This window comes from Cherax quadricarinatus, chromosome 98, assembly GCF_038502225.1.
Source record: "Cherax quadricarinatus isolate ZL_2023a chromosome 98, ASM3850222v1, whole genome shotgun sequence".
NCBI classification, from domain to species: Eukaryota; Metazoa; Arthropoda; class Malacostraca; order Decapoda; family Parastacidae; genus Cherax; species Cherax quadricarinatus.
In genome coordinates, this window is record NC_091389.1 from 10122571 (window position 1) to 10194659 (window position 72089).

The 72089-nt window shown below is 43.9% G+C and overlaps 1 protein-coding gene across 3 annotated transcripts; it reads right to left on the reverse strand.

The window, feature by feature from the left end:
• Positions 1 to 4483: 4483 nt before the first annotated feature.
• On the reverse strand, positions 4484 to 19124 carry LOC128702473 (protein FAM8A1). 3 transcript variants are annotated; one of them, XM_053796713.2, is made up of 9 exons: positions 19007 to 19105; positions 16025 to 16080; positions 14852 to 15170; positions 14490 to 14641; positions 12988 to 13150; positions 11124 to 11244; positions 9528 to 9660; positions 6885 to 7027; positions 4484 to 5493 (listed from the first exon to the last, which is right to left on the reverse strand). In XM_053796713.2, the coding sequence occupies exons 3-9, from the start codon at positions 14931 to 14933 to the stop codon at positions 5313 to 5315; spliced, it is 975 nt and encodes a 324-aa protein (XP_053652688.2). In that variant the 5' UTR covers positions 14934 to 15170; positions 16025 to 16080; positions 19007 to 19105; the 3' UTR covers positions 4484 to 5312. The 3 variants fall into 3 exon arrangements, with proteins under 3 accessions (XP_053652688.2, XP_053652686.1, XP_053652687.1); XM_053796711.2 differs by lacking the exon at positions 14852 to 15170 and having other exon boundaries at positions 19007 to 19124; XM_053796712.2 differs by lacking the exon at positions 14852 to 15170 and having other exon boundaries at positions 18901 to 19102.
• Positions 19125 to 72089: the final 52965 nt, after the last annotated feature.

The window sequence follows — 72089 nt, forward strand, 5'->3', positions numbered from 1 at the left end:
CTCAACATCCTTGCTGGCTTGGTACAATCTAAAGATGATTCCCAGAAGAGGCCAGGAGCTTGGTGCCCACCAAGGGCTCACCTGCCTTCCAGGGAGATATAAGGGGGTATAATTATCACAATTAAATATTATTCCCATCCCAGGGATCCTACAAATTCTCTGGGAAAATGATTCACAAGCCCAGGAGGCTTCCTGGACCTCCATTTGGAGTCGCATCCGGTCCTCTTCCAGCTCCTGGGCCCACTCATCAAAATAACAATATAGCCCAACAAAAATGGTCATAACGTCCAACACCACGACGAGATACATCAATTTCCTGTAGATTTCCATATTTAGATATTTCTTCTATAGTGGAAGCTAGGAGAGAAGAGAATAATAATTTATAATATCTCCAGCCACAATAATGGTCAAAATATAATATATGAGAAATATAGTTAACCTCGAATTTTGTTGTTCTGCCCTTGTATATAGTGATGGTGATATATGTGATGAATAGTGATAGTGAAAGATGTATAATGATGGTGAAAGATGTTGTGAATAGTGATGGTGACAGATGTGGTGAATAGTGATGGTGATGTAGTGAAGTGATAGTGATATATGTGGTGAATAGTGATAGTGAAAGATGTATAATGATGGTGAGAGATATTGTGAATAGTGATGGTGACAGATGTGGTGAATAGTGAGAGTGGAAGATGCATAATGATGGTAATAGATGTTGTGAATAGTGATGGTGACAGATGTCGTGAATAGTGATGGTGATATAGTGAATAGTGATGGTGATAGATGCAGTGAATAGTGATGGTTATGTGTGATGAATAGTGATAGTGAAAGATGCACAATGATAGTGACAGATGTGAATAGTGATGGTGACAGATGTGGTGAATAGTGATGGTGATAGATGTAGTGAATAGTGATAGTAAAATATGTATCATGAGGGTGAGATATGTGATGAACAGTGATAGTGAAAGATGTATAGTGATGGTGATAGCTGTTGTGAATAGTGATATTAAAAGATTTATAGTGATGGTGATAGCTGTAATGAATAGTGATAGTGAAAAATGTCATGTATAGTGATGATAGATGTGGTGAATAGTGATAGATGTGGTGTATAGTGATGGTGATATATGTAGAGTATAGTGATATATGTAGTGTATAGTGATATATGTAGTGTACTGTGATGATATATGTATTGTATAGTGGTGATATATGTAGTGTATAGTGATGGTGATATTTGTATAGTGATGGTGATATTTGTATAGTGATGGTGATATATGTATTGTATAGTGATGGTGATATATGTATTGTATAGTGTTGATATATGTAGTGTATAGTGATGGTGATATATGTAGTGTATAGTGATGGTGATATATGTATTGTATAGTGTTGATATATGTAGTGTATAGTGATGGTGATATATGTATTGTATAGTGATGTTAATATATGTAGTGTATAGTGATGGTGATATATGTAGTGTATAGTGATGGTGATATATGTATTGTATAGTGTTGATATATGTAGTGTATAGTGATGGTGATATATGTAGTGTATAGTGATGGTGATATTTGTATAGTGATGGTGATATTTGTATAGTGATGGTGATATATGTATTGTATAGTGATGGTGATATATGTATTGTATAGTGTTGATATATGTAGTGTATAGTGATGGTGATATATGTATTGTATAGTGATGTTAATATATGTAGTGTATAGTGATGGTGATATATGTAGTGTATAGTGATGGTGATATATGTATTGTATAGTGTTGATATATGTAGTGTATAGTGATGGTGATATATGTAGTGTATAGTGATGTTGACATATGTAGTGTATAGTGATGGTGATATATGTAGTGTATAGTGATGGTGATATATGTATTGTATAGTGTTGATATATGTAGTGTATAGTGATGGTGATATATGTATTGTATAGTGATGTTGACATATGTAGTGTATAGTGATGGTGATGTATGTATTGTATAGTGATGTTGACATATGTAGTGTATAGTGATGGTGATATATGTAGTGTATAGTGATGTTGACATATGTAGTGTATAGTGATGGTGATATATGTAGTGTATAGTGATGGTGATATATGTATTGTATAGTGATGTTGACATATGTAGTGTATAGTGATGGTGATATATGTATTGTATAGTGATGGTGATATATGTAGTGTATAGTGATGGTGATATATGTAGTGTATAGTGATGTTGACATATGTAGTGTATAGTGATGGTGATATATGTAGTGTATAGTGATGGTGATATATGTAGTGTATAGTGATGTTGACATATGTAGTGTATAGTGATGGTGATATATGTAGTGTATAGTGATGGTGATATATGTATTGTATAGTGATGTTGACATATGTAGTGTATAGTGATGGTGATATATGTAGTGTATAGTGATGGTGATATATGTAGTGTATAGTGATGGTGATATATGTAGTGTATAGTGATGGTGATATATGTAGTGTATAGTGATGGTGATATATGTAGTGTATGACGTAGAATTATTGGGGCTGTGACTGAGGTGTATAAATGGAAAATAGGTATAAAGGGGATATAAATAATGTGGTCAAAGTACATAACCAAGACAGAACTCGCAGCCACGGTATCAAGTTGTTAATATTTAGATTCAAAAAGGATAGGATATAGGAAAGCAATGGTTTGGTCAGAGTACAGGCACTGTACATCAGAGTACAGGCAACTTCAGAGTACAGGCACTGTACTTCAGAGTACAGGCAACTTCAGAGTCTGTACTTCAGAGTACCACTGTACTTCAGAGTACAGGCACTGACTTTCAGGCACTGTACTTCAGAGTACATACACTGTACTTCAGGGTACAGGCACTGTTCTTCAGAGTATAGGTACTTTACTTCAGAGTACAAGCACTGTACTTCAGAGTACAGGCACTGTACTTCATACAGGCACCTCAGAGTCAGCACTGTACATCAGTAGGCACTGTACTTCAGAGTACAGGCACTGTACATCAGAGTACAGGCACTGTACACAGAGTACAGGCACTGTCTTCAGGCAGTACATCAGATACAGGCACTGTACATCAGAGTACAGGCACTTACATTCAGGCAGTATCAGAGTACAGCACTGTACTTCAGAGTACAGGCACTGTACTTCAGGCACTGTAGTACAGGCACTGTACTTCAGAGTACAGGCACTGTACTTCAGAGTACCACTGTACTCAGAGTACAGACTGTACTTCAGAGTACAGGCACTGTACTTCTCAATGTACTTCATACAGGCACTGTACTTCAGAGTACAGGCACTGTACTTTCAGAGTACAGGCACTGTACACTGTACTTCAGACTGTACTTCAGAGTACAGGCAATGTACTTCAGAGTACAGGCAATGTACATAGTACAGGCACTGTACTTCAGAGTACAGGCACTGTACATCAGAGTACAGGCACTGTACTTCAGAGTACAGGCACTGTACTTCAGAGTACAGGCACTGTACATCAGAGTACAGGCACTGTACTTCAGAGTACAGGCACTGTACATCAGAGTACAGGCACTGTACTTCAGAGTACAGGCAATGTACTTCAGAGTACAGGCAATGTACTTCAGAGTACAGGCACTGTACTTCAGAGTACAGGCACTGTACTTCAGAGTACAGGCACTGTACTTCAGAGTACAGGCACTGTACTTCAGAGTACAGGCACTGTACTTCAGAGTACAGGCACTGTACTTCAGAGTACAGGCACTGTACTTCAGAGTACAGGCACTGTACTTCAGAGTACAGGCACTGTACTTCAGAGTACAGGCACTGTACTTCAGAGTACAGGCACTGTACTTCAGAGTACAGGCACTGTACTTCAGAGTACAGGCACTGTACTTCAGAGTACAGGCACTGTACTACATCTTCAGAGTACAGGCACTGTACTTCAGAGTACAGGCACTGTACTTCAGAGTACAGGCACTGTACTTCAGAGTACAGGCACTGTACATCAGAGTACAGGCACTGTACTTCAGAGTACAGGCACTGTACTTCAGAGTACAGGCACTGTACATCAGAGTACAGGCACTGTACTTCAGAATACAGGCACTGTACATCAGAGTACAGGCACTGTACTTCAGAGTACAGGCACTGTACTTCAGAGTACAGGCACTGTACTTCAGAGTACAGGCACTGTACTTCAGAGTACAGGCACTGTACTTCAGAGTACAGGCACTGTACTTCAGAGTACAGGCACTGTACTTCAGAGTACAGGCACTGTACTTCAGAGTACAGGCACTGTACTTCAGAGTACAGGCACTGTACTTCAGAGTACAGGCACTGTATATAACATAACAGATCCTATTCACACTTTTTTTTACATTTACTTGTAAATGATCCATTCCACATACCTATTTTCTAACGTAAATATTTTTACAGAAATTTTTGTGACGTAAATACATAATACTTTACACAAACTTTTGTAAATAACATCTTACACTGGTAGGTAAATCACAATTTACACAACTTCGTAAAAATTAATTTATTAGAAAGAAAAAAGTTTGTTTCCCGGATATAACATTTCAAATTCTTCGATTTCAACCTCGTAACTGAAACTGAGAGGCACTTTGCCAATTCAGCCAACATTTAGGGAGGCCTAGAAAAGCCATAGGCCGAGGAAATGTACAAAATATTTAAAGGATCTCACAAGAGAGACTGAATATAAAACAAAATGTGTTTTTTCTGACATGAAGGAAAAATGAGAATTATACAATTGAATGCGGTACAGGGGGTTCAAAAGTAATACATGATAGGGTTCAAACGCATTAGTTAGTCATGTGAGGTGGCACTGAGAGCTGGTGCTCGACTCCCAGCAAATTTAATTAGGTAATTTCAATATATAATTTACTATAGAATGGAGGAATATGGGCCAAGAGCTGGTGCTCAATCCACAGGAAACTTAAATAGACAATTACTGCACATATAATTTACAAAATTCTTCCTCAGTAAGCCATGCGTATCCTAAGAGGCAACTACAATGCCGGGAACAAGGGGCTAGTAACCCCTTCTGTACAAATGATTAAATTTTAAACCAAGAACTTGTTTTTCTGTTTAGGTCACCCTGCGTCATTGGGTGACAGTCAGTGTATTAAAAATAAAATATATAGCACTAGTCTTTATTTCTACACATACATGATACAACTTATATGACATGGCATCAGATTGAGTCAGTACAGAATATGAACAGTGACCACAATAAAACATACTCTCACACACACACACACACACACACTCTTGCAACGAGTGCAACACGAATGTACAAAAGTGACACAGCAAGGGTAAAACATGAAACGCCTTTAAATGGCGTTGTTGTTATTCCTGCGCCTTCGCACCGTACGTTCCTCGACGACCACCGAACCGGCCACAATGTCGTACACGGTGCGGTTATGTTGGAAGGAAAACAGCATGAAGCAGATAGGAAAGAGGAACGTGAGCGAGAAGTTCTTCACTACTGACCGGACAACTGCACGACCCAACCTGTAAGCAGAGGAAATATCATCAATACTTACAAACACGTTGATAATTGTCTGTATTGTGCATATCATTATATCATTATTGTGCACAATATTATACCATTATTATACACAATACAGATCCCCAACGTGTTCATAACCTGAAGACTTCCTGTATTATGAATATTATACATAATTCAGGAGGTCCCCAATGTGTTCATAAGTCAAGGGCTTCCTGTACAATATTTTCACACCCTGCACGCATGTTCCATTCACTGCTCTGATGGGAATGGAAGCACTAGCCGTGAAAAGCAGATGAATGGACGGTCACAATACCGTGACTGGAACAATACACAAACAACCCACACAAAGGAAAGAGAAACTTGTAATTATTTAATGGTGTGGCTAGTTAGTGGTATGGCTAGTTAATGGTGTGACTAATGTTGTGACTAGTTAATGGTGTGACTAGTTAATGGTATGACTAGCTAATGGTCTGACTAGTTAATGGTGTGACTAGTTAATGGTGTGACTAGTTAATAGTGACCAGTTAATGGTGTGACTAATGTTGTGACTAGTTAATGATGTGACTAGTTAATGGTGTGACTAGTTAATGGTGTGACTAGTTAATGGTGTGACTAGTTAATGGTGTGACTAGTTAATGGTATGACTAGTTAATGGTGTGACTAGCTAATGGTGTGACTAGCTAATGGTGTTAGTTAATGGTGTGACTAGTTAATGGTATGGCTAGTTAATGGTGTGGCTTGTTAATGGTGCAACTAGTTAATGGTCCAAGTTGGTCCGAAATGTCATTGTAAATTTCTTTCTATGTGCAGGTTATTTGTGTATAAAAAATGGACGCACATACATTAACTCAGATGTTTTGGTCTTGGAGCTTGATCAAGGTCCGAGGACCAAAACAACGAAGGTGTCCATATTTTTTAACATCCTCAAGTCAGCATTCGTTTGCCTTCTTGATACAAAATATTTTAATTTACCTCACTAATTCAGTGGGATTGCAAGAAATTAAGAGTGATGTTAATATTAAATGTTTACAGAGGTATTTTAACTATCACTGGCTGGCCGCTTCTTTTTTCTATTTGTAAAGACTAGATTTTCTGTTTGTATTCTTGTATTGTCCATAAATATATGCAAATGATAATCACTGATGTTGTAGTCTTAAGATAGGCCTAAGTTTGCCCGAAATGCTCTGCATAACTATGGACGTCCTGCATGTATGACTAAATGTTGCCTGTCTCTGTACAAACATTGTATTATGTCAGGCATCACTGTACACTATTATATAAGGCATCATTGTATGCTGTATTATGTCAAGCATTATTGTACATTGTATCATGCTGAAATACAGTATTATCATTATTATTATTTTGTATTATTAAAGTGCCCTGGTGGCCCTACCCCAGGTCAGTAGCCGGGTACACCAACGCCTGGTCAGCTGCGGTTGGCGCCACCCACTCGCAGCGCACCACCCTTAGGCCTACCAGCTTTTTGCCTGGCGTCGCACCTCCTGCTCCCCCAGAGCCGCGATGTAAACACAGAGCCTGCCCATAACATATTTGTAAATGAATGGTATGCAATACCAACAAGATGAAGACTTAGACAAGTGTGCAACAAGACTATGGTGGTCATCACCTGCTCCTAGGCTGAGGGACTGATTACCTCATCTTCTGTATATACAGCAGTATATACAGAGGTGCTGCTGTATATACAGCAGTATATACAGCAGCACCTCTGTATCCACAGGTGATACTTTCCAAGACCTACCGTGGATGCCCAAAACCACGGATAGTAGCAAACCCTATATACAAGTCAATTTCGTTTACAAACATATCTATGATAAAGTTTAATTAATAAATTACATACAGTAAGTGGAGAATTGTCACTTTTTCACAGATGGGAAGCAGTTTATGGCTTCTCTTAGGCTTTGAAGAACTGCCACCATCACTACTTTTGCACTTTTTGGGCCATTATTAAGCTTAAAGGTCATTATTGGGATATGGTAAACCATGGATAACGGTAACCGCGGAAACTGAATCCGCAGCTATGGGGTTCTACCGTGCTTCTACAGTCCTCACATTATGTCCTTGTACAGGTGCTCCTAAGCTCACAATATTTCAACTTTACGATGGTGCAGCATCAATTACTTTGGAGATGAAACTTAAGATAAATACCCAACATGAAGGTAACAAGTCCATAACTTGTACATTTAGTTCGTTACAGTAATTGTTCGTTTGTTTACTAATTCAGTGACTAAGTTATTTATTTACCATGTATTCATATCTGAATTACGTTATTTTTGACTTAGGATGGGCTCATCGGAGCGTAGCACCAACTTAAGTCGAGGACCATCTTTATTTACTTATTGATTTAGTGTATTCAAGTTCAACTTACATTATTTTTGACTTACGATGGGTTTGTCAGAATGTAACCCCATTGTAAGTAGAAGACTACCTGTAAATACTTTTACAGTCTTTTACAGGGTTTTTTAATCTTTTACAGGGTGTTAATGTTGCAGTTTTATAGCTGTAGTGTAAGCATGCCTCTGGCAAGACAGTGATGGAGTGAATGATGGTGAAAGTTTTTCTTTTTTAGGCCACCCTGCCTTGGTGGGAAACAGCTGTGTTAAAAAAAATATTATGTCCTTGTATATTGTATTGATAAAGCCATTAGATGTTGCACATGTCTAACTCTTCAACACAGTTGTATAAATATGTGGAGTTGTGTCATTTAGTACAAATATTAACATGTTGCTCCACTCACACTCCAACAGCATGTCAAATCATAGAGGTCACTTGCCTCCACTCACTCCTATCTAACTCTTACACAAGCCTGGTGCAGTTCAGAGGGTCATCTGAACTGTGATATCAGCACACTTCTGGCAAGACAGTGATTGCATGAATGATAGCTAAAGTGTTTCTTCTTTTCCAGATTACCTTGCCTTGGTCGGGGATGGCCCGGTGTGCAAAAAAAAAAAAAAAAAAACTAATGTGTATATGCTAATGGAGGCATAAAGCTGTTGCTTACATCGTATTATTATTATTTTACACGTCACTATTTTTTTATTATTATTTTACAAGTTAGTATTTTTTTTTTTCAACAAACCGGCCGTATCCCACCAAGGCGGGGTGGCCTAAAAAGAAAAACGAAAGTTTCTCTTTTTAAATTTAGTAATTTATACGGGAGAAGGGGTTACTAGCCCCTTGCTCCCGGCATTTTAGTCGCCTCTTACAACACGCATGGCTTACGGAGGAAGAATTCTGTTCCACTTCCCCATGGAGATAATAGGAAATAAACAAGAACAAGAACTCGTAAGAAAATAGAAGAAAACCCAGAGGGGTGCATGTATATATATATGCTTGTACATGTATGTGTAGTGTGACCTAAGTGTCAGTAGAAGTAGCAAGATGTACCTGAAATCTTGCATGTTTATGAGACAGAGAAAAGACACCAGCAATCCTACCATCATGTAAAACAATACAGGCTTCTCTTATACTCTCACTTGGCAGGACTGTGGTACCTCCCTGGGTGGTTGCTGTCTACCAACCTACTACCACAGGATGGTAGTACCTCCATAGGTAGTTGCTGTTTACCAACCTACTACCACAGGATGGTAGTACCTCCCTGGGTGGTTGCTGTCTACCAACCTACTACCACAGGACGGTAGTACCTCTATGGGTGGTTGCTGTTTACCAACCTACTACCACAGGACAGTAGTACTTTCCTGGGCAGTTACTGTCTACCAACCTAAAGGCTCCCCATTTACATTTACCCCTGGCACCCCAAATTTACCTACTACTCCCTCCATAACATTTTTACCCACTTTAGCATTAAAATCCCCAACCACCATTACTCTCACTACCTGAATTAATACATTTATAGTCCCTCTTTTCCTGCCATAGCTTATCCTTCAACATTATTGCTACTCCTTCTTTAGCTCTAACTCTATTTGAAACCCCTGACCTAATCCCATTTATTATTATTATTATTATTAGTTATTATTATTTTTGTGAAGGTAATCGTGAAAGAGAAAGAGAAACTCACCTCAAAAACACAGGTACCAATACGATGTATGAGCTCCAGTACAAGGATTTCCGACGTCATGTCCAGCGCCATTTTGTAATCTGACATGATGTCTGCACCCAGGTTTTCAAAGTCGTACTTTTCGATGTCACTTCTGTTGAAAACAATATGATTTCTTGGCATTTCTATGAGATACAAAAAAAATCTAATGTTCATACCTAAAAATAAGAAATCAACATCCATACCTAAAAATAAATAACATTTGTACCTAAAAAATTGAACAGTTGTACCTAAAATAGTACCATCACTTTTTTTTTTATTTTTTTAACAAGTCGGCCGTCTCCCACCGAGGCAGGGTGACCCAAAAAAGAAAGAAAATCCCCAAAAAGAAAATACTTTCATCATCATTCAACACTTTCACCACACTCACACATTATCACTGTTTTTGCAGAGGTGCTCAGAATACAACAGTTTAGAAGCATATACGTATAGAGATACACAACATATCCCTCCAAACTGCCAATATCTTAAGAACATAATATACCTCTGGTAATTGTTCAAATGTTAAGAATTCGGAATCTGTCTGCCCACAGTCACCAATATTTAATTAAAATTCCTGACTCGCAAAAACACAATAATGCAGTTGCAAACAAACCACAGAACAGGTGGGGATTAAACTCACGGCAAGTGAATCAGAAAACCCCAGACCAGTACGTAAGCCACTGGGCCAGCTTGCTATAATAAGATTCATCCAGCTAGGTACATTTATACACCATAGAGAGGTTAGCATGGGTCCCACTGTGACCACAAATGCAAGTTTTTACAGACGAATTTCCCACCAGCATGGCTGTGTGGAACTCTAGCTCAAGTCCCCTCAAAGTCACCACCACCACTCATAAAATCGTAACAAGATTGCAAACCATGGAACGAGTGAAGTTTGAATCCATGGTGAGTCAGTCTTAAAAATTCCAGACCAGTGCGTTAACTACTGTAGTGGTCACAGTGGTGGCCCATGCTGACCTCTCTATGGTGTATAAAAATTAGATTTTAATTTTATTGAAGAAAATATATGAGTAGCTTCATAAGTCTGCCAGAAATGCCAGAGTTCTATCGAATGTCACAATCTTCTAAAAACTGTGTACAAGTGGTCCTCGACTTATGCTGGTTCGACTTTACCATATTTCAACTTTACGATGGTGCAGCAGCAATTACTCTGGAGATGAAATTTAAGATAACTACCCAACATGAAGGGCTAAGTCCCTAACTAGTATTCATTTACTGACTTTTCAATACTGGTATTTAGTTAGTTACAGTAATTATTTATTTACTTACTCAGTGACAGTAGTTTATTTATTCAGCACATCATATTCATATTCATTCTTGACTTACGATATTTTCGACTTATGATATTTTCGACTGATGATATTTTTGACTTACGATATTCTCGATTTACGATATTCTCAACTTATGATGGGTCGTCGGGACGTAACCCCATTGTAAGTCAAAGACCACCCATATCTTGTGAAAGTAAAGTTTTTATCTATTTATTTATCTATTTATCCACAGCTTGTGGTACCATCATACCAGCGAGAACCACTCGAGAGAACACAAACGCACAGCAGATCGAAGGCGTCGACGGCAGCGAAGGTGACAGCCAGCTTGATAGCAAACAGGAGGAGGAAGTCTATGACCTCGGCGATGAGTCTCTTCCACAGTGGCGGGATCGTGTACTCCACTCCTGAGTGCACAAAATGTAAACAATTAATGTTTATACAAGGTCGACCTAGTGTAAAAACAAAAGTGGAATAAACTATAAACATTAGTGTTGGTATAAACTATAAACATTACTGTGTGATATAAACTACTATAAACATTATAGCATTGGTATAAACTACTATAAACATTATAGTGTTGGTATAAACTACTATAAACATTACTGTGTTGGTGTTACGCAGTGTGCTACAGTAAAATTTATACAAGAAATAATGCTCCATATACACCTACCATCCGACTTACGACCGAGTTCAGTTCCGAGAAACCGGTCGTAAGTCGAAATGGTCGTAAGTCGAACTTTACTACTGAATATCAACAAAACATTTTTGTAATGACTATTTTATTGTTTTATTTTGGTATTTCATGTTTTACTTTACTTTTTATGTCGTTAGTACTGTATTTTATACTGTAAGGTTTAGGATAAACACTGTGTACAACACAAATACTTGTTTATTTCCCAGAAATTTGGCATAAAAAACACGGTCGTAAGTCGAGTGGTCATAAGTCGAGCAGGTCGTAAGTCGGATGGTAGGTGTATCATGTTATTTTCCGTGTAGTATACGGAAAGTGAACGCGTTTTATTCCTGTCAGTCAGGCAGTGGCCAGGACAGGAGCAGCCTTTAGGAGCCAGGAACATTTTATTTAATTTACGACATCAAAGTCGTAACATTTGGTATAAACTACTATAAACATTATACAACGCAGTTTTTGTTTCAACATGCGTTGCTGTCTCCCACTGAGGCAGGGTGCTCTGAAAAAGAAACACTTTCACTCAGATACAACAGTTTGGATGTCGCTCCAAACAGCAGACATCTCCACCCCTCCTTCAGAGTACAGGCACTGTACTACCCACCTCCAGGACTCAAGTCCGGCTAACTGGCTTCCCTGCATCCCTTCACAAAGTGCACTGCATATCATAAGTCGAATACAAATATGATGTGCTAAATGAACAGGTAAATACATAAGTACCTAGGTAGTAGGTTGGTAGACAGCAACCACCCAGGGAGGTACTATCGTCCTGCCAAGTGAGTGTACAACGAAAACCTGTAATTGTTTTACATGATGGTAGGATTGCTGGTGTCTTTTGTCTGTCTCATAAACATGCAAGACTTCAGGTATGTCTTGCTACTTCTACTTACACTTAGGTCACACTACACATACATGTACAAGCATATATATACACACCCCTCTGGGTATTCTTCTATTTTCTTTCTAGTTCTTGTTCTTATTTATTTCCTATTATCTCCATGGGGAAGTGGAACAGAATTCTTCCTCCGTAAGCCATGCGTGTTGTAAGAGGCGACTAAAATGCCGGGAGCAAGGGACTAGTAACCCCTTCTCCCGTATAAATTACTAAATTTAAAGGGGAAACTTTCGTTTTTCTTTTTGGGCCACCCCGCCTTGGTGGGATATGGCCGGTGTGTTGAAAGGAAAGAAATACATAAGTGCTGTCACTGAATAAGTAAATAAATTATTTTTTTTTTTTCAACAAGTCGGCCGTCTCCCACCGAATACAAGTTAGGGACTTGCTGCCTCCATGTTGGAGAATTATCTTAAGATTTATCTCCAAAGTAATTGCTGCTGCACCTTCGTAAGTTGAAATATTCGAAGCTGAACCATCATAAGTCAGGAGCACCTGTAATTATGTAGAAAGAAGAGGAGTAGGCAGAGAGAATAAAGGAAAGGAGCAAGGAGAAATAATTGATACCTCTCTGATGCTGTTGCTGTTGCTGCTGCTGTTGTTGCTGCTGTTGCTGTTGCTGCTGCTGTGTTGCAGACAACCTCGGTGCAGGCTCTGGTCGAGGCTGTAGTTGATGAGTAGACGTCTGTGCAGTGGTTGTAAAAGATTCAACTCCGCCGTAAGTGGTAGTCTGAAATTACGGAAGAGAATTAGATGGACAGGACACCAGGGCTCTTCCTGCTCTCAGAAAAACAGAACACACACAGGCACAACACAAGCCACAAAACTCACTTTGACATCCCTCATATCCATCTCCCCCTATGCAAAACTATAATGCACATAAAGGGCCCTAAGATCCGAACTAAACCAGCAAAAGGTCCCCTGTCTACCAGTCAATTTAGAGCTATAATTAAAAATCATCTCGTCTCCCAAACTTAACTATACCAACACTATTACCTGGAGTTTACCTGGAGAGAGTTCCGGGGGTCAATGCCCCCGCGGCCCGGTCTGAAACCAGTTTGAAACTACTCAAGAAATCCTAATTATTCTTCTTTCAACGCACCGGCTGTATCCCACCAAGGTAGGGTGACCCAAAAAAAAAAAAAAAGTTTCTCTTTTTAATTTTAGTAATGTATACAGGAGAAGGGGTTACTAGCCCCTCGCTCCCAGCATATCGGTCACCTCTTATGACATGCATGGCTTACGGAGAAAGAATTCTGTTCCATTTCCCCATCCAAATCCCAATTAAGACCCCTAAATCAATCTAAAATATTAATACACACTTAAAATTGTACTGTTGTAACACTGTAAACTGTACTAATCATAATACTTTGTTATTATACTATCTCTCTACTATAAATTTATTAAAAATTTTTGACTACCTCTCTTGTGTAATAATGTAAAATAATGAATAATTAAAAATTTACCACTCCAAAATCTATGTCTGTATAGCATGAATTAACAGAATATTCAATTCTCTTGTATTCACTGTAAACTCCTAAACTTATACAGTGGACCCCCGCTTTACGATCAGCTCCCAATGCGACCAATTATGTAAGTGTATTTATGTAAGTGCATTTGTATGTGTATGTTTGGGGGTCTGAAATGGACTAATCTACTTCACAATATTCCTTATGGGAACAAATTCGGTCAGTACTGGCGCCTGAACATACTTCTGGAATGAAATAATATCGTAAACCGGGGGTCCACTGTACTTACACTCACCCATGCGACTGTATATACAAAATTACTCATTGTTATTGACTTATTAATCTTAAGCCTTAAACTGTCCAAATGAAGATCTACGTTCATGCGCGTAGCGCTCCGACCTTATTTTTTTACATCTGAAGACATGTAAAAAAAAAAGTAGATCTAGGTTCGGAGCGCTATGCACGTGAAAATAGATCTTCGTTTGGACAGTTTAAGGGTTAAGTTAGTCTTAAGTTTGCCAGAAATGCTCTGCATATATATAGGGGCTTTCAAAACACATTTCCTGGTGGTTACACAACACGCACCCCACGAACTCTCACCTGGGACTGGACTGAGGCCAGAAAGTAGGGAAAGGTGGCCACCACACACTGTAGCTGGTACAGGTGATTCATCCAGGCCCGCAGGGCCAACGCGTACTCTCCCGCAGTGTGGTACTCTCCCTCGTACTCTGTTACCACCACCACACGCTGTCCTGAGACACATAATGAGTGAGACAAATAACCATGTGTGAGACACGTGTCCAACACTAGGTATCTTTGTGAGAGATACATGTACACTGCTAGGTAATTTTGAATGAGGAACATGTAACCCTAGACATCTTTCAAAGTAAATCATAGCAACAACATCATGTGGAAAATGTCACTGTTGTAAAGGTCATAATAATTTAAAAATAAAATGTCACCTGGACTGAAGAGGCCATTTGTAGAGAATTTTTTCCTCTTATAAGTCTTGAACAGTACACAGAGTACCTTTTTCACACACATGAGGGACCTTTATCGACAAACCGTTTCAGCTGCACTGCTGGCTTCTTCAGTCGATTACAGAGATGACTTACAATCGTCAGTAAAGATGCCTGGTGTGTTCTTCACATCTTTATTTGATCTCGTTTCTTTTCAAAGAGAGGTGCAGCTCCCTTCCCTCTCTTCAGGCAATACAGTAAGTCCTCTTATACCACTATTCTACATACAGGCGGGCCCTGCTTTACACTTTATTCACACGTCCTATAATAAATACATTCACCACTATGAGCTAGGGATGAAAATATTTTAAGGCGAGTAATGTGTGTATTGTACATGCATTTTTTAGGCCTAGCTCTATTACTCATTTAATATATGATAGTGTAAACATGTCATCAGGCTTTTATATGCATTTGAAAGTGAAAAAAAAAAAAATACACTGTGTTTCACTTTACAGCAGTAGCCTGGAACCTAACCTGCTGAACAGGTGGGGCCCTAATGTATCCAAAATTGAATAGCATGTACTATGAAGACTTTCCATGCGTTATTCAATTTTGAATTCATTTTTTTTAATCGAATTTACAATAACAGAGAACAATAGATGCTCCTTGCTCTATGAAGGCTAGATTTATGATAACAAAAAAAGGCACAATACCATGACTGGAACGATACACAAATAACCCGCACATAAAAGAGAGAAGCTTACGACGATGTTTCGGTCCGACTTGGACCATTTACAAAGTCACACTAACCAGCCGTCCTGCTCCACTTCTGGTTAGTGTGGCTTTGTAAATGGTCCAAGTTGGACCGAAACATCGTTGTAAGCTTCTCTCTTTTATGTGCGGGTTATTTGTGTATAGATTTATGATATTTCGACTTCACGCCATCGTAAAGCACTGTACAGTACTGTACATTTACTGACTTTTCAGTACTGGTATTTAGTTATTTACGGTAATTATTTTGTTTGCTTATTCAGTGACAATAACTTATTTATTTATCATATATTCATATTCAACTTGCAATATTTTCAACCTACGATGGGTTCATCGCAATGTAACCCCATTGTAAGTCCAGGAGCACCTGTACAAAATATGAAAGATGGTGGGGTTAAACCTCACTTTTTCTGGCTCCTGACGACGCAGGAACTTCCTCGTGCGATGCCATCGTGACACACCTGCGGACATGATAAAAAGCATGAAAAACTTCGTCATTCTTATTTACCTATGTGCTGTTGTTTTATGAAGGTAGTTGTGATTTTTGAAGAGTAAGACACGTGCACAATGTTTACGAATCTTTACTGAGGAAATGTTTCTCCAGACAGTGGCTTCATCAGTCTAATACAGAGAAGAATGGTGGAAAAGGAGGAATTTGAGGTAAACAGTCCCTCAGTCTGGTATCGATGTGATCAGTCTATCAATCTTGAAGATTGATAGATTGAACACATTGATTCTAGGCATCATTTACACATCATTCTGATCACACATAAAAAAATAAATATATGTATATAACACAATAAATACTGAACAACGATAAAAATTAAGAAACAATAAATGCAACGAACCTTAAGAATTAGCATAAATAAATATTATTATACCACTTTTTGACCAATTATTATCTCCCTGTGGCTGCCTAGAGACTGACCTCACATTCAATATCGATCAAAAAGGTGTCTCAGGCGAGTGTAAAGTGACTAAAAAAAAAAGACAAGAATTACCTCATTATCTCTAGCCTTAAAAAACCCACCACCAAAAATCTTCTTTAAGGTCATAAGAACCACTTCTAATGTACAGCCTCTCCTCACTTAATGACGGAGTTCTGTTCCTAAGAATACGTTGGTAAACAAATTCGTCATTAAGTGAGGAGCATACTATAATGGTAGTGGGTTTGTGTCGACCATCTTTGATATTGTTTTAATGTCACATTTGCATCATTTATAACATTTCTGGTATATTTTTAATGTTTACACAGTACTGTACTGTGCAGTGGTACCTCGGGATACGAACTTAATTCATTCCAGAAGGCTGTTTGAGTGCCGTTACCGAACGAATCTGTTCCCATAAGGAATAATGTAAATTCGATTAATCCGTTTCAGACCCTAAAAATACACTTAAAAAAGCACTTACATAAATACACTTACATAATTGTTCGAGTTTCGAGGTTTTCGTATCCCGAAGTACCACTGTATATTGTAATAAACAGAATAGAGGCAATCAGCTCTAATATATATTATTTAGGTATAAATACTGCTCAGAGAGCCTGTCATAAGTCCGAGGCATCGATAAACAAGTATACGTCACTAAGTGAGGAGACGCTGTACGTTAAACCACCGTACAAACATTTAAAAATATACCAGAAACATTATAAATGGTGTAAAAGTGACATTAAAAATATACCTAACGATGGTTGACACAAACCCACTACCATTACAGTACGTTCCTCACTTAACGACCAATTCATTTACCGACCTACTCTCGGGAGCGGAACTACATCGTTAGGCGTGGAGAGGCTGTATTTTTCCCCGTGGCGGCCCCGAGATTCGCCTCACACTCAACACAGGTTAAAACATGTCTCAGGTGAGTAAAAAACAAGACGAGAGTTACCTCGTTAATCCCCAGTCTTGAAAAAAAAACCACAACTAAAAAACCTCTTTTAGGGTCGCACAAACCACCTCGGACAGTTTACCATCTCGCCGCAGCGGCCCCGAGACTCACTTCACACTCAACACAAGTCAAAAACGGCTTTATATAAGTGTAAAGTGAATAAAAAACTAGAGAATTACCTCGCTTTTTTCCAGCCTTGAAAAAACCTACACAAAATTCTCTTCTAGGGTCGTAAAAAAAAATTTTTATCTATTATTTTTCCCAGTGGCGGCACCGAGACGCACCTTATACTCGATCAAGGTCAGAAACCTGTCTTAAAACAATATAAACTGAAAAAAAAAAAATGAGAATTACCTAGAATTTCTCCAGTCTTGAAAAAACCACCTCAAATAAACCTCTTAAAAACCACCTCAAATAAATCTCTTAAAAACCACCTCAAATAAACCTCTTAAAAACCACCTCAAATAAACCTCTTAAAAACCACCTCAAATAAACCTCTTAAAAACCACCTCAAATAAACCTCTTAAAAACCACCTCAAATAAACCTCTTAAAAACCACCTCAAATAAACCTCTTAAAAACCACCTCAAATAAACCTCTTAAAAACCACCTCAAATAAACCTCTTAAAAACCACCTCAAATAAACCTCTTAAAAACCACCCCAAATAAACCTCTTTAAAAACCACCTCAAATAAACCTCTTAAAAACCACCCCAAATAAACCTCTTTAAAAACCACCTCAAATAAACCTCTTAAAAACCACCCCAAATAAACCTCTTAAAAACCACCCCAAATAAACCTCTTTAAAAACCACCTCAAATAAACCTCTTAAAAACCACCTCAAATAAACCTCTTAAAAACCACCTCAAATAAACCTCTTAAAAACCACCTCAAATAAACCTCTTAAAAACCACCTCAAATAAACCTCTTAAAAACCACCTCAAATAAACCTCTTAAAAACCACCTCAAATAAACCTCTTAAAACCACCTCAAATAAACCTCTTAAAAACCACCTCAAATAAACCTCTTAAAAACCACCTCAAATAAACCTCTTAAAAACCACCTCAAATAAACCTCTTAAAAACCACCTCAAATAAACCTCTTAAAAACCACCTCAAATAAACCTCTTAAAACCACCTCAAATAAACCTCTTAAAAACCACCTCAAATAAACCCCTTAAAAACCACCTCAAATAAACCTCTTAAAAACCACCTCAAATAAACCTCTTAAAAACCACCTCAAATAAACCTCTTAAAAACCACCCCAAATAAACCTCTTAAAAACCACCCCAAATAAACCTCTTAAAAACCTCCCTGAGACACATCATACTTAGTATAAGTAAAAAAAAACCGCCTTAAATAAGTGTCAAGTCAATAAAAACCAAGACGAGAATCACCTGGTTATTTCCAAGCTGGTAAAAACCACCCCAAATAAACCAGTTTTACGGCCTTAAAAACCACTTCTCCCTCATTATCATGTGCCTGAGGCGCCCTGACACTCACCTCACACTTAACACAGGTCATAAAGTGTCTTATATAAGTGTAAAGTGAATAAAAACTGTTAAATAAGAGACTTGAGTCGCCATTAACTGACAACAACAACAACGACAACGACACTAAATTATTTATTATTTTTTTTATTTCTATAAACATTATTAATTCTTTCATTACTACTAAGAATTAATAAATAAATAAATAAATAAATACTTTATTTATACGTTAAACTAAATTTTTATTGCAAAAAAGAATACGACCCTAAATTATTTATTATTTTTTTATCTCTCAACAAACATTAATAATTTTCCCATTAACATTATAAATGATAAATAAATAAATAAATACTTTATTTATACATTAAACTAAATTTTTATTGAATAAAAAAATACGACCCTAAATTATTTATTATTTTTTTTATCTCTCAACAAACATTAATAATTTTCCCATTAACATTATAAATAATTAATAAATAAATAAATAAATAAATCAACACTTTATTTCCACATAAAACTAAATTTTTACTGAATAAAATACCGAAGACAACGACCCTAAACTATTTATTATTTTTTATCTCTATAAACATTAATAATTCTCCCATTAACACTATCAATAAATAAGTAAAAAATAAATAAATAACTAAAAACTTTATTTCCACATTAAACTGAATTTTTATTGCATAAAACAATACCGAAGACAACGACACTAAATTATTTTATTATTTTTTATCTAAATATTTGTTCCATTACCGATATAAATTATTAATAAATAAATAATTTAATTACTAAATTATTGTGATAATAATAATAATAATAATAATAATAATAATAATAATAATAATAATAATAATAATATTAATAATAACAATAATAATAATAATAATAATAATAATAATAATAATAATAATAATAATAATAATAATAATAATAATAATAACAATAATAATAATAACAATAATAATAATAATAATAATAATAATAATAATAATAATACCAGGCTTCGTGATGGATACCAGGCTGTTACTGCTGGCTGCATGTACACCAGTGTAGGAATCACAGGTACTGACCAGCCAGGGGTCTTGAAGACAGCCAGGGGTCTTGAAGACAGCCAGGGGTCTTGAAGACAACCAGGGGTCTTGAAGACAGCCAGGGGTCTTGAAGACAGCCAGGGGTCTTGAAGACAGCCAGGGGTCTTGAAGACAACCAGGGGTCTTGAAGACAGCCAGGGGTCTTGAAGACAACCAGGGGTCTTGAAGACAACCAGGGGTCTTGAAGACAACCAGGGGTCTTGAAGACAGCCAGGGGTCTTGAAGACAACCAGGGGTCTTGAAGACAAACAGGGATCTTGAAGACAACCAGGGGTCTTAAAGACAACCAGGGGTCTTGAAGACAACCAGGGGTCTTGAAGACAACCAGGGGTCTTGAAGACAACCAGGGATCTTGAAGACAACCAGGGGTCTTGAAGACAACCAGGAGTCTTGAAGACAACCAGGGGTCTTGAAGACAACCAGGGGTCTTGAAGACAACCAGGGGTCTTGAAGACAGCCAGGGGTCTTGAAGACAACCAGGGGTCTTGAAGACAACCAGGGGTCTTGAAGACAACCAGGGATCTTGAAGACAACCAGGGATCTTGAAGACAACCAGGGGTCTTGAAGACAACCAGGGGTCTTGAAGACAACCAGGGGTCTTGAAAACAACCAGGGGTCTTGAAGACAACCAGGGGTCTTGAAGACAACCAGGGATCTTGAAGACAACCAGGGATCTTGAAGACAACCAGGGGTCTTGAAGACAACCAGGGGTCTTGAAGACAACCAGGGGTCTTGAAAACAACCAGGGGTCTTGAAGACAACCAGGGGTCTTGAAGACAACCAGGAGTCTTGAAGACAACCAGGGGTCTTGAAGACAACCAGGGGTCTTGAAGACAGCCAGGGGTCTTGAAGACAACCAGGGGTCTTGAAGACAACCAGGGATCTTGAAGACAACCAGGGATCTTGAAAACAACCAGGGGTCTTGAAGACAACCAGGGGTCTTGAAGACAACCAGGGGTCTTGAAGACAACCAGGGGTCTTGAACACAACCAGGGGTCTTGAAGACAACCAGGGGTCTTGAAGACAACCAGGGGTCTTGAAGACAACCAGGGGTCTTGAACACAACCAGGGGTCTTGAAGACAGCCAGGGGTCTTGAAGACAACCAGGGGTCTTGAAGACAACCAGGGGTCTTGAAGACAACCAGGGGTCTTGAAGACAACCAGGGGTCTTGAAGACAACCAGAGGTCTTGAAGACAACCAGGGGTCCTGAAGACAACCAGAGGTCTTGAAGACAACCAGGGGTCTTGAAGACAACCAGAGGTCTTGAAGACAACCAGGGGTCTTGAAGACAACCAGAGGTTTTGAAGACAACCAGGGGTCTTGAAGACAACCAGAGGTCTTGAAGACAACCAGGGGTCTTGAAGACAACCAGAGGTCTTGAAGACAACCAGGGGTCTTGAAGACAACCAGAGGTTTTGAAGACAACCAGGGGTCTTGAAGACAACCAGAGGTCTTGAAGACAACCAGGGATCTTGAAGACAACCAGAGGTCTTGAAGACAACCATGGGTCTTGAAGACAACCAGAGGTCTTGAAGACAACCAGGGGTCTTGAAGACAACCAGAGGTCTTGAAGACAACCAGGGGTCTTGAAGACAACCAGAGGTCTTGAAGACAACCAGGGGTCTTGAAGACAACCAGAGGTCTTGAAGACAACCAGGGGTCTTGAAGACAGCCAGGGGTCTTGAAGACAACCAGAGGTCTTGAAGACAACCAGGGGTCTTGAAGACAACCAGAGGTCTTGAAGACAACCAGGGGTCTTGAAGACAACCAGGGGTCTTGAAGACAACCAGAGCTCTTGAAGACAGCCAGGGGTCTTGAAGACAACCAGGGGTCTTGAAGACAACCAGTGGTCTTGAAGACAACCAGGGGTCTTGAAGACAACCAGGGGTCTTGAAGACAGCCAGGGGTCTTGAAGACAACCAGAGGTCTTGAAGACAACCAGAGGTCTTGAAGACAGCCAGGGGTCTTGAAGACAACCAGAGGTCTTGAAGACAACCAGGGGTCTTGAAGACAACCAGAGGTCTTGAAAACAACCAGGGGTCTTGAAGACAACCAGGGGTCTTGAAGACAGCCAGGGGTCTTGAAGACAACCAGGGGTCTTGAAGACAACCAGGGGTCTTGAAGACAACCAGGGGTCTTGAAGACAACCAGGGGTCTTGAAGACAGCCAGGGGTCTTGAAGACAACCAGGGGTCTTGAAGACAGCCAGGGGTCTTGAAGACAACCAGGGGTCTTGAAGACAACCAGGGGTCTTGAAGACAACCAGAGGTCTTGAAGACAACCAGGGGTCTTGAAGACAACCAGGGGCCTTGAAGACAACCAGGGGTCTTGAAGACAACCAGGGGTCTTGAAGACAGCCAGGGGTCTTGAAGACAACCAGGGATCCTGAAGACAACCAGGGGTCTTGAAGACAACCAGGGGTCTTGAAGACAACCAGAGGTCTTGAAGACAACCAGGGGTCTTGAAGACAGCCAGGGGTCTTGAAGACAACCAGAGGTCTTGAAGACAACCAGGGGTCTTGAAGACAACCAGGGGTCTTGAAGACAGTCAGGGGTCTTGAAGACAACCAGAGGTCTTGAAGACAACCAGGGGTCTTGAAGACAACCAGGGGTCTTGAAGACAACCAGAGGTCTTGAAGACAACCAGGGGTCTTGAAGACAACCAGGGGTCTTGAAGACAGCCAGGGGTCTTGAAGACAACCAGGGGTCTTGAAGACAACCAGAGGTCTTGAAGACAACCAGGGGTCTTGAAGACAGCCAGGGGTCTTGAAGACAGCAAGAGGTCTTGAAGACAGCCTGGGGTCTTGAAGACAGCCAGGGATCTTGAAGATACCCAGAGGTCTTGAAGACAGCCGGCCAGGGGTCAACTGGTAATTCCTCTTATGTATGCTGGGAGGCAGTTGAACAGTCTTGGGCCCCTGACACCTTTGTTATATCTTAGTGTACTCGTGGTGACCCTCACCTTCAGTGAATGTTGCATCTCCTGCCGAGTCTTTTGCTTTCATAGGGAGTGATTCCAGTGTGCAAGTTTGGTACTAGTCCCTCTAGGGTTTTCCAGTGATATATTGTCATGTATCTTTCTCGCCTGCGTTCCAGGGAGTACAAGTCAAGGAACTTCAACCGTTCCCAGTAATTTAGGTGCTTTATCATATTTTTGTGTGCCGTGAAAGTTCTCTGTACATTCTCCAGGCAGCAATTCTACTTGCCTTAAATGGGGCAGTTATTGTACAGCAATATTCCAGTCTAGAGAGAACAAACTATTTGAAGAGGTTCCTGGGCTTGGCATCCCTAGTTTTGAAGGTTCTAGTTATCCATCCAGTAGTTGAGAGAGGCAGGAGTGACCATCCAAGACCATGTTATAGTGGTCCAGTATTTGTGAGAGGCAGGAGTGACCATCCAAGACCATGTCATAGTGGTCCAGTAGTTGTGAGAGGCAGTAGTGACCATCCAAGACCTTGTCATAGTGGCCCAGTAGTTGTGAGAGGCAGTAGTGACCATCCAAGACCATGTCATAGTGGTCCAGTAGTTGTGAGAGGCAGTAGTGACCATTCAAGACCATGTCATAGTGGTCCAGTAGTTGTGAGAGGCAGTAGTGACCATCCAAGACCATGTCATAGTGGTCCAGTAGTTGTGAGAGGCAGTAGTGACCATTCAAGACCATGTCATAGTGGTCCAGTAGTTGTGAGAGGCAGTAGTGACCATCCAAGACCATGTCATAGTGGTCCAGTAGTTGTGAGAGGCAGTAGCTACCATCCAAGACCATGTCATAGGGGTCCAGTAGTTGTGAGAGGCAGTAGTGACCATCCAAGACCATGTCATAGTGGTCCAGTAGTTGTGAGAGGCAGTAGTGACCATCCAAGACCATGTCATAGTGGTCCAGTAGTTGTGAGAGGCAGGAGTGACCATTCAAGACCATGTCATAGTGGTCCAGTAGTTGTGAGAGGCAGTAGTGACCATCCAAGACCATATCATAGTGGTCCAGTAGTTGTGAGAGGCAGGAGTGACCATCCAAGACCATGTCATAGTGGCCCAGTAGTTGTGAGAGGCAGTAGTGACCATCTCAGACCATGTCATAGTGATCCAGTAGTTGTGAGAGGCAGTAGTGACCATCCAAGACCATGTCATAGTGGTTCAGTAGTTTTGAGAGGCAGTAGTGACCATCCAAGACCATGTCATAGTGATCCAGTAGTTGTGAGAGGCAGGAGAGACCATCCCAGACCATGTCTTAGTGATCCAGTAGTTGTGAGAGGCAGGAGAGACCATCCCAGACCATGTCATAGTGGTCCAGTAGTTGTGAGAGGCAGTAGTGACCATCCAAGACCATGTCATAGTGATCCAGTAGTTGTGAGAGGCAGGAGAGACCATCCCAGACCATGTCATAGTGGTCCAGTAGTTGTGAGAGGCAGTAGTGACCATCCAAGACCATGTCATAGTGATCCAGTAGTTGTGAGAGGCAGGAGAGACCATCCCAGACCATGTCATAGTGGTCCAGTAGTTGTGAGAGGCAGTAGTGACCATCCCAGACCATGTCATAGTGATCCAGTAGTTGTGAGAGGCAGGAGAGACCATCCCAGACCATGTCATAGTGGTCCAGTAGTTGTGAGAGGCAGTAGTGACCATCCCAGACCATGTCATAGTGATCCAGTAGTTGTGAGAGGCAGGAGTGACCATCCCAGACCATGTCATACTGGTCCAGTAGTTGTGATAAGATAAGATAAGATTTCGTTCGGATTTTTAACCCCGGAGGGTTAGCCACCCAGGATAACCCAAGAAAGTCAGTGCGTCATCGAGGACTGTCTAACTTATTTCCATTGGGGTCCTTAATCTTGTCCCCCAGGATGCGACCCACACCAGTCGACTAACACCCAGGTACCTATTTGCTGCTAGGTGAACAGGACAACAGGTGTAAGGAAACGTGTCGAAATGTTTCCACCCGCCGGGAATCGAACCCGGGCCCTCCGTGTGTGAAGCGGGAGCTTTAGCCACCAGGCCACCGGCAGGAGTGACCATCCCAGACCATGTCATACTGGTCCAGTAGTTGTGAGAGGCAGTAGTGACCTGTTCTAAACCCATGGTACACTGGGTTGTGTAACTGATGGGTATCTAAGTGGCAAGTGACGTTAATTTTTAGAATCCTCTCAAATTTTTATGTGGGATGTTAGTGCTATCTGTCTGTAGTTCTTTGCAACTGCTCCAGTGTCACCTTTGTGGAGTGAGGTTGTGTTGTATTAAATGAGTGTGGGATGACCCACGTGTCAAGGTTAGGTTAAGATGGGCAATGTTAACTTAAGTCAGACAAGGCTAACTTAAGTCAGACAAGGTTAACTTAAGCCAGACAAGGTTAGCTTAAGTCAGACAAGGTTAACTTAAGTCAGACCAGGTTAGGTTAAGACAGACAAGGTTAACTTAAGTCAGACAAGGTTAACTTAAGTCAGATTAGGTTAGGTTAAGTCAGACGGGGTTAACTTAAGTCAGACAAGGTTACCTTAAGTCCGACAAGGTTAACTTAAGTCAGACAAGGTTAGGTTAAGTCAGACAAGGTTAGTTTAAGTCAGACAAGGTTAACTTAAGTCAGACAAGGTTAGGTTAAGTCAGACAAGGTTAGGTTAAGCCAGACAAGGTTAACTTAAGTCAGACAAGGTTAGATTAACTTAGGTTAAATTTAACTTCAACTGACCTTACAAGAATCATCCATAAAGCAATTTCTCAACATTGAATCACCAACCAGGTGACCTGAAACCAGTTGCAATTGGTACCAGGTGACCTGGAACCAGCTGCAGCTGGCACCAGGTCAGATCAACTATCACAGTGGACACTGGTATTACGTCATTTAGTACACCACCTTAAACCGACCAGCCTCGAAGGGAAAGGTCACCGGGTCACTGAGGTCACAGCACGGTGTTGTATAAGACCCAAGGGCGACACTTTGGGTCTTTCATTATCTAAAGTTATCGTCTACACAGCAGACTTCTTCAGCATGACCTCAACTTATCGTCTACACAGCAGACTTCTCCAGCATGACCTCAACTTATCGTCTACACGGCAGACTTCTCCAGCATGACCTCAACTTATCGTCTACACGGCAGACTTCTCCAGCATGACCTCAACTTATCGTCTACACAGCAGACTTCTTCAGCATGACCTCAACTTATCGTCTACACGGCAGACTTGTCCAGCATGACGTCAACTTATCGTCTACACAGCAGACTTCTCCAGCATGACGTCAACTTATCGTCTACACAGCAGACTTCTCCAGCATGACCTCAACTTATCGTCTACACAGCAGACTTGTCCAGCATGACCTCAACTTATCGTCTACACGGCAGACTTGTCCAGCATGACGTCAACTTATCGTCTACACAGCAGACTTCTCCAGCATGACGTCAACTTATCGTCTACACAGCAGACTTCTCCAGCATGACCTCAACTTATCGTCTACACAGCAGACTTCTCCAGCATGACCTCAACTTATCGTCTACACAGCAGACTTCTCCAGCATGACCTCAACTTATCGTCTACACAGCAGACTTCTCCAGCATGACCTCAACTTATCGTCTACACAGCAGACTTCTCCAGCATGACCTCAACTTATCGTCTACACAGCAGACTTCTCCAGCATGACCTCAACTTATCGTCTACACAGCAGACTTCTCCAGCATGACGTCAAGTTATCGTCTACACAGCAGACTTCTCCAGCATGACCTCAACTTATCGTCTACACAGCAGACTTGTCCAGCATGACCTCAACTTATCGTCTACACAGCAGACTTCTCCAGCATGACCTCAACTTATCGTCTACACAGCAGACTTCTCCAGCATGACCTCAACTTCCACTACGATGACAGACGTTGAAGACCCGGACACTTGTCTAACATTTCTGGACTTCTCGCTGTTTCGATAGCCAGTGATTCAGTCTTCATATTGAGCAACAGATGGGAGCCTTCACGGGCGAAACGTACCGTCTACCCAGCAGACTCCATCACCAGAATCCGGAGACACGAACACCAGGGTTAAATACATCTTCATAGCAGCTAGAGAGAGAGAGAGGTTCACCGTGGCCCGGTGGCCTGGTGGCTAAAGCTCCCGCTTCACACACGGAGGGCCCGGGTTCGATTCCCGGCGGGTGGAAACATTTCGACACGTTTCCTTACACCTGTTGTCCTGTTCACCTAGCAGCAAATAGGTACCTGGGTGTTAGTCGACTGGTGTGGGTCGCATCCTGGGTGTTAGTGGACTGGTGTGGGTCACATCCTGGGTGTTAGTGGACTGGTGTGGGTGGCATCCTGGGTGTTAGTGGACTGGTGTGGGTGGCATCCTGGGTGTTAGTGGACTGGTGTGGGTGGCATCCTGGGGGACAAGATTAAGGACCCCAATGGAAATAAGTTAGACAGTCCTCGATGACGCACTGACTTTCTTGGGTTATCCTGGGTGGCTAACCCTCCGGGGTTAAAAATCCCAACGAAATCTTATCTTATCTTATCTGACCTCCATCTACGGGGCCACGGGGGCACTGGCCCCCAAAAAGACCCCAGATACACTCTCCCCCCCCCTCTCTCTCTCTCTCTCACACACACATTGAACTATGACCAACTAGACCGGGTCAGGTCATGTCAGAATGTCTTACTACAAAAACCGGACCAACACTAAGTGACCAGCAATATTTAGATCTGTAAAAAATATATGTATCTAAGGAATACTAGATACTTGGGAGTGTTAGATTGTGGTAGCTGGGTGTTAGATTGTGGTAGCTGGGTGTTTGATTGTGGTAGCTGGGTGTTAGATTGTGGTAGCTGGGTGCTAGATTGTGGTAGCTGGGTGCTAGATTGTGGTAGCTCGGTGTTAGATTGTGGTAGCTGGGTGTTAGATTGTGGTAGCTGGGTGCTAGATTGTGGTAGCTGGGTGTTAGATTGTGGTAGCTGGGTGTTAGATTGTGGTAGCTGGGTGTTAGATTGTGGTAGCTGGGTGTTAGATTGTGGTAGCTGGGTGTTAGATTGTGGTAGCTGGGTGTTAGATTGTGGTAGCTGGGTGTTAGATTGTGGTAGCTGGGTGTTAGATTGTGGTAGCTGGGTGTTAGATTGTGGTAGCTGGGTGTTAGATTGTGGTAGCTGGGTGTTAGATTGTGGTAGCTGGGTGTTAGATTGTGGTAGCTGGGTGTTAGATTGTGGTAGCTGGGTGTTAGATTGTGGTAGCTGGGTGTTAGATTGTGGTAGCTGGGTGTTAGATTGTGGTAGCTGGGTGTTAGATTGTGGTAGCTGGGTGTTAGATTGTGGTAGCTGGGTGTTAGATTGTGGTAGCTGGGTGTTAGATTGTGGTAGCTGGGTGTTAGATTGTGGTAGCTGGGTGTTAGATTGTGGTAGCTGGGTGTTAGATTGTGGTAGCTGGGTGTTAGATTGTGGTAGCTGGGTGTTAGATTGTGGTAGCTGGGTGTTAGATTGTGGTAGCTGGGTGTTAGATTGTGGTAGCTGGGTGTTAGATTGTGGTAGCTGGGTGTTAGATTGTGGTAGCTGGGTGTTAGATTGTGGTAGCTGGGTGTTAGATTGTGGTAGCTGGGTGTTAGATTGTGGTAGCTGGGTGTTAGATTGTGGTAGCTGGGTGTTAGATTGTGGTAGCTGGGTGTTAGATTGTGGTAGCTGGGTGTTAGATTGTGGTAGCTGGGTGTTAGATTGTGGTAGCTGGGTGTTAGATTGTGGTAGCTGGGTGTTAGATTGTGGTAGCTGGGTGTTTGATTGTGGTAGCTGGGTGTTTGATTGTGGTAGCTGGGTGTTAGATTGTGGTAGCTGGGTGTTAGATTGTGGTAGCTGGGTGTTAGATTGTGGTAGCTGGGTGTTAGATTGTGGTAGCTGGGTGTCTGATTGTGGTAGCTGGGTGTTAGATTGTGGTAGCTGGGTGTTAGATTGTGGTAGCTGGGTGTTAGATTGTGGTAGCTGGGTGTTAGATTGTGGTAGCTGGGTGTTAGATTGTGGTAGCTGGGTGTTAGATTGTGGTAGCTGGGTGTTAGATTGTGGTCGCTTGTGGGCTGGGTGTTAGATTGTGGTAGCTGGGTGTTAGATTGTGGTAGCTGGGTGTGGTAGATTGTGGTAGCTGGGTGTTAGATTGTGGTAGCTGGGTGGTGTGGTAGATTGTGGTAGCTGGGTGTTAGATTGTGGTAGCTGGGTGTTAGATTGTGGTAGCTGGGTGTTAGATTGTGGTAGCTGGGTGTTAGATTGTGGTAGCTGGGTGTTAGATTGTGGTAGCTGGGTGTTAGATTGTGGTAGCTGGGTGTTAGATTGTGGTAGCTGGGTGTTAGATTGTGGTAGCTGGGTGTTAGATTGTGGTGGCTGGGTGTTAGATTGTGGTAGCTGGGTGTTAGATTGTGGTAGCTGGGTGTTAGATTGTGGTAGCTGGGTGTTAGATTGTGGTAGCTGGGTGTTAGATTGTGGTAGCTGGGTGTTAGATTGTGGTAGCTGGGTGTTAGATTGTGGTAGCTGGGTGTTAGATTGTGGTAGCTGGGTGTTAGATTGTGGTAGCTGGGTGTTAGATTGTGGTAGCTGGGTGTTAGATTGTGGTAGCTGGGTGTTAGATTGTGGTAGCTGGGTGTTAGATTGTGGTAGCTGGGTGTTAGATTGTGGTAGCTGGGTGTTAGATTGTGGTAGCTGGGTGTTAGATTGTGGTAGCTGGGTGTTAGATTGTGGTAGCTGGGTGTTAGATTGTGGTAGCTGGGTGTTAGATTGTGGTAGCTGGGTGTTAGATTGTGGTAGCTGGGTGTTAGATTGTGGTAGCTGGGTGTTAGATTGTGGTAGCTGGGTGTTAGATTGTGGTAGCTGGGTGTTAGATTGTGGTAGCTGGGTGTTAGATTGTGGTAGCTGGGTGTTAGATTGTGGTAGCTGGGTGTTAGATTGTGGTAGCTGGGTGTTAGATTGTGGTAGCTGGGTGTTAGATTGTGGTAGCTGGGTGTTAGATTGTGGTAGCTGGGTGTTAGATTGTGGTAGCTGGGTGTTAGATTGTGGTAGCTGGGTGTTAGATTGTGGTAGCTGGGTGTTAGATTGTGGTAGCTGGGTGTTAGATTGTGGTAGGGTGTTAGATTGTGGTAGCTGGGTGTTAGATTGTGGTAGTTGGGTGTTAGATTGTGGTAGCTGGGTGTTAGATTGTGGTAGCTGGGTGTTAGATTGTGGTAGCTGGGTGTTAGATTGTGGTAGCTGGGTGTCTGATTGTGGTAGCTGGGTGTTAGATTGTGGATTGATTGTGGTAGCTGTGGTGTGGTAGCTGTGTGTTAGATTGTGGTAGCTGGGTGTTTGATTGTGGTAGCTGGGTGTTAGATTGTGGTAGCTGGGTGTCTCATTGTGGTAGCTGGGTGTTAGATTGTGGTAGCTGGGTGTTAGATTTTGGTAGCTGGGTGTTAGATTGTGGTAGCTGGGTGTTAGATTGTGGTAGCTGGGTGTTAGATTGTGGTAGCTGGGTGTTAGATTGTGGTAGCTGGGTGTTAGATTGTGGTAGCTGGGTGTTAGATTGTGGTAGCTGGATGTTAGATTGTGGTAGCTGGGTGTTAGATTGTGGTAGCTGGGTGTTAGATTGTGGTAGCTGGGTGTTAGATTGTGGTAGCTGGGTGTTAGATTGTGGTAGCTGGGTGTTAGATTGTGGTAGCTGGGTGTTAGATTGTGGTAGCTGGGTGTTAGATTGTGGTAGCTGGGTGTTAGATTGTGGTAGCTGGGTGTTAGATTGTGGTAGCTGGGTGTTAGATTGTGGTAGCTGGGTGTTTGATTGTGGTAGCTGGGTGTTAGATTGTGGTAGCTGGGTGTTAGATTGTGGTAGCTGGGTGTTTGATTGTGGTAGCTGGGTGTTAGATTGTGGTAGCTGGGTGTTAGATTGTGGTAGCTGGGTGTTAGATTGTGGTAGCTGGGTGTTTGATTGTGGTAGCTGAGTGTTAGATTGTGGTAGATGGGTGTCTGATTGTGATAGCTGGGTGTTAGATTGTGGTAGCTGGGTGTTAGATTGTGGTAGCTGGGTGTTTGATTGTGGTAGCTGGGTGTTAGATTGTGGTAGCTGGGTGTTAGATTGTGGTAGCTGTGTTAGATTGTGGTAGATTGTGGTAGCTGGGTGTTAGATTGTGGTAGCTGGGTGTTAGATTGTGGTAGCTGGGTGTTAGATTGTGGTAGCTGGGTGTTAGATTGTGGTAGCTGGGTGTTAGATTGTGGTAGCTGGGTGTTAGATTGTGGTAGCTGGGTGTTAGATTGTGGTAGCTGGGTGTTAGATTGTGGTAGCTGGGTGTTTGATTGTGGTAGCTGGGTGTTAGATTGTGGTAGCTGGGTATTAGATTGTGGTAGCTGGGTGTTAGATTGTGGTAGCTGGATGTTAGATTGTGGTAGCTGGGTGTTAGATTGTGGTAGCTGGGTGTTAGATTGTGGTAGCTGGGTGTTAGATTGTGGTAGCTGGGTGTTAGATTGTGGTAGCTGGGTGTTAGATTGTGGTAGCTGGGTGTTAGATTGTGGTAGCTGGGTGTTAGATTGTGGTAGCTGGGTGTTAAATTGTGGTAGCTGGGTGTTAGATTGTGGTAGCTGGGTGTTAGATTGTGGTAGCTGGGTGTTAGATTGTGGTAGCTGGGTGTTTGATTGTGGTAGCTGGGTGTTAGATTGTGGTAGCTGGGTGTTAGATTGTGGTAGCTGGGTGTTAGATTGTGGTAGCTGGGTGTTAGATTGTGGTAGCTGGGTGTTAGATTGTGGTAGCTGGGTGTCTGATTGTGGTAGCTGGGTGTCTGATTGTGGTAGCTGGGTGTTTGATTGTGGTAGCTGGGTGTTAGATTGTGGTAGCTGGGTGTTAGATTGTGGTAGCTGGATGTTAGATTGTGGTAGCTGGGTGTTAGATTGTGGTAGCTGGATGTTAGATTGTGGTAGCTGGGTGTTAGATTGTGGTAGCTGGATGTTAGATTGTGGTAGCTGGGTGTTAGATTGTGGTAGCTGGGTGTCTGATTGTGGTAACTGGGTGTCTGATTGTGGTAGCTGGGTGTTTGATTGTGGTAGCTGGGTGTTAGATTGTGGTAGCTGGGTGTTAGATTGTGGTAGCTGGGTGTTAGATTGTGGTAGCTGGGTGTTAGATTGTGGTAGCTGGGTGTTAGATTGTGGTAGCTGGGTGTTTGATTGTGGTAGCTGGGTGTTTGATTGTGGTAGCTGGGTGTTAGATTGTGGTAGCTGGGTGTTAGATTGTGGTAGCTGGGTGTTAGATTGTGGTAGCTGGGTGTTAGATTGTGGTAGCTGGGTGTTAGATTGTGGTAGCTGGGTGTTTGATTGTGGTAGCTGGGTGTTAGATTGTGGTAGCTGGGTGTCTGATTGTGGTAGCTGGGTAGTGGTAGCTGGGTGTCTGATTGTGGTAGCTGGGTGTTAGATTGTGGTAGCTGGGTGTCTGATTGTGGTAGCTGGGTGTTTGATTGTGGTAGCTGGGTGTTAGATTGTGGTAGCTGGGTGTCTCATTGTGGTAGCTGGGTGTTAGATTGTGGTAACTGGGTGTCAGATTGTGGTAGCTGGGTGTTTGATTGTGGTAGCTGGGTGTTAGATTGTGGTAGCTGGGTGTTAGATTGTGGTAGCTGGGTGTTAGATTGTGGTAGCTGGGTGTTAGATTGTGGTAGCTGGGTGTTAGATTGTGGTAGCTGGGTGTTAGATTGTGGTAGCTGGGTGTTAGATTGTGGTAGCTGGGTGTTGATTGTGGTAGCTGTGTAGATTGTGGTAGTGGCTGGGTGTTAGATTGTGGTAGCTGGGTGTTAGATTGTGGTAGCTGGGTGTTAGATTGTGGTAGCTGGGTGTTAGATTGTGGTAGCTGGGTGTTAGATTGTGGTAGCTGGGTGTTAGATTGTGGTAGCTGGGTGTTAGATTGTGGTAGCTGGGTGTTAGATTGTGGTAGCTGGGTGTTAGATTGTGGTAGCTGGGTGTTAGATTGTGGTAGCTGGGTGTTAGATTGTGGTAGCTGGGTGTTAGATTGTGGTAGCTGGGTGTTAGATTGTGGTAGCTGGGTGTTAGATTGTGGTAGCTGGGTGTTAGATTGTGGTAGCTGGGTGTTAGATTGTGGTAGCTGGGTGTTAGATTGTGGTAGCTGGGTGTTAGATTGTGGTAGCTGGGTGTTTGATTGTGGTAGCTGGGTGTTAGATTGTGGTAGCTGGGTGTTAGATTGTGGTAGCTGGGTGTTAGATTGTGGTAGCTGGGTGTTAGATTGTGGTAGCTGGGTGTTTGATTGTGGTAGCTGGGTGTTAGATTGTGGTAGATTGTGGTAGCTGGGTGTTAGATTGTGGTAGATTGTGGTAGCTGGGTGTTAGATTGTGGTAGCTGGGTGTTAGATTGTGGTAGCTGGGTGTTGGATTGTGGTAGCTGGGTGTTTGATTGTGGTAGCTGGGTGTTAGATTGTGGTAGCTGGGTGTTAGATTGTGGTAACTGGGTATTAGATTGTGGTAGCTGGATGTTAGATTGTGGTAGCTGGGTGTTAGATTGTGGTAGCTGGATGTTAGATTGTGGTAGCTGGGTGTTAGATTGTGGTAGCTGGGTATTAGATTGTGGTAGCTGGGTGTTAGATTGTGGTAGCTGGGTGTTAGATTGTGGTAGCTGGGTGTTAGATTGTGGTAGCTGGGTGTTAGATTGTGGTAGCTGGGTGTTAGATTGTGGTAGCTGGGTGTTTGATTGTGGTAGCTGGGTGTTATATTGTGGTAGCTGGGTGTTAGATTGTGGTAGCTGGGTGTTTGATTGTGGTAGCTGGGTGTTAGATTGTGGTAGCTGGGTGTTAGATTGTGGTAGCTGGGTGTTAGATTGTGGTAGCTGGGTGTTAGATTGTGGTAGCTGGGTGTTAGATTGTGGTAGCTGGGTGTTAGATTGTGGAGCTTGTAGATTGTGGTAGCTGGGTATTAGATTGTGGTAGCTGGGTGTTAGATTGTGGTAGCTGGGTGTTAGATTGTGGTAGCTGGGTGTTAGATTGTGGTAGCTGGGTGTTAGATTGTGGTAGCTGGGTGTCTAGATTGTGGTAGCTGGGTGTTGATTGTGGTAGCTGGGTGTTAGATTGTGGTAGCTGGGTGTTAGATTGTGGTAGCTGGTAGCTGGATGTTAGATTGTGGTAGCTGGGTGTTAGATTGTGGTAGCTAGCTGGATGTTAGATTGTGGTAGCTGGGTGTTAGATTGTGGTAGCTGGGTGTCTGATTGTGGTAGCTGGTCTGATTGTTAGATTGTGGTAGCTGGGTGTTAGATTGTGGTAGCTGGGTGTTAGATTGTGGTAGCTGGGTGTTAGATTGTGGTAGCTGGGTGTTAGATTGTGGTAGCTGGGTGTTAGATTGTGGTAGCTGGGTGTTAGATTGTGGTGGCTGGGTGTTAGATTGTGGTAGCTGGTTGTTAGATTGTGGTAGCTGGGTGTTAGATTGTGGTAGCTGGGTGTCAGATTGTGGTAGCTGGGTCTTAGATTGTGGTAGCTGGGTGTTAGATTGTGGTAGCTGGGTGTTAGATTGTGGTAGCTGGGTGTTAGATTGTGGTAGCTGGGTGTTAGATGGTAGTGGTAGCTGGGTGTTGATTGTGGTAGCTGTGGTGTTAGATTGTGGTAGCTGGGTGTTTGATTGTGGTAGCTAACAGGGTGTTAGATTGTGGTAGATTGTGGTAGCTGGGTGTTAGATTGTGGTAGCTGGATGTTAGATTGTGGTAACTGGGTTTTAGATTGTGGTAACTGGGTGTTAGATTGTGGTAGCTGGGTGTCAGATTGTGGTAGCTGGGTATTAGATTGTGGTAGCTGGGTGTTAGATTGTGGTAGCTGGGTGTTAGATTGTGGTAACTGGGTGTTAGATTGTGGTAGCTGAGTGTTAGATTGTGGTAGTTAGATTGTGGTAGCTGGGTGTTAGATTGTGGTAGCTGGGTGTTAGATTGTGGTAGCTGGGTATTAGATTGTGGTAGCTGGGTGTTAGATTATGGTAACTGGGTGTTAGATTGTGGTAGCTGGGTGTTAGATTGTGGTAGCTGGGTGTTAGATTGTGGTAACTGGGTGTTAGATTGTGGTAACTGGGTGTTAGATTGTGGTAGCTGGATGTTAGATTGTGGTAACTGGGTGTTAGATTGTGGTAGCTGGGTGTTAGATTGTGGTAACTGGGTGTTAGATTGTGGTAACTGGGTGTTAGATTGTGGTAGCTGGATGTTAGATTGTGGTAGCTGGATGTTAGATTGTGGTAACTGGGTGTTAGATTGTGGTAGCTGGGTGTTAGATTGTGGTAGCTGGATGTTAGATTGTGGTAACTGGGTATTAGACTGTGGTAGCTGGATGTTAGATTGTGGTAGCTGGGTGTTAGATTGTGGTAACTGGGTGTTAGATTGTGGTAGCTGGATGTTAGATTGTGGTAACTGGGTATTAGATTGTGGTAGCTGGGTGTTAGATTGTGGTAACTGGGTATTAGATTGTGGTAACTGGGTGTTAGATTGTGGTAACTGGGTGTTAGATTGTGGTAACTGGGTGTTAGATTGTGGTAGCTGGGTGTTAGATTGTGGTAGCTGGGTGTTAGATTGTGGTAACTGGGTGTTAGATTGTGGTAACTGGGTGTTAGATTGTGGTAGCTGGATGTTAGATTGTGGTAGCTGGGTGTTAGATTGTGGTAACTGGGTGTTAGATTGTGGTAACTGGGTGTTAGATTGTGGTAGCTGGATGTTAGATTGTGGTAGCTGGGTGTTAGATTGTGGTAACTGGGTATTAGACTGTGGTAACTGGGTGTTAGATTGTGGTAACTGGATGTTAGATTGTGGTAGCTGGGTGTTAGATTGTGGTAGCTGGGTATTAGATTGTGGTAGTTGGGTGTTAGAGTGTGGTAGCTGGGTGCCAGATTGTGATAGAGGGCTGTTAGATTGTGGTAGTTGTGGTAGTTACTAAGGAATATAACCAATAAAGTTGGAGAAAGGAAGGGAAACCGGTTGCTGGTTGAGAGTGAGTCTAAAACCCGGTCTAGAACAGGTTTCATCTCTCTCCAAAGGTTCATTACACAGGTTTGAGATTAAAAGAAGAGTTTGGTCACCCATGGAGGTGGTCAGTCTGGAGGTTTGTTGGTCACCGTGACTGGTTGGTGCCCCGGGGATCACAAGGGAAGCACCCGGGTTCAATCCTGGGAAGGGTGGAAACGTAGAGCATGAGAGAGAGAGAGAGAGAGAGACAGAGAGAGACAGAGAGAGAGAGAGGGAGTCAAGGCCGGGCCACCACTTGGAAAAGGCCTGGGCCGGGAGAATACCGGCGAATATTTAATAATAATAATAACTCCCTACCCATCGACACCATGCCCAGCCCTTCTAGGGTAGGGTAGGTGCCTGAGTCCGAGCCTTTAGCTCATAAGACTGTCATTCCCATTAGCCTCCTTGGGGCGGGGATGGCAGACCAGAGAGGCCTAGCTTGTGGCTAGGCCTGGGGACAGTTGGTCCCAGAAGCTAGGCCTAGGGACAGTTGGTCCCAGAAGCTAGGCCTGGGGACAGTTGGTCACAGTTGGTCCCAGAAGCTAGGCCTGGGCACAGTTGGTCCCAGAAGCTAGGCCTGGGGACAGTTGGTCCCAGAAGCTAGGCCTGGGGACAGTTGGTCCCAGAAGCTAGGCCTGGGGACAGTTGGTCCCAGAAGCTAGGCCTGGGGACAGTTGGTCCCAGAAGCTAGGCCTGGGGACAGTTGGTCCCAGAAGCTAGGCCTGGGGACAGTTGGTCCCAGAAGCTAGGCTTGGGGATAGTTGGTCCCAGAAGCTAGGCCTGGGGACAGTTGGTCCCAGAAGCTAGGCCTGGGGATAGTTGGTCCCAAAGATGAGGAGGTACTTGTGCCTCCTCCCATGGGAGACTTAGGTCTCAGACACTCCCTAAAGAGGGAGCCAAGGCCGGGCCACCACTTGGAAAAGGCCCGGGCCGGGAGAATACCGGCTAATCTTTAATAATAATATATGACAACAACAAACCTGATACACCTTACCTAACACTAGTCCTGTTCCCTGACAGACCTTACCTAACACTCGTCCTGTTCCCTGACAGACCTTACCTAACACTCGTCCTGTTCCCTGACAGACCTTACCTAACACTCGTCCTGTTCCCTGACAGACCTTACCTAACACTCGTCCTGTTCCCTGACAGACCTTACCTAACACTCGTCCTGTTCCCTGACAGACCTTACCTAACACTCGTCCTGTTCCCTGACAGACCTTACCTAACACTCGTCCTGTTCCCTGACAGACCTTACCTAACACTCGTCCTGTTCCCTGACAGACCTTACCTAACACTAGTCCTGTTCCCTGACAGACCTTACCTAACACTAGTCCTGTTCCCTGACAGACCTTACCTAACACTTGTCCTGTTCCCTGACAGACCTTACCTAACACTAGTCCTGTTCCCTGACAGACCTTACCTAACACTCGTCCTGTTCCCTGACAGACCTTACCTAACACTAGTCCTGTTCCCTGACAGACCTTACCTAACACTTGTCCTGTTCCCTGACAGACCTTACCTAACACTAGTCCTGTTCCCTGACAGACCTTACCTAACACTAGTCCTGTTCCCTGACAGACCTTACCTAACACTAGTCCTGTTCCCTGACAGACCTTACCTAACACTTCCCTGTTCCCTGACAGACCTTACCTAACACTCGTCCTGTTCCCTGACAGACCTTACCTAACACTCGTCCTGTTCCCTGACAGACCTTACCTAACACTCGTCCTGTTCCCTGACAGACCTTACCTAACACTAGTCCTGTTCCCTGACAGACCTTACCTAACACTAGTCCTGTTCCCTGACAGACCTTACCTAACACTCGTCCTGTTCCCTGACAGACCTTACCTAACACTAGTCCTGTTCCCTGACAGACCTTACCTAACACTAGTCCTGTTCCCTGACAGACCTTACCTAACACTAGTCCTGTTCCCTGACAGACCTTACCTAACACTAGTCCTGTTCCCTGACAGACCTTACCTAACACTAGTCCTGTTCCCTGACAGACCTTACCTAACACTAGTCCTGTTCCCTGACAGACCTTACCTAACACTAGTCCTGTTCCCTGACAGACCTTACCTAACACTAGTCCTGTTCCCTGACAGACCTTACCTAACACTAGTCCTGTTCCCTGACAGACCTTACCTAACACTAGTCCTGTTCCCTGACAGACCTTACCTAACACTAGTCCTGTTCCCTGACAGACCTTACCTAACACTTGTCCTGTTCCCTGACAGACCTTACCTAACACTAGTCCTGTTCCCTGACAGACCTTACCTAACACTAGTCCTGTTCCCTGACAGACCTTACCTAACACTAGTCCTGTTCCCTGACAGACCTTACCTAACACTAGTCCTGTTCCCTGACAGACCTTACCTAACACTAGTCCTGTTCCCTGACAGACCTTACCTAACACTAGTCCTGTTCCCTGACAGACCTTACCTAACACTTGTCCTGTTCCCTGACAGACCTTACCTAACACTAGTCCTGTTCCCTGACAGACCTTACCTAACACTTGTCCTGTTCCCTGACAGACCTTACCTAACACTTGTCCTGTTCCCTGACAGACCTTACCTAACACTTGTCCTGTTCCCTGACAGACCTTACCTAACACTACTCCTGTTCCCTGACAGACCTTACCTAACACTAGTCCTGTTCCCTGACAGACCTTACCTAACACTAGTCCTGTTCCCTGACAGACCTTACCTAACACTAGTCCTGTTCCCTGACAGACCTTACCTAACACTAGTCCTGTTCCCTGACAGACCTTACCTAACACTAGTCCTGTTCCCTGACAGACCTTACCTAACACTAGATCTGTTCCCTGACAGACCTTACCTAACACTAGATCTGTTCCCTGACAGACCTTACCTAACACTAGTCCTGTTCCCTGACAGACCTTACCTAACACTAGTCCTGTTCCCTGACAGACCTTACCTAACACTAGTCCTGTTCCCTGACAGACCTTACCTAACACTAGTCCTGTTCCCTGACAGACCTTACCTAACACTAGTCCTGTTCCCTGACAGACCTTACCTAACACTAGTCCTGTTCCCTGACAGACCTTACCTAACACTAGTCCTGTTCCCTGACAGACCTTACCTAACACTAGTCCTGTTCCCTGACAGACCTTACCTAACACTAGTCCTGTTCCCTGACAGACCTTACCTAACACTAGTCCTGTTCCCTGACAGACCTTACCTAACACTCGTCCTGTTCCCTGACAGACCTTACCTAACACTAGTCCTGTTCCCTGACAGACCTTACCAAACACTCGTCCTGTTCCCTGACAGACCTTACCAAACACTAGTCCTGTTCCCTGACAGACCTTACCAAACACTCGTCCTGTTCCCTGACAGACCTTACCTAACACTAGTCCTGTTCCCTGACAGACCTTACCAAACACTAGTCCTGTTCCCTGACAGACCTTACCAAACACTAGTCCTGTTCCCTGACAGACCTTACCTAACACTCGTCCTGTTCCCTGACAGACCTTACCTAACACTCGTCCTGTTCCCTGACAGACCTTACCAAACACTCGTCCTGTTCCCTGACAGACCTTACCAAACACTAGTCCTGTTCCCTGACAGACCTTACCTAACACTAGTCCTGTTCCCTGACAGACCTTACCTAACACTAGTCCTGTTCCCTGACAGACCTTACCTAACACTTGTCCTGTTCCCTGACAGACCTTACCAAACACTAGTCCTGTTCCCTGACAGACCTTACCTAACACTCGTCCTGTTCCCTGACAGACCTTACCTAACACTAGTCCTGTTCCCTGACAGACCTTACCTAACACTAGTCCTGTTCCCTGACAGACCTTACCTAACACTAGTCCTGTTCCCTGACAGACCTTACCTAACACTCGTCCTGTTCCCTGACAGACCTTACCTAACACTAGTCCTGTTCCCTGACAGACCTTACCAAACACTAGTCCTGTTCCCTGACAGACCTTACCTAACACTTGTCCTGTTCCCTGACAGACCTTACCTAACACTAGTCCTGTTCCCTGACAGACCTTACCTAACACTAGTCCTGTTCCCTGACAGACTTTACCTAACACTCGTCCTGTTCCCTGACAGACCTTACCTAACACCTGACCTGTTCCCTGACAGACTTTACCTAACACTCGTCCTGTTCCCTGACAGACCTTACCTAACACCTGACCTGTTCCCTGACAGACTTTACCTAACACTCGTCCTGTTCCCTGACAGACCTTACCTAACACTTGTCCTGTTCCCTGACAGACCTTACCTAACACTCGTCCTGTTCCCTGACAGACCTTACCTAACACTCGTCCTGTTCCCTGACAGACCTTACCTAACACTTGTCCTGTTCCCTGACAGACCTTACCTAACACTCGTCCTGTTCCCTGACAGACCTTACCTAACACTTGTCCTGTTCCCTGACAGACCTTACCTAACACTCGTCCTGTTCCCTGACAGACCTTACCTAACACTTGTCCTGTTCCCTGACAGACCTTACCTAACACTAGTCCTGTTCCCTGACAGACCTTACCTAACACTAGTCCTGTTCCCTGACAGACCTTACCTAACACTCGTCCTGTTCCCTGACAGACCTTACCTAACACTAGTCCTGTTCCCTGACAGACCTTACCTAACACTAGTCCTGTTCCCTGACAGACCTTACCTAACACTTGTCCTGTTCCCTGACAGACCTTACCTAACACTTGTCCTGTTCCCTGACAGACCTTACCTAACACTAGTCCTGTTCCCTGACAGACCTTACCTAACACTAGTCCTGTTCCCTGACAGACCTTACCTAACACTAGTCCTGTTCCCTGACAGACCTTACCTAACACTTGTCCTGTTCCCTGACAGACCTTACCTAACACTTGTCCTGTTCCCTGACAGACCTTACCTAACACTAGTCCTGTTCCCTGACAGACCTTACCTAACACTAGTCCTGTTCCCTGACAGACCTTACCTAACACTTGTCCTGTTCCCTGACAGACCGTTCCTAACACTAGTCCTGTTCCCTGACAGACCTTTAACACTTGTCCTGTTCCCTGACAGACCTTACCAAACACTAGTCCTGTTCCCTGACAGACCTTACCTAACACTTGTCCTGTTCCCTGACAGACCTTACCTAACACTTGTCCTGTTCCCTGACAGACCTTACCTAACACTCGTCCTGTTCCCTGACAGACCTTACCTAACACTAGTCCTGTTCCCTGACAGACCTTACCTAACACTCGTCCTGTTCCCTGACAGACCTTACCTAACACTAGTCCTGTTCCCTGACAGACCTTACCTAACACTAGTCCTGTTCCCTGACAGACCTTACCTAACACTCGTCCTGTTCCCTGACAGACCTTACCTAACACTAGTCCTGTTCCCTGACAGACCTTACCTAACACTTGTCCTGTTCCCTGACAGACCTTACCTAACACTCGTCCTGTTCCCTGACAGACCTTACCTAACACTAGTCCTGTTCCCTGACAGACCTTACCTAACACTAGTCCTGTTCCCTGACAGACCTTACCTAACACTAGTCCTGTTCCCTGACAGACCTTACCTAACACTAGTCCTGTTCCCTGACAGACCTTACCTAACACTAGTCCTGTTCCCTGACAGACCTTACCAAACACTAGTCCTGTTCCCTGACAGACCTTACCTAACACTAGTCCTGTTCCCTGACAGACCTTACCTAACACTAGTCCTGTTCCCTGACAGACCTTACCTAACACTAGTCCTGTTCCCTGACAGACCTTACCTAACACTAGTCCTGTTCCCTGACAGACCTTACCTAACACTAGTCCTGTTCCCTGACAGACCTTACCTAACACTAGTCCTGTTCCCTGACAGACCTTACCTGACAACACTAGATCTGTTCCCTGACAGACCTTACCTAACACTAGTCCTGTTCCCTGACAGACCTTACCTAACACTAGTCCTGTTCCCTGACAGACCTTACCTAACACTAGTCCTGTTCCCTGACAGACCTTACCTAACACTTGTCCTGTTCCCTGACAGACCTTACCTAACACTAGTCCTGTTCCCTGACAGACCTTACCTAACACTAGATCTGTTCCCTGACAGACCTTACCTAACACTAGATCTGTTCCCTGACAGACCTTACCTAACACTAGTCCTGTTCCCTGACAGACCTTACCTAACACTAGTCCTGTTCCCTGACAGACCTTACCTAACACTAGTCCTGTTCCCTGACAGACCTTACCAAACACTAGTCCTGTTCCCTGACAGACCTTACCTAACACTAGTCCTGTTCCCTGACAGACCTTACCTAACACTAGTCCTGTTCCCTGACAGACCTTACCAAACACTCGTCCCGTTCCCTGACAGACCTTACCTAACACTAGTCCTGTTCCCTGACAGACCTTACCTAACACTAGTCCTGTTCCCTGACAGACCTTACCTAACACTCGTCCTGTTCCCTGACAGACCTTACCTAACACTAGTCCTGTTCCCTGACAGACCTTACCTAACACTAGTCCTGTTCCCTGACAGACCTTACCAAACACTTGTCCTGTTCCCTGACAGACCTTACCTAACACTCGTCCTGTTCCCTGACAGACCTGTTTACCTTAAACACTAGTCCTGTTCCCTGACAGACCTTACCTAACACTAGTCCTGTTCCCTGACAGACCTTACCTAACACTAGTCCTGTTCCCTGACAGACCTTACCAAACACTCGTCCTGTTCCCTGACAGACCTTACCTAACACTAGTCCTGTTCCCTGACAGACCTTACCTAACACTAGTCCTGTTCCCTGACAGACCTTACCTAACACTAGTCCTGTTCCCTGACAGACCTTACCTAACACTAGTCCTGTTCCCTGACAGACCTTACCTAACACTTGTCCTGTTCCCTGACAGACCTTACCTAACACTAGTCCTGTTCCCTGACAGACCTTACCTAACACTTGTCCTGTTCCCTGACAGACCTTACCTAACACTAGTCCTGTTCCCTGACAGACCTTACCAAACACTAGTCCTGTTCCCTGACAGACCTTACCAAACACTAGTCCTGTTCCCTGACAGACCTTACCAAACACTAGTCCTGTTCCCTGACAGACCTTACCTAACACTAGTCCTGTTCCCTGACAGACCTTACCTAACACTAGTCCAGAATGTGTGTGTGTGTGTGTGTTTGTGTGTGTGTGTGTGTGTGTGTGTGTGTGTGTGTGTGTGTGTGTGTGTGTGTGTTGTGTGTGTGTGTGTGTTGTGTGTGTGTGTGTGTGTGTGTGTGTGTGTGTGTGTGTGTTGTGTGTGTGTGTGTGTGTGTGTGTGTGTGTGTGTGTGTGTGTGTGTGTGTGTGTGTGTTGTGTGTGTGTTTGTGTTGTTCCCTGACAGACCTTACCTAGGTCCTCTCGTATGGTTCCTGCCTCCACCACATCACTTTCTAGGCTATTCCACGGCCTGACTACTCTATGACTGAAGAAATACTTCCTAACATCCCTTTGATTCATCTGAGTCTTCAACTTCCAATTGTGACCTCTTGTGTCTGTGTCCCATCTCTGGAACATCCCGTCTTTGTCCACCTCGTCTATTCCGCGCAGTATTTTATATGTCGTTATCATGTCTCCCCTGACCCTCCTGGCCTCCAGTGTCGTCAGGCCGATTTCCCTCAACCTTTCTTCATAGGACAATCCCCGTAGCTCTGGGACTAGTCTTGTTGCAAACCTTTGCACTTTCTCTAATTTCTTGACGTGCTTGACTAGGTGTGGATTCCAAACTGGTGCTGCATACTCCAGTATGGGCCTGACGTAGATGGTGTACAGAGTCTTAAACGAATCCTTACTGAGGTATCGGAACGCTATCCGTAGGTTTGCCAGGCGCCCGTATGCTGCAGCAGTTATCTGATTGATGTGCGCCTCAGGAGATATGCTCGGTGTTATACTCACCCCCAGATCTTTTTCCTTTAGTGAGGTTTGCAGTCTTTGGCCATCTAAACTATATTGTGTCTGCGGTCTTCTTTGCCCTTCCCCAATCTTCATGACTTTGCATTTGGCAGGGTTAAATTCAAGGAGCCAGTTGCTGGACCAGGCTTGTAGCCTGTCCAGATCTCTTTGTAGTCCTGCCTGATCCTCGTCCGATTCGATTCTTCTCATTAACTTCACATCGTCTGCAAACAAGGACACTTCTGAGTCTATCCCTTCCGTTATGTCGTTCACGTATACCAAGAACAGCACAGGTCCTAGGACTGACCCCTGTGGAACCCCGCTTGTCACAGGCGCCCACTCTGACACCTCGTCGCGTACCATGACTCGTTGTTTCCTCCCTGTCAGGTATTCTCTGATCCATTGCAGGGCCTTTCCTGTTATGTGTGCCTGGTCCTCTAGCTTTTGCAGTAACCTCTTGTGAGGAACTGTGTCGAAAGCCTTCTTGCAGTCCAAAAATACGCAGTCGATCCACCCCTCTCTCTCTTGTCTTACTTCTGTCACCTTGTCATAAAACTCTAGTAGGTTTGTGACACAGGATTTTCCTTCCCTGAAACCATGCTGGTTGTCAATTATACACTTGTTTCTTTCCAGGTGCCCCACCACTCTCCTCCTGATGATCTTCTCCATGACCTTGCATACTATACTCGTTAGAGATACAGGTCTGTAGTTTAGTGCCTCATGTCTGTCTCCCTTTTTAAAAATTGGGACTACATTTGCCATTTTCCATACCTCAGGGAGTTGCCCAGTTTCAAATGATGTGTTGAAGATCTTTGTTAATGGCTCACACAATATCTCTGCTCCCTCTTTAAGGACCCATGGAGAGATGTTGTCTGGTCCCACCGCCTTTGAGGTGTCAAGTTCGCATAGCAGCTTCTTCACCTCCTCCTTGGTTATATGTACCTCATCCAGCACTTGCTGGTGTGCCCCCCTGTTCTGATTTCTTGGAGTCCTACTGGTTTCCACTGTAAATACCTCTTTAAATCTTGTGTTGAGCTCCTGACATACCTCTCGGTCGTTTCTTGTGAATTCCCCATCACCCTTCCTCAGTCTGATCACCCGGTCCTTGACTGTTGTTTTCCTCCTGATGTGGCTTGTGTGTGTGTGTGTGTGTGTGTGTGTGTGTGTGTGTGTGTGTGTGTGTGTGTGTGTGTTGTGTGTGTGTGTGTGTTGTGTGTGTGTGTGTGTGTTGTGTGTGTGTGTGTGTTGTGTGTGTGTGTGTGTGTGTGTGTGTGTGTGTGTGTGTGTGTGTGTGTGTGTTGTGTGTGTGTGTGTGTGTGTGTGTGTGTGTGTGTGTGTGTGTGTGTGTGTGTGTGTGTGTGTGTGTACTCACCTAGTACTCACCTAGTTGAGGTTGCGGGGGTCGAGTCAGAGCTCCTGGCCCCGCCTCTTCACTGATCGCTACTAGGTCACTCTCCCTGAACCATGAGCTTTATCATACCTCTGCTTGAAGCTATGTATGGATCCTGCCTCCACTACATCGCTTCCCAAACTATTCCACTTACTGACTACTCTGTGGCTGAAGAAATACTTCCTAACATCCCTGTGATTCATCTGTGTCTTCAGCTTCCAACTGTGTCCCCTTGTTACTGTGTCGAATCTCTGGAACATCCTGTCTTTGTCCACCTTGTCAATTCCTCTCAGTATTTTGTATGTCGTTATCATGTCCCCCCTATCTCTCCTGTCCTCCAGTGTTGTCAGGTTGATTTCCCTTAACCTCTCCTCGTAGGACATACGTCTTAGCTCTGGGACTAGTCTTGTTGCAAACCTTTGCACTTTCTCTAGTTTCTTCACGTGCTTGGCTAGGTGTGGGTTCCAAACTGGTGCCGCATACTCCAATATGGGCCTAACGTACACGGTGTACAGGGTCCTGAATGATTCCTTATTAAGATGTCGGAATGCTGTTCTGAGGTTTGCTAGGCGCCCATATGCTGCAGCAGTTATTTGGTTGATGTGCGCTTCAGGAGATGTGCTCGGTGTTATACTCACCCCAAGATCTTTTTCCTTGAGTGATGTTTGTAGTCTCTGGCCCCCTAGACTGTACTCCGTCTGCGGTCTTCTTTGCCCTTCCCCAATCTTCATGACTTTGCACTTGGTGGGATTGAACTCCAGGAGCCAATTGCTGGACCAGGTCTGCAGTCTGTCCAGATCCCTTTGTAGTTCTGCCTGGTCTTCGATCGAGTGAATTCTTCTCATCAACTTCACGTCATCTGCAAGCAGGGACACCTCAGAGTCTATTCCTTCCGTCATGTCGTTCACAAATACCAGAAACAGCACTGGTCCTAGGACTGACCCCTGCGGGACCCCGCTGGTCACAGGTGCCCACTCTGACACCTCGCCACGTACCATGACTCGCTGCTGTCTTCCTGACAAGTATTCCCTGATCCATTGTAGTGCCGTCCCTGTTATCCCTGCTTGGTCCTCCAGTGTGTGTGTGTGTGTGTGTGTGTGTGTGTGTGTGTGTGTGTGTGTGTGTGTGTGTGTGTGTGTGTGTGTGTGTGTGTGTGTGTGTGTGTGTGTTTTGTGTGTTGTGTGTGTGTGTGTGTGTGTGTGTGTGTGTGTGTGTGTGTGTGTGTGTGTGTGTGTGTGTGTGTGTGTGTGTGTGTGTGTGTGTGTGTTGTGTGTTGTGTGTGTGTGTGTTGTGTGTTGTGTGTTGTGTGTTGTGTGTGTGTGTGTGTGTGTGTGTGTGTGTGTGTGTGTGTGTGTGTGTGTGTGTGTGTGTGTTGTGTGTTGTGTGTGTGTGTGTGTGTGTGTGTGTGTGTGTGTGTGTGTGGTGTGTGTGTGTGTTGTGTGTTGTGTGGTGTGTGTGTGTGTGTTGTGTGTTGTGTGTTGTGTGTGTTGTGTGTGTGTGTGTGTGTGTGTGTGTGTGTGTGTGTGTGTGTGTGTGTGTGTGTGTGTGTGTGTGTGTGTGTGTGTGTGTGTGTACTCACCTATTTGTGGTTGCAGGGGTCAATTCATAGCTCCTGGCCCCGCCTCTTCACTGATTGCTACTAGGTCCTCTCTCTCCCTGCCCCATGAGCTCTATCATACCTCGCCTTAAAACTATGTATGGTTCTTGCCTCCACCACATCACTTTCTAGGCTATTCCATGGCCTGACTACTCTATGACTGAAGAAATACTTCCTAACATCCCTTTGATTCATCTGAGTCTTCAACTTCCAATTGTGACCTCTTGTGTCTGTGTCCCATCCCTGGAACATCCCGTCTTTGTCCACCTCGTCTATTCCGCGCAGTATTTTATATGTCGTTATCATGTCTCCCCTGACCCTCCTGTCCTCCAGTGTCGTCAGGCCGATTTCCCTCAACCTTTCTTCGTAGGACAATCCCCGTAGCTCTGGGACTAGTCTTGTTGCAAACCTTTGCACTTTCTCTAATTTCTTGACGTGCTTGACTAGGTGTGGATTCCAAACTGGTGCTGCATACTCCAGTATGGGCCTGACGTAGATGGTGTACAGAGTCTTAAACGAATCCTTACTGAGGTATCGGAACGCTATCCGTAGGTTTGCCAGGCGCCCGTATGCTGCAGCAGTTATCTGATTGATGTGCGCCTCAGGAGATATGCTCGGTGTTATACTCACCCCCAGATCATTTTCCTTGAGTGAGGTTTGCAGTCTTTGGCCATCTAAACTATATTGTGTCTGCGGTCTTCTTTGCCCTTCCCCAATCTTCATGACTTTGCATTTGGCAGGGTTAAATTCAAGGAGCCAGTTGCTGGACCAGGCTTGTAGCCTGTCCAGGTCTCTTTGTAGTCCTGCCTGATCCTCGTCCGATTTGATTCTTCTCATTAACTTCACATCATCTGCAAACAAGGACACTTCTGAGTCTATCTCTTCTGTTATGTCGTTCACGTATACCAAGAACAGCACAGGTCCTAGGACTGACCCCTGTGGAACCCCGCTTGTCACAGGCGCCCACTCTGACACCTCGTCACGTACCATGACTCGTTGTTGCCTCCCTGTAAGGTATTCTCTTATCCATTGCAGTGCCTTTCCTGTTATGTGTGCCTGATCCTCTAGCTTTTGCAGTAACCTCTTGTGAGGAACTGTGTCGAAAGCCTTCTTGCAGTCCAAAAATACGCAGTCGATCCACCCCTCTCTCTCTTGTCTTACTTCTGTCACCTTGTCATAAAACTCTAGTAGGTTTGTGACACAGGATTTTCCTTCCCTGAAACCGTGCTGGTTGTCAATTATACACTTGTTTCTTTCCAGGTGCCCCACCACTCTCCTCCTGATGATCTTCTCCATGACCTTGCATACTATACACGTTAGTGATACAGGTCTGTAGTTTAGTGCCTCATGTCTGTCTCCCTTTTTAAAAATTGGGACTACATTTGCCATTTTCCATACCTCAGGGAGTTGCCCAGTTTCAAATGATGTGTTGAAGATCTTTGTTAATGGCTCACACAATATCTCTGCTCCCTCTTTAAGGACCCATGGAGAGATGTTGTCTGGTCCCACCGCCTTTGAGGTGTCAAGTTCGCATAGCAGCTTCTTCACCTCCTCCTTGGTTATATGTACCTCATCCAGCACTTGCTGGTGCCCCCCCCCCCTGTTCTGATCTCCTGGAGTCCTACTGGTTTCCACTGTAAATACCTCTTTAAATCTTGTGTTGAGCTCCTGACATACCTCTCGGTCGTTTCTTGTGAATTCCCCATCACCCTTCCTCAGTCTGATTACCTGGTCCTTGACTGTTGTTTTCCTCCTGATGTGGCTGTACAACAGCTTCGGGTCAGTCTTTACTTTCGATGCTATGTTGTTTTTGTCGTATTGCCGCTGAACCTCCCTGCTTATCTGTGCATATTCGTTTCTGGCTCTTCGGCTAATCTCTCTTGTGTGTGTGTGTGTGTGTGTGTGTATGTGTGTGTGTGTGTGTGTTGTGTGTGTGTGTGTGTGTGTGTGCGTGTGTGTAATACAAACAATAACAGCTGACTGTACGACAATTCCACAGCCTCTGGCAACACGGATCCTGACTGACAACTTTCCATAACACAGAGAGAGAAAGAGAAATAGATAGATAGTTAGATAGATAGAGAGAGAGCGAGAGAGAGAGAGAGAGTCTCACTCTACCATGACTCAGCACAAACCCCACCCAAAACTGTCTTAAGGAACCGGTTTAAGAGAGGGCAACCGCGCCTCAACAGGTGTCACAGCACCTAATTACTGGTCACCTAACAGCTTTGTTCCAGACTACTGACCATCCATTCGGTTGGTTGGTCAATGGAGTTTAAAGTCTATCTACTACACCAGGGTCATTAAGACTGGTTGGTTGGTTAATGGGGTATAAAGTCTATCTACTACACCAGGGTCATTAAGACTGGCTGGTTGGTTAATGGGGTTTAAAGTCTATCTACTACACCAGGGTCATTAAGACTGGTTGGTTGGTTAATGGGGTTTAAAGTCTATCTACTACACCAGGGTCATTAAGACTGGTTGGTTGGTTAATGGGGTTTAAAGTCTATCTACTACACCAGGGTCATTAAGGCTGGTTGGTTGGTTAATGGGGTTTAAAGTCTATCTACTACACCAGGGTCATTAAGACTGGTTGGTTGGTTAATGGGGTTTAAAGTCTATCTACTACACCAGGGTCATTAAGACTGGTTGGTTGGTTAATGGGGTTTAAAGTCTATCTACTACACCAGGGTCATTAAGACTGGTTGGTTGGTTAATGGGGTTTAAAGTCTATCTACTACACCAGGGTCACGAAGATGACTGGAATACATCATACAACATATACACACAAATCAGTGTATATTAATAAAATATTGTGGCCGTGATTTGCAGTTCCTGTACACGGAGGTTCGAGCAGACACACGCCTCCAGATATTCCAGTATTTATGATTAACTTTCACTGAGAGGTGTATATCTCAGTGTGTATATACACTGAGAGGTGTATATCACAGTGTATATACACTGAGAGGTGTATATCTCAGTGTATATACACTGAGAGGTGTATATCTCAGTGTATATACACTGAGAGGTGTATATCTCAGTGTATATACACTGAGAGGTGTATATCTCAGTGTATATACACTGAGAGGTGTATATCTCAGTGTATATACACTGAGAGGTGTATATCTCAGTGTATATACACTGAGAGGTATATATCTCAGTGTATATACACTGAGAGGTGTATATCTCAGTGTATATACACTGAGAGGTGTATATCTCAGTGTGTATATACACTGAGAGGTGTATATCTCAGTGTATATACACTGAGAGGTGTATATCTCAGTGTGTATATACACTGAGAGGTGTATATCTCAGTGTATATACACAGAGGTGTATATCTCAGTGTGTATATACACTGAGAGGTGTATATCTCAGTGTATATACACTGAGAGGTGTATATCTCAGTGTATATACACTGAGAGGTGTATATCTCAGTGTATATATACACTGAGAGGTGTATATCTCAGTGTATATACACTGAGAGGTGTATATCTTAGTGTATATACATTGAGAGGTGTATATCTCAGTGTATATACACTGAGAGGTGTATATCTCAGTGTGTATACACTGAGAGGTGTATATCTCAGTGTGTATATACACTGAGAGGTGTATATCTCAGTGTGTATATACACTGAGAGGTGTATATCTCAGTGTATATACACTGAGAGGTGTATATCTCAGTGTGTATATACACTGAGAGGTGTATATCTTAGTGTATATACACTGAGAGGTGTATATCTCAGTGTGTATATACACTGAGAGGTGTATATCTTAGTGTATATACACTGAGAGGTGTATATCTCAGTGTGTATATACACTGAGAGGTGTATATCTTAGTGTATATACACTGAGAGGTGTATATCTCAGTGTGTATATACACTGAGAGGTGTATATCTTAGTGTATATACACTGAGAGGTGTATATCTCAGTGTGTATATACACTGAGAGGTGTATATCTCAGTGTATATACACTGAGAGGTGTATATCTCAGTGTATATACACTGAGAGGTGTATATCTTAGTGTATATACACTGAGAGGTGTATATCTCAGTGTGTATATACACTGAGAGGTGTATATCTCAGTGTATATACACTGAGAGGTGTATATCTTAGTGTATATACACTGAGAGGTGTATATCTCAGTGTATATACACTGGAGGGTGTATACTTACACATTATGTCAAATCCTGATATACACCTTTCTCGAGTGTAACAAAAATGTCTGGGACTCAATGTACTCATGACAAGTGTCCAATGCCATATTTGTGGCTCTCACAGAGACCTGCACAGGGTTCAACTTTTTATAGACTACAGAAAGAACAGGTTAGGTTAGGTAAAGTTTGTCAGGAAACAGGACAGGTGTTTCCTGATGCATGTCTTGGTCATATGGGGACCCCCAGCAGGAACTTTTGGTCATTTGACCGAGGCCTTCCACTGGTAGAAAGAACAGGCAACAAGGGCGGGTTGGCCTTCATGACACAGTCACATATTTTCTCGGAACTACTTAACACCTCAAATTATGTAGTTGAGGTTGTGGTTGTGGTTGTATACAAGCCTCAGGACGCAACCTCCCGGTAATTCCGGGAACAGATTCGTAAAATCTCCCAACTTCTGCCTCAAACATCTTGCTACTGGGGCAGGATTTCAGCTTAGGACACCTAAAGTGGAGAAATATAGCAAGTAATGTTTTAGCAGAGGTCACCCCAAGAGGCAACTCGGACGAAAATTCACACACACACGAGCTATTAAATCTCTGAAATAAATTCACTTTAAAGCAGCAAATACTAGAACCTAGAAGACTGGTCCTCATCTTCACTAACAACTATGATCTGGTATATAATATAACAGTATGAAATACACTCAGACCACAACACTCCTTTAAGAAAAAGGAAGAGAAGATGTAAACTAGAAATAAAGAGGCGCTCCCTATACAGGCGAAGGTGAAGAATCACAGAACTGCTGCAAAGGGCTAGAAAATCTGAAATACGGAGGGAGGACTGGACAGAGAACTAGCAAATATCGACCTTAAGCTGAAGGAATCTTACAGGAGACAAGAAACTCAGGAAGAACTTAAAGCCATAAAGAAAATTGAAAATAACCCATATTTCTTTTCTCATGCCAAATCTATTGCAAAAACCACGTCCAGTATTGGACTCCTGCTTAGACGAGCTGAGACTTACACAGATGACAGCAAAAAAATGAATAAGTTACTGAAGTTCCAATATGACTCGGTGTTTAGTGAACCATTAATTAGACTACGAGTCGACAATCTAAATGTTTTTTTTAAGACCGTGACTCGAAATTTGTTTAATTCAAGAATTTCTGATATAACTCTAACACCACAAGACATGGCCATGCACTCTGCCCCAGACCCAGACTTGTGGAACACTCTGTTTGTCAGGAACTGCAAGAAGCCCCAATCACCTGCCTGAATTTAGCATTCTATGGAGAGGGAGTATGGACAAGGGGGTCATCCCGCAGCCTAGACACAGGGGCCATCAGACAGTGTATACACAGGGGCCATCAGACAGTGTATACACAGGGGTCATCCCGTAGTCTAGACACAGGGGCCATCAGACAGTGTATACACAGGGGCCATCAGACAGTGTATACACAGGGGTCATCCCGTAGTCTAGACACAGGGGCCATCAGACAGTGTATACACAGGGGCCATCAGACAGTGTATACACAGGGGCCATCAGACAGTGTATACACAGGGGCCATCAGACAGTGTATACACAGGGGCCATCAGACACTGCAGACACAGGGGTCATCCGACAGCCTAGACACAGGGGCCATCAGACAGTGTATACACAGGGGTCATCCCGCAGCCTAGACACGGGGTGTCACTCCACAGTCTAGACACAGGAGTCATCCCGCAGCCTAGACACGGGGTGTCACTCCACAGTCTAGACACAGGAGTCATCCCGCAGCCTAGACACGGGGTGTCACTCCACAGTCTAGACACAGGAGTCATCCCACAGCCTAGACACGGGGTGTCACTCCACAGTCTAGACACAGGAGTCATCCCGCAGCCTTGACACGGGGTGTCACTCCACAGTCTAGACACAGGAGTCATCCCACAGCCTTGACACGGGGTGTCACTCCACAGTCTAGACACAGGAGTCATCCCGCAGCCTAGACACGGGGTGTCACTCCACAGTCTAGACACAGGAGTCATCCCACAGCCTAGACACGGGGTGTCACTCCACAGTCTAGACACAGGAGTCATCCCACAGCCTAGACACGGGGTGTCACTCCACAGTCTAGACACAGGAGTCATCCCACAGCCTAGACACAGGGGCCATCAGACAGTGTATACACAGGGGTCATCCCGCAGCCTAGACACGGGGTGTCACTCCACAGTCTAGACACAGGAGTCATCCCGCAGCCTAGACACGGGGTGTCACTCCACAGTCTAGACACAGGAGTCATCCCGCAGCCTAGACACGGGGTGTCACTCCACAGTCTAGACACAGGAGTCATCCCACAGCCTAGACACAGGGGCCATCAGACAGTGTATACACAGGGGTCATCCCGCAGCCTTGACACGGGGTGTCACTCCACAGTCTAGACACAGGAGTCATCCCACAGCCTAGACACGGGGTGTCACTCCACAGTCTAGACACAGGAGTCATCCCGCAGCCTAGACACGGGGTGTCACTCCACAGTCTAGACACAGGAGTCATCCCACAGCCTAGACACAGGGGCCATCAGACAGTGTATACACAGGGGTCATCCCGCAGCCTAGACACGGGGTGTCACTCCACAGTCTAGACACAGGAGTCATCCCGCAGCCTAGACACGGGGTGTCACTCCACAGTCTAGACACAGGAGTCATCCCACAGCCTAGACACAGGGGCCATCAGACAGTGTATACACAGGGGTCATCCCGCAGCCTAGACACGGGGTGTCACTCCACAGTCTAGACACAGGAGTCATCCCACAGCCTAGACACAGGGGCCATCAGACAGTGTATACACAGGGGTCATCCCGCAGCCTAGACACGGGGTGTCATGCACAGTCTAGACACAGAGGTTATCCCGCAGCCTAGACACAGGGGTGTCACTCCACAGTGTATACACAGGAGTCATCCCACAGCCTAGACACAGGGGTCGTCACTCCACAGTCTAGACACAGAGAGTCATCCCACAGCCTAGACACAGGGGTGTCACTCCACAGTCTAGACACAGGAGTCATCCCACAGCCTAGACACGGGGTGTCACTCCACAGTCTAGACACAGGAGTCATCCCACAGCCTAGACACGGGGTGTCACTCCACAGTCTAGACACAGGAGTCATCCCACAGCCTAGACACAGGGGTCATCAGACAGTGCAGACACAGGGGTCATCAGACACTGCAGACACAGGGGTCATCCGACAGCCTAGACACAGTGGTCATCCCACAGTCTAGATAAGGGAATCATCCCACAGTCACTAAAAGCAACAGACATAGCCCCACTCCACACAGTTGACAGAAAATCATTTGCAAAGAATTACAGAACGAGAGCACTAACGTACCACATCATAAAAATCTTTGGAAGGGTTTTAAAAAGATCACCAGGTAAACTCCAGCCATTTAGATACCCATCATTCACACAACCCAGGGCAGCGTGGGTTTAGAACAGGTCGTTCCTGCCTCTCACAACTACTGGACCACTATGACATGGTCTTGGATGGTCACTACTGCCTCTCACAACTACTGGACCACTATGACATGGTCTTGGATGGTCACTACTGCCTCTCACAACTACTGGACCACTATGACATGGTCTTGGATGGTCACTACTGCCTCTCACAACTACTGGACCACTATGACATGGTCTTGGATGGTCACTCCTGCCTCTCACAACTACTGGACCACTATGACATGGTCTTGGATGGTCACTACTGCCTCTCACAACTACTGGACCACTATGACATGGTCTTGGATGGTCACTGCTGCCTCTCACAACTACTGGACCACTATGACATGGTCTTGGATGGTCACTACTGCCTCTCACAACTACTGGACCACTATGACATGGTCTTGGATGGTCACTACTGCCTCTCACAACTACTGGACCACTATGACATGGTCTTGGATGGTCACTACTGCCTCTCACAACTACTGGACCACTATGACATGGTCTTGGATGGTCACTACTGCCTCTCACAACTACTGGACCACTATGACATGGTCTTGGATGGTCACTACTGCCTCTCACAACTACTGGACCACTATGACATGGTCTTGGATGGTCACTACTGCCTCTCACAACTACTGGACCACTATGACATGGTCTTGGATGGTCACTACTGCCTCTCACAACTACTGGACCACTATGACATGGTCTTGGATGGTCACTACTGCCTCTCACAACTACTGGACCACTATGACATGGTCTTGGATGGTCACTACTGCCTCTCACAACTACTGGACCACTATGACATGGTCTTGGATGGTCACTACTGCCTCTCACAACTACTGGACCACTATGACATGGTCTTGGATGGTCACTACTGCCTCTCACAACTACTGGACCACTATGACATGGTTTTGGATGGTCACTACTGCCTCTCACAACTACTGGACCACTATGACATGGTCTTGGATGGTCACTACTGCCTCTCACAACTACTGGACCACTATGACATGGTCTTGGATGGTCACTACTGCCTCTCACAACTACTGGACCACTATGACATGGTCTTGGATGGTCACTACTGCCTCTCACAACTACTGGACCACTATGACATGGTCTTGGATGGTCACTACTGCCTCTTACAACTACTGGACCACTATCACATGGTTTTGGATGGTCACTACTGCCTCTCACAACTACTGGAGCACTATGACATGCTCTTGGATGGTCACTACTGCCTCTCACAACTACTGGACCACTATGACATGGTCTTGGATGGTCACTACTGCCTCTCACAACTACTGGACCACTATGACATGGTCTTGGATGGTCACTACTGCCTCTCACAACTACTGGACCACTATGAAATGGTCTTGGATGGTCACTACTGCCTCTCACAACTACTGGACCACTATGACATGGTCTTGGATGGTCACTACTGCCTCTTACAACTACTGGACTACTGTGACATGGCCTTGGATGGTTACTACTGCCTCTCATAACTACTGGACCACTATGACGTGGTCTTGGATGGTCACTCCTGCCTCTCACAACTACTGGACCACTGTGACATGGTCTTTGATGGTCAATACTGCCTCTCACAACTACCGGACCACTATGACATGGTCTTGGATGGGTCACTCACCTACTGGACCACTATGACATGGTCTTGGATGGACTCCTGGTCACCTCTATGACATGATGTTGGATGGTACTGCCTCTCACAACTACTGGACCACTATGACATGGCCTTGGATGGTCACTCCTGCCTGTCACAACTACTGGACCACTAAGTCATGGTCTTGGATGGTCACTCCTGCCTCTCACAACTACTGGATCACTATGACATGGTCTTGGATGGTCACTACTGCCTCTCACAACTACTGGACCACTATGACATGGTCTTGGATGGTCACTACTGCCTCTCACAACTACTGGACCACTGTGACATGGTCTTTGATGGTCAATACTGCCTCTCACAACTACCGGACCACTATGACATGGTCTTGGATGGTCATTCCTGTCACTCACATCTACTGGACCACTATGACATGGTCTTGGATGGTCACTCCTGCCTCTCACAGCTACTGAACCTCTATGACATGATGTTGGATGGTCATTCCTGCCTCTCACAACTACTGGACCACTATGACATGGCCTTGGATGGTCACTCCTGCCTGTCACAACTACTGGACCACTAAGTCATGGTCTTGGATGGTCACTCCTGCCTCTCACAACTACTGGATCACTGTGACATGGTCTTGGATGGTCATTCCTGCCTCTCACAACTACTGGACCACTATGACATGGTCTTGGATGGTCACTCCTGCCTCTCACAACTACTGGATCACTGTGACATGGTCTTGGATGGTCATTCCTGCCTCTCACAACTACTGGACCACTATGACATGGCCTTGGATGGTCACTCCTGCCTCTCACAACTACTGGACCACTATGACATGGTCTTGGATGGTCACTCCTGCCTCTCACAACTACTGGACCACTATGACATGGTCTTGGATGGTCACTGCTGCCTCTCACAACTACTGGACCACTATGACATGGTCTTGGATGGTCACTCCTGCCTCTCACAACTACTGGACCACTATGACATGGTCTTGGATACACTGCAGGACACACACAATGCAGATGCAGTATACACTGACTTCACAAAAGTCTTCAACAAGTGTGATCATGGTGTAACAGCACACAAAATGACTGATAAAGGAATAACAGGAAGTGTGGACAGATGGATCTTTAACTTTCTAACCATGGAACACAAAGAGTAACAGTAAACAGTTAAGTCAGAGGCTACAGTGAAAAGCTCTGTTCCACAAGGTACAGTACTGGCTCCCAGTGTTCCACAAGGTACAGTACTGGCTCCCAGTGTTCCACAAGGTACAGTACTGGCTGCCTGTGTTCCACAAGGTACAGTACTGGCTGCCTGTGTTCCACAAGGTACAGTACTGGCTGCCTGTGTTCCACAAGGTACAGTACTGGCTGCCTGTGTTCCACAAGGTACAGTACTGGCTCCCAGTGTTCCACAAGGTACAGTACTCGCTGCCAGTGTTCCACAAGGTACAGTACTCGCTGCCAGTGTTCCACAAGGTACAGTACTCGCTGCCAGTGTTCCACAAGGTACAGTACTCGCTGCCAGTGTTACACAAGGTATGATACTCGCTGCCAGTGGTCCACAAGATAGAGTACTAGCTCCCAGTGTTACACAAGGTACAATACTCGCTTCCAGTGTTCCACAAGGTACAGTACTCGCTCCCAGTGTTCCACAAGGTACAGTACTCGCTCCCAGTGTTTCACCAGATACAGTACTAGCTCCCAGTGTTCCACAAGGTACAGTACTCGCTCCTAGTATTCCACAAGGTACAGTACTCGCTCCTTGTATTCCACAAGGTGCAGTACTTGCTCCCAGTGTTCCACAAGGTACAGGACTCGCTCCCAGTGTTCCACAAGGTACAGTACTGGCTCCCAGTTTTGCACAAGGTACAGTACTGGCTAACAGTGTTCCACTTCAGAATAAGGAAAGAAATGAATGCGAAGGACCTGGGAGTGATAATGTCAGAGAATCTCCCTTTCAGTGACCACTGAAATGTATCCACTACAGCTGCTAGAGAAATGATAGTATGGATAACTAGAACCTTCAAAACTAGGGATGCCAAGCCCGTGATGTTCTGGAATACTGCTATACACTAACTGCCCCTTTCAAGGCAGGTGATATTGCTGACCTGAAGAATGTACAGATAACTTTCACTGCACGAATTAGTACGATAAAGCACCTAAATTACTGGGAATGGTTGAAGTTCCTTGACTTGTACTCCCTGGAACGCAGGCGAGAAAGATACATGACAATATACCACTGGAAAACCCTAGAGGCACTAGTACCAAACTTGCACACAGGAATCACTCCCTATGAAAGCAAAAGACTCGGCAGGAGATGCAACATTCACTGAAGGTGAGGGTCACCACGAGTACACTAAGATATAACACAGGTGTCAGGGGCCCAAGACTGTTCAACTGCGTACATGAGGGGAATTACAACTACCACAACTACAACAAGGACCACAACTAGCACAACTACAATAAGGACCACAACTACCACAACTACAACAAGGACCACAACTACCACAACTACAATAAGGACCACAACTACCACAACTACAACAAGGACCACAACTACCACAACTACAACAAGGACCACAACTACCACAACTACAATAAGGACCACAACTACTACAACAAGGACCACAACTACAACAAGGACCAGAATTATTACAACCACCATAATTACCACAACTACCACCACTACAACAACTATCACAACCACCAACACTATCAAAACTACCACAACTATCACAACTATCGAAATTACCACAACTACCACTACTACCACCACTACCACAACTACCAGCACAACTGGTAATATAATAGACATCCCAGTAACAACTACCACAACTACCACCACTACCACAACTACCAGCACAACAGGTAATATAATAGTTATCCCAGTAACAACTACCACAACTACCACAACTACCACAACTACCAGCACAACAGGTTATATAATAGTTATCCCAGTAACAACTACCACAACTACCACCACTACCACAACTACCACCACTACCACAACTACCAGCACAACAGGTAATATAATAGTCATCCCAGTAACAACTACCACAACTACCACCACTACCACAACTACCACAACTACCACCACTACCACAACTACAAGCACAATAGGTAATACAATAGTTATCCCAATAACAACTACCACTACTACCACAACCACCACAACTACCACCACTACCACAACTACCACCACTACCACAACTACCAGCACAACTGGTAATGTAATAGTTATCCCATTAACAACTACCACCACTACCACAACTACCAGCACAACAGGTAATATAATAGTTATCCCATTAACAACTACCACCACTACCACAACTACCAGCACAACAGGTAATATAATAGTTATCCCAGTAACAACTACCACCACTACCACAACTACAACCACTACCACAACTACCACCACTACCACAACTACCACCACTACCACAACTACCACAACTACCAGCACAACAGGCAACATAATAGTTATCCCAGTAATAACTACCACCACTACCACAACTACCAGCACAACAGGTAACATAATAGTTATCCCAGTAACAACTACCACCACTACCACAACTACCACCACTACCACAACTACCACAACTACCAGCACAACAGGTAACATAATAGTCATCCCAGTAACAACTACCACCACTACCACAACTACCAGCACAACTGATAATATAATAGTCATCCCAGTAACAACTACCACAACTACCACCACAACTGGTAATATAATAGTCATCCCAGTAACAACTACCACCACTACCACCACTACCACAACTACCACAACTACCACAACTGGTAATATAATAGTCATCCCAGTAACAACTATCACCACTACCACAACTACCAGCACAACTGGTAATATAATAGTCATCCCAGTAACAACTACCACCACTACCACAACTACCACCACAACTGGTAATATAATAGTCATCCAAGTAACAACTACCACAACTACCACAACTACCAGCACAACTGGTAATATAATAGTCATCCCAGTAACAAATACTACCACTACCACCACTACCACAACTACCACCACTACCACCACTACTGGTAATATAATAGTCATCCCAGTAACAACTACCACCACTACCACAACTACCACAACTACCAGCACAACTGGTAATATAATAGTCATCCCAGTAACAACTACCACCACTACCACAACTACCACCACAACTGGTAATATAATAGTCATCCCAGTAACAACTACCACAACTACCACAACTACCACCACTACCACCACTACCACAACTACCACAACTACCAGCACTACTGGTAATATAATAGTCATCCAAGTAACAACTACCACCACTACCACAACTACCACCACTACCACCACTACCACCACTACCACAACTACCAGCACTACTGGTAATATAATAGTCATCCCAGTAACAACTACCACCACTACCACCACTACCACAACTACCAGCACAACTGGTAATATAATAGTCATCCCATTAACAACTACCACAACTACCACCACTACCACCACTACCACAACTACCAGCACAACTGGTAATATAATAGTCATCCCAGTAACAACTACCACAACTACCACAACTGGTAATATAATAGTCATCCCAGTAACAACTACCACAACTACCACCACTACCACAACTACCACCACAACTGGTAATATAATAGTCATCCCAGTAACAACTACCACCACCACCACAACTACCACCACAACTGGTAATATAATAGTCATCCCAGTAACAACTACCACCACTACCACAACTACCACCACAACTGGTAATATAATAGTCATCCCAGTAACAACTACCACCACTACCACAACTACCACCACTACTGGTAATATAATAGTCATCCCAGTAACAACTACCACCACTACCACAACTACCACCACTACTGGTAATATAATAGTCATCCCAGGAACAACTACCACCACTACCACAACTACCACAACTGGTAATATAATAGTCATCCCAGTAACAACTACCACAACTACCACAACTACCACCACTACTGGTAATATAATAGTCATCCCAGTAACAACTACCACCACTACCACAACTACCACAACTACCACCACAACTGGTAATATAATAGTCATCCCAGTAACAACTACCACCACTACCACAACTACCAGCACTACTGGTAATATAATAGTCATCCCAGTAACAACTACCACCACTACCACAACTACCAGCACAACTGGTAATATAATAGTCATCCCAGTAACAACTACCACAACTACCACAACTACCATCACAACTGGTAATATAATAGTCATCCCAGTAACAACTACCACAACTACCACAACTACCAGCACAACTGGTAATATAATAGTCATCCCAGTAACAACTACCACAACTACCACCACTACCAGCACAACTGGTAATATAATAGTCATCCCAGTAACAACTACCACCACTACCACAACTACCAGCACAACTGGTAATATAATAGTCATCCCAGTAACAACTACCACCACTACCACAACTACCAGCACAACTGGTAATATAATAGTCATCCCAGTAACAACTACCACCACTACCACAACTACCAGCACAACTGGTAATATAATAGTCATCCCAGTAACAACTACCACAACTACCAGCACAACTGGTAATATAATAGTCATCCCAGTAACAACTACCACCACTACCACCACTACCACAACTACCACAACTACCAGCACAACTGGTAATATAATAGTCATCCCAGTAACAACTACCACAACTACCACCACTACCACAACTACCACAACTACCACTACTACAACAACTACCATCACTACCACAACTACCACAACTACCACAACTACCACCACTACCACAACTACCACAACTATCAGCACAACTGGTAATATAATAGTCATCCCAGTAACAACTACCACAACTACCACAACTACCAGCACAACTGGTAGTATAATAGTCATCCCAGTAACAACTACCACAACTACCACCACTACCACAACTACCAGCACAACTGGTAATACAATAGTCATCCCAGTAACAACTACCACCACTACCACAACTACCAGCACAACTGGTAATATAATAGTCATCCCAGTAACAACTACCACCACTACCACAACTACCACAACTACCAGCACTACTGGTAATATAATAGTCATCCCAGTAACAACTACCACCACTACCACCACTACCACAATTACCACAACTACCAGCACTACTGGTAATATAATAGTCATCCCAGTAACAACTACCACCACTACCACAACTACCAGCACTACTGGTAATATAATAGTCACCCCAGTAACAACTACCACCACTACCACAACTACCAGCACAACTGGTAATATAATAGTCATCCCAGTAACAACTACCACCACTACCACAACTACCAGCACAATTGGTAATATAATAGTCATCCCAGTAACAACTACCACAACTACCACCACTACCAGCACAACTGGTAATATAATTGTCATCCCAGTAACAACTACCACAACTATCACCACTACCACAACTACCAGCACTACTGGTAATATAATAGTCATCCCAGTAACAACTACCACAACTACCACCACTACCACAACTACCAGCACTACTGGTAATATAATAGTCATCCCAGTAACAACTACCACAACTACCTCCACTACCACAACTACCAGCACTACTGGTAATATAATAGTCATCCCAGTAACAACTACCACCACTACCACAACTACCACCACTACTGGTAATATAATAGTCATCCCAGTAACAACTACCACAACTACCACCACTACCACAACGACCAGAACTACTGGTAATATAATAGTCATCCCAGTAACAACTACCACCACTACCACAACTACCAGCACTACTGGTAATATAATAGTCATCCCAGTAACAACTACCACCACTACCACAACTACCACCACTACTGGTAATATAATAGTCATCCCAGTAACAACTACCACAACTACCACAACTACCAGCACTACTGGTAATATAATACTCATCCCAGTAACAACTACCACCACTACCACAACTACCACCACTACCAGCACTACTGGTAATATAATAGTCATCCCAGTAACAACTACCACAACTACCACCACTACCACAACTACCAGCACTACTGGTAATATAATAGTCATCCCAGTAACAACTACCACCACTACCACAACTACCACCACTACTGGTAATATAATAGTCATCCCAGTAACAACTACCACCACTACCACAACTACCACCACTACCACAACTACCACCACTACTGGTAATATAATAGTCATCCCAGTAACAACTACCACAACTACCACCACTACCACAACGACCTGCACTACTGGTAATATAATAGTCATCCCAGTAACAACTACCACCACTACCACAACTACCACCACTACTGGTAATATAATAGTCATCCCCGTAACAACTACCACCACTACCACAACTACCACCACTACTGGTAATATAATAGTCATCCCAGTAACAACTACCACCACTACCACCACTACCACAACTACCACTACTGGTAATATAATAGTCATCCCAGTAACAACTACCACAACTACCACCACTACCACAACTACCAGCACTACTGGTAATATAATAGTCATCCCAGTAACAACTACCACCACTACCACAACTACCAGCACTACTGGTAATATAACAGTCATCCCAGTAACAACTACCACCACTACCACAACTACCAGCACTACTGGTAATATAATAGTCATCCCAGTAACAACTACCACAACTACCACAACTACCAGCACTACTGGTAATATAATACTCATCCCAGTAACAACTACCACCACTACCACAACTACCACCACTACCAGCACTACTGGTAATATAATAGTCATCCCAGTAACAACTACCACAACTACCACCACTACCACAACTACCAGCACTACTGGTAATATAATAGTCATCCCAGTAACAACTACCACCACTACCACAACTACCAGCACTACTGGTAATATAATAGTCATCCCAGTAACAACTACCACTACTACCACAACTACCAGCACTACTGGTAATATAATAGTCATCCCAGTAACAACTACCACAACTACCACAACTACCAGCACTACATGTAATATAATAGTCATCCCAGTAACAACTACCACCACTACCACAACTACCAGCACTACTGGTAATATAATAGTCATCCCAGTAACAACTATCACCACTACCACAACTACCAGCACTACTGATAATATAATAGTCATCCCAGTAACAACTACCACCACTACCACAACTACCACCACTACTGGTAATATAATAGTCATCCCAGTAACAACTACCACCACTACCACAACTACCAGCACTACTGGTAATATAATAGTCATCCCAGTAACAACTACCACAACTACCACCACTACCACAACGAAAAGCACTACTGGTAATATAATAGTCATCCCAGTAACAACTACCACAACTACCACCACTACCACAACTACCACAACTACCACCACAACTGGTAATATAATAGTCATCCCAGTAACAACTACCACCACTACCACAACTACCACCACAACTGGTAATATAATAGTCATCCCAGTAACAACTACCACAACTACCACAACTACCACCACTACCACAACTACCAGCACTACTGATAATATAATAGTCATCCCAGTAACAACTACCACCACTACCACAACTACCAGCACTACTGGTAATATAATAGTCATCCCAGTAACTACCACAACTACCACAACTACCAGCACTACTGGTAATATAATAGTCATCCCAGTAACAACTACCACAACTACCACCACTACCACCACTACCACAACTACCAGCACTACTGGTAATATAATAGTCATCCCAGTAACAACTACCACCACTACCACAACTACCAGCACTACTTTTAATATAATAGTCATCCCAGTAACAACTACCACCACTACCACAACTACCAGCACTACTGGTAATACAATAGTCATCCCAGTAACAACTACCACAACTACCACCACTACTGGTAATATAAGAGTCATCCCAGTAACAACTACCACAACTACCACCACTACCACCACAACTGGTAATATAATAGTCATCCCAGTAACAACTACCACCACTACCACAACTACCACCACAACTGGTAATATAATAGTCATCCCAGTAACAACTACCTACCACTACCACAACTACCACAACTACCACCACAACTGGTAATATAATAGTCATCCCAGTAACAACTACCACAACTACCACAACTACCAGCACAACTGGTAATATAATAGTCATCCCTGTAACAACTACCACCACTAACTACCACTACCACACTACCACAACTACCAGCACACAGGTAACTAGTTATCCCAGTAACAACTACCACCATACCACAATAGTCATCCCAGTAACAACTACCACCACTACCACCACTACCACCACTACCACAACTACCACAACTACCAGCACTACTGGTAATATAATAGTCATCCCAGTAACAACTACCACCACTACCACAACTACCAGCACTACTGGTAATATAATAGTCATCCCAGTAACAACTACCACAACTACCACCTACCACACTACTGGTATTATAATAGTCATCCCAGTAACAACTACCACCACTACCACAACTACCACCACTACCACAACTACCACAACTGGTAATATAATAGTCATCCCAGTAACAACTATCACCACTACCACAACTACCAGCACACTGGTAATATAATAGTATCAGTAACAACTACCACCACTACCACAACTACCACCACTACTGGTAATATAATAGTCATCCCAGTAACAACTACCACAACTACCACCACTACCAGCACAACTGGTAATATAATTGTCATCCCAGTAACAACTACCACAACTACCTCCACTACCACAACTACCAGCACTACTGGTAATATAATAGTCATCCCAGTAACAACTACCACCACTACCACAACTACCACCACTACTGGTAATATAATAGTCATCCCAGTAACAACTACCACAACTACCACCACTACCACAACTACCAGCACTACTGGTAATATAATAGTCATCCCAGTAACAACTACCACCACTACCACAACTACCAGCACTACTGGTAATATAATAGTCATCCCAGTAACAACTACCACCACTACCACAACTACCACCACTACTGGTAATATAATAGTCATCCCAGTAACAACTACCACAACTACCACAACTACCAGCACTACTGGTAATATAATACTCATCCCAGTAACAACTACCACCACAACCACAACTACCACCACTACCAGCACTACTGGTAATATAATAGTCATCCCAGTAACAACTACCACAACTACCACCACTACCACAACTACCAGCACTACTGGTAATATAATAGTCATCCCAGTAACAACTACCACCACTACCACAACTACCACCACTACTGGTAATATAATAGTCATCCCAGTAACAACTACCACCACTACCACAACTACCACCACTACCACAACTACCACCACTACCACAACTACCTGCACTACTGGTAATATAATAGTCATCCCAGTAACAACTACCACCACTACCACAACTACCACCACTACTGGTAATATAATAGTCATCCCCGTAACAACTACCACCACTACCACAACTACCACCACTACTGGTAATATAATAGTCATCCCAGTAACAACTACCACCACTACCACCACTACCACAACTACCACTACTGGTAATATAATAGTCATCCCAGTAACTACAACTACCACAACTACCACCACTACCACAACTACCAGCACTACTGGTAATATAATAGTCATCCCAGTAACAACTACCACCACTACCACAACTACCAGCACTACTGGTAATATAACAGTCATCCCAGTAACAACTACCACCACTACCACAACTACCAGCACTACTGGTAATATAATAGTCATCCCAGTAACAACTACCACAACTACCACAACTACCAGCACTATTGGTAATATAATACTCATCCCAGTAACAACTACCACCACTACCACAACTACCACCACTACCAGCACTACTGGTAATATAATAGTCATCCCAGTAACAACTACCACAACTACCACCACTACCACAACTACCAGCGCTACTGGTAATATAATAGTCATCCCAGTAACAACTACCACCACTACCACAACTACCAGCACTACTGGTAATATAATAGTCATCCCAGTAACAACTACCACCACTACCACAACTACCAGCACTACTGGTAATATAATAGTCATCCCAGTAACAACTACCACAACTACCAGCACTACATGTAATATAATAGTCATCCCAGTAACAACTACCACCACTACCACAACTACCAGCACTACTGGTAATATAATAGTCATCCCAGTAACAACTATCACCACTACCACAACTACCAGCACTACTGATAATATAATAGTCATCCCAGTAACAACTACCACCACTACCACAACTACCACCACTACTGGTAATATAATAGTCATCCCAGTAACAACTACCACCACTACCACAACTACCAGCACTACTGGTAATATAATAGTCATCCCAGTAACAACTACCACAACTACCACCACTACCACAACTACCACAACTACCACCACAACTGGTAATATAATAGTCATCCCAGTAACAACTACCACCACTACCACAACTACCACCACAACTGGTAATATAATAGTCATCCCAGTAACAACTACCACAACTACCACAACTACCACCACTACCACAACTACCAGCACTACTGATAATATAATAGTCATCCCAGTAACAACTACCACCACTACCACAACTACCAGCACTACTGGTAATATAATAGTCATACCAGTAACTACCACAACTACCACCACTACCACAACTACCAGCACTACTGGTAATATAATAGTCATCCCAGTAACAACTACCACAACTACCACCACTACCACCACTACCACAACTACCAGCACTACTGGTAATATAATAATCATCCCAGTAACAACTACCACCACTACTACAACTACCAGCACTACTTTTAATATAATAGTCATCCCAGTAACAACTACCACCACTACCACAACTACCAGCACTACTGGTAATACAATAGTCATCCCAGTAACAACTACCACAACTACCACCACTACTGGTAATATAATAGTCATCCCAGTAACAACTACCACAACTACCACCACTACCACCACAACTGGTAATATAATAGTCATCCCAGTAACAACTACCACCACTACCACAACTACCACCACAACTGGTAATATAATAGTCATCCCAGTAACAACTACCACCACTACCACAACTACCACAACTACCACCACAACTGGTAATATAATAGTCATCCCAGTAACAACTACCACAACTAACACAACTACCAGCACAACTGGTAATATAATAGTCATCCCTGTAACAACTACCACAACTACCACAACTACAACCACTACCACAACTACCACCACTACCACAACTACCACCACTACCACAACTACCACAACTACCAGCACAACAGGTAACATAATAGTTATCCCAGTAACAACTACCACCACTACCACAACTACCAGCACAACAGGTAACATAATAGTTATCCCAGTAACAACTACCACCACTACCACAACTACCACCACTACCACAACTACCACAACTACCAGCACAACAGGTAACATAATAGTCATCCCAGTAACAACTATCACCACTACCACAACTACCAGCACAACTGGTAATATAATAGTCATCCCAGTAACAACTACCACCACTACCACAACTACCACCACTACCACAACTACCACCACAACTGGTAATATAATAGTCATCCAAGTAACAACTACCACAACTACCAGCACAACTGGTAATATAATAGTCATCCCAGTAACAAATACTACCACTACCACCACTACCACAACTACCACCACTACCACCACTACTGGTAATATAATAGTCATCCCAGTAACAACTACCACCACTACCACAACTACCACAACTACCAGCACAACTGGTAATATAATAGTCATCCCAGTAACAACTACCACCACTACCACAACTACCACCACAACTGGTAATATAATAGTCATCCCAGTAACAACTACCACAACTACCACCACTACCACCACTACCACAACTACCACAACTACCAGCACTACTGGTAATATAATAGTCATCCCAGTAACAACTACCACCACTACCACAACTACCACCACTACCACCACTACCACAACTACCAGCACTACTGGTAATATAATAGTCATCCCAGTAACAACTACCACCACTACCACAACTACCAGCACAACTGGTAATATAATAGTCATCCCAGTAACAACTACCACCACTACCACAACTACCACCACAACTGGTAATATAATAGTCATCCCAGTAACAACTACCACAACTACCACCACTACCACCACTACCACAACTACCACAACTACCAGCACTACTGGTAATATAATAGTCATCCCAGTAACAACTACCACCACTACCACAACTACCACCACTACCACCACTACCACAACTACCAGCACTACTGGTAATATAATAGTCATCCCAGTAACAACTACCACCACTACCACAACTACCAGCACAACTGGTAATATAATAGTCATCCCATTAACAACTACCACAACTACCACCACTACCACCACTACCACAACTAAAAGCACAACTGGTAATATAATAGTCATCCCAGTAACAACTACCACAACTACCACAACTGGTAATATAATAGTCATCCCAGTAACAACTACCACAACTACCACCACTACCACAACTACCACCACAACTGGTAATATAATAGTCATCCCAGTAACAACTACCACCACCACCACAACTACCACCACAACTGGTAATATAATAGTCATCCCAGTAACAACTACCACCACTACCACAACTACCACAACTACCACCACAACTGGTAATATAATAGTCATCCCAGTAACAACTACCACCACTACCACAACTACCACCACTACTGGTAGTATAATAGTCATCCCAGTAACAACTACCACCACTACCACAACTACCACCACTACAACAACTCGTAATATAATAGTCATCCCAGGAACAACTACCACCACTACCACAACTACCACAACTGGTAATATAATAGTCATCCCAGTAACAACTACCACAACTACCACAACTACCACCACTACTGGTAATATAATAGTCATCCCAGTAACAACTACCACCACTACCACAACTACCACAACTACCACCACAACTGGTAATATAATAGTCATCCCAGTAACAACTACCACCACTACCACAACTACCAGCACTACTGGTAATATAATAGTCATCCCAGTAACAACTACCACCACTACCACAACTACCAGCACAACTGGTAATATAATAGTCATCCCAGTAACAACTACCACAACTACCAGCACAACTGGTAATATAATAGTCATCCCAGTAACAACTACCACAACTACCAGCACAACTGGTAATATAATAGTCATCCCAGTAACAACTACCACAACTACCACCACTACCAGCACAACTGGTAATATAATAGTCATCCCAGTAACAACTACCACCACTACCACAACTACCAGCACAACTGGTAATATAATAGTCATCTCAGTAACAACTACCACCACTACCACAACTACCAGCACAACTGGTAATATAATAGTCATCCCAGTAACAACTACCACCACTACCACAACTACCAGCACAACTGGTAATATAATAGTCATCCCAGTAACAACTACCACAACTACCAGCACAACTGGTAATATAATAGTCATCCCAGTAACAACTACCACCACTACCACAACTACCACAACTACCAGCACAACTGGTAATATAATAGTCATCCCAGTAACAACTACCACAACTACCACCACTACCACAACTACCACAACTACCACTACTACAACAACTACCATCACTACCACAACTACCACAACTACCACAACTACCACCACTACCACAACTACCACAACTACCAGCACAACTGGTAATATAATAGTCATCCCAGTAACAACTACCACAACTACCAGCACAACTGGTAGTATAATAGTCATCCCAGTAACAACTACCACAACTACCACCACTACCACAACTACCAGCACAACTGGTAATACAATAGTCATCCCAGTAACAACTACCACCACTACCACAACTACCACCACTACCACAACTACCAGCACAACTGGTAATATAATAGTCATCCCAGTAACAACTACCACCACTACCACAACTACCACAACTACCAGCACTACTGGTAATATAATAGTCATCCCAGTAACAACTACCACCACTACCACCACTACCACAATTACCACAACTACCAGCACTACTGGTAATATAATAGTCATCCCAGTAACAACTACCACCACTACCACAACTACCAGCACTACTGGTAATATAATAGTCACCCTAGTAACAACTACCACCACTACCACAACTACCAGCACAACTGGTAAGATAATAGTCATCCCAGTAACAACTACCACCACTACCACAACTACCAGCACAATTGGTAATATAATAGTCATCCCAGTAACAACTACCACAACTACCACCACTACCAGCACAACTGGTAATATAATTGTCATCCCAGTAACAACTACCACAACTATCACCACTACCACAACTACCAGCACTACTGGTAATATAATAGTCATCCCAGTAACAACTACCACAACTACCACCACTACCACAACTACCAGCACTACTGGTAATATAATAGTCATCCCAGTAACAACTACCACAACTACCACCACTACCACAACTACCAGCACTACTGGTAATATAATAGTCATCCCAGTAACAACTACCACCACTACCACAACTACCACCACTACTGGTAATATAATAGTCATCCCAGTAACAACTACCACAACTACCACCACTACCACAACTACCAGCACTACTGGTAATATAATAGTCATCCCAGTAACAACTACCACCACTACCACAACTACCAGCACTACTGGTAATATAATAGTCATCCCAGTAACAACTACCACCACTACCACAACTACCACCACTTCTGGTAATATAATAGTCATCCCAGTAACAACTACCACAACTACCACAACTACCAGCACTACTGGTAATATAATACTCATCCCAGTAACAACTACCACCACTACCACAACTACCACCAC

Bases quoted from the DNA above. Each gene is read 5' to 3' on its own strand.
- LOC128702473 (XM_053796713.2), bottom strand. From the start codon at position 14,933: ATGTGTGTGAAAAAGGTACTCTGTGTACTGTTCAAGACTTATAAGAGG. The intron at 9,661-11,123 runs GTGCGTTTGTGT...TGTTTTCAACAG, and splicing joins GTCGACGCCTTCGATCTGCT to AAGTGACATCGAAAAGTACG. The intron at 5,494-6,884 runs GTAGGGCCACCA...CTCTGCTTACAG, and splicing joins TACCCGGCTACTGACCTGGG to GTTGGGTCGTGCAGTTGTCC.